This window comes from Dermacentor silvarum, chromosome 10 (assembly GCF_013339745.2).
Source record: "Dermacentor silvarum isolate Dsil-2018 chromosome 10, BIME_Dsil_1.4, whole genome shotgun sequence".
Lineage (NCBI taxonomy): Eukaryota > Metazoa > Arthropoda > Arachnida > Ixodida > Ixodidae > Dermacentor > Dermacentor silvarum.
In genome coordinates this window covers 4,404,001-4,476,089 of record NC_051163.1, presented here as the reverse complement: position 1 = coordinate 4,476,089, position 72,089 = coordinate 4,404,001, and the positions used below count along the sequence as shown (strand labels likewise).

General features: G+C 48.7%; 1 protein-coding gene across 1 annotated transcript; it reads left to right on the top strand.

Moving 5' to 3' along the window:
* Positions 1-35,900: 35,900 nt before the first annotated feature.
* On the top strand, positions 35,901-61,993 carry LOC119466054 (uncharacterized). Its single transcript, XM_037726549.2, has 5 exons — positions 35,901-35,964; positions 39,977-40,105; positions 55,381-55,443; positions 59,857-59,976; positions 61,460-61,993. Exons 1-5 carry the CDS (start codon positions 35,912-35,914, stop codon positions 61,581-61,583), a joined length of 489 nt encoding a protein of 162 aa, XP_037582477.1. The 5' UTR covers positions 35,901-35,911; the 3' UTR covers positions 61,584-61,993.
* The last annotated feature ends 10,096 nt before the right edge of the window (positions 61,994-72,089 follow it).

Sequence of the window (72,089 nt, the reverse complement as noted above, 5' to 3'; positions counted from 1 at the left end):
GCCGACCGACACCCCCAGTCTGTCTTCGTCAGCCAGGATCTGCATGACTGCAGTTACGTTTTCGTTCGGCGTGACCAAATACGGCCACCACTCACACCGGCCTATGATGGCCCTTTTCGCGTCCTCCATCGTACACCTAAAACGTTCACGCTGGACATCAACGGCCGTGAAGACGTCGTGGCTGCCGATCGACTAAAACCTGCATACATTGCCGCTCTCGCGTCCGCGGAGCTTCCATCTCAAGTCTGCACTCCCACATCCAAGCACATTCACTGGGCGACTCCTATGACTCACGCTCTACGGGGGGGAGCCCTGTAGCGCCTCAGCATGCGGCGCCTGTCAAGGAAGAAGAAGTTGGCATTCGAACGCGCGGCAGGTGCAGAGCGCGAATAAAAAAATCAGTTCGAAAACTCAACGCTGTCAGGGCTGGATCTTTCTCGTGTTAGCTCCGACAAGTTCATTATAGGTGGCGGGCGCGTCCCTACCATCCGCAACTCTCTCCACGGCCGTTACAGCGCCAGCGCGGTCAATCAGTGCGCGGGCGACAGAGCGTGGGCCGTCTCATTGAGGTCCACCATGCGCCCAACGTGGGCTGGGAACCAAGTAAAGTGATGCTTCATTCTATCCGAACCTGCCTTACGAAGCAGCCCAAAAGCCTGTTCTGAGATCACTCCACACTGAAATGCCCTAATGACAAACCGTGAGTCACTGTAGATGACGTCGCTGCTGTCATCAAACATCGCCAAGGCCACCTGCTCGGCTATCGCCGGATCTCCGGTTCGTACAGATGCACAGTTCGTGAGTCGCTGTTTGGAATCCACCACTACCGCAGAAAAGGAGCACCCCTTCCGACATGCGGCCGCGTCAACAAAGCAAGCTCTACGCCCCTCTGCCTGGATCTGTTTGAGTATGGTGGAAGCTCGTGCTTTCCTTCTATCTTTGTTATATTCAGGATGTACATTTCTTGGTATCGGTGATACGGAGATCAAATCTCGTATGTCCCGTGGTAACTGGCATTTTCTTGGTGCCTCTGCAGATGGTGGGTAGCCGAGCTCTATCCTCCTACCGGCGGCGGTCGTGGCGAGTCTGGCAAGTTGCGCTCTTTCCTCTGCAATCTCCTCCAGAGTGTTGTGCACGCCTAGCTGGAGGAGACGATGTGTGTTGGTGAAGATCGGTATACCCAGGGCTCGCTTAGTGATTTTCCTGAGCAGCGTGTTTAGTTTGTTCCTCTCTGCTCTTTGCCATCTGTGCATAGCCGCCACGTAAGCAAAGTGGCAAAGCACAAAGGCGTTAATCAACCGTAACAGATTGTCTTCTTTAAGGCCATAATGGCGGTTAGCCACCCTTCGGATGAGACGTACTGCGTTCTCCGTCTTGGTCGTGAGCGTCATTATCGTTTGCGCGTTAGAGCCAGTAGATTCGACTACAATGCCGAGTATTCTATAATTGCGTCGACCCCATGAATCTTGTCTCCCTTGCCCGTGCGAAGAGAAATGCTGCTGTCCAGGGGCGTAGCCAGGGGAGGGGGGGGGGGGTTATGGGGCTTCAGCCCCCCCCCCCCCGAAATTTTTTCGTGCTCACATGCACCGCCGACCAAAACAACTACCGACGCCAGGAATCATTCTGAATTTTATCTAATGTCGTTTTCATGGTCGAAAAGACATTTCGGAACGAACATTGTGAACTCGGGCTGGATTTTGTGGCAACGCCCATGCACCTGGAGTCACATAACGCAAGGAGCCCCATCCGAGCACAAAGTTTCAAGGGCTTTTCGATAGCGAGCGGGCGCGTCGCCGCATCTCGCAGCGATCGCAGAATCTACGGAGCGCATGGATTTCAATTCCGAAACTTTATGGGTGAAAAGTTCTCATAAACTCTTGACTCGAAAGGTGCGCTGACAGTTCCAAAGGCGTGCTTTAGATTTTCAATATTCTGGAACTTTATGGGTTTAATCTTCCTTTAAACTTGGGCCAACATGCACGCACTGGAGAGTCCTCGTGTTCAAGCCATTCCAGAAATGGAAGCACGCGCTCGCCATCTTCCACACACACGAAAATACTAAATATCACCGTGACTGTCAGCTTGTAGCTCATAATTTTCTCCAAACATTGTCAGGAAGTGCGCCAAATGTGATCGATCAGCTGGATCAGGGCACGCAAAGTAAAATAACAGAAAACCGAAGAAAGTTAACGGCCTATTATTGAGACAGTTCTTTTTGGGGGGCGACAAGGTCTGGCTCTCCGTGGCCATAGCGACAGTGGTCGTATGGATTTAAGCAAAGCCCCCGCTGAAAATACTGATATTTTCAGACGCTTCTGCGCATGCGAGCTGATTGTGGTGATACATATCTGAAGAACCATTTGGAAAGTTGCCCCAGTACAGCCTCGTATTTAAGCCTAGATGTACAAAACCAAATTATAGAAAATTGTGGTGGTGAAATTATCACAGAAAGGCTAGATACAAAAGTAAGCACTGCAGGCTGCTTCTACGTACTTGCTGACGAAACGACGCATATTGCTGGAATCGAACAGCTTACTGTTTGTCCAAGGTACCCAAACAAGGGTGCCAATGACTTCGAAGAAATGTTTTAGGTTTTAGCACTGGAACAGATGCCCTCTCTCATTGGGACTGCAGGTTCTATGTAAATGTGTACAAACTGCTGAAGATTGTAGTCGCCCTTCCAGTGACCACTGCCAGCCCAGAGATAATATTTTCAAACATGAAATTACTAAAAAACCACTTGCGCTCTACAATGTCTGAGGAACGCACGGTTAGGCTGGCGCTTCTATACGCCCACAGAAACGTCGGCATCAACGTGTGCGAAGTCATTGACCGCTTCGCTAAACTTCTCCGCCGAGTGAAGTTTGTATTTTGGATAGCGAAGCCGCAAAAATCAATGTAACTAAAAAGCTCTGTTCCTTCAGGTCCATATGCTCGTAATTATGGAAACGGATGACTGTTCATTAGCTTTTAAAACCGCAGAAATTTTCGCCGTTTATTGTAATAGTTAGCATCCTGATTAAAATTATCATGCGAATACGAAAATGACGAGGACATTAATAGCCGATTTTTACCAACATTGCTCACTGAAAGCCCGACCCACGCAGCGTTTCCCAACAAACACACTCGGATATTGGGTAGCTCAACTTGCCGCATCATGTGTGACTTTCGTTTGTCCTTTTCTTTCCTTATTAGCTACCTGACTTTACTTTTTTTTTTTTTGAAACGAAGCAATACCCTTCTTTATTTTTGAGTGCAGAATAATTGTTGCCGCTGTGCAGGCAGTTAAAATACACATTTTCCTACTGATTTCGGCATCTTCCTCTAATATTCTACCCATATAGAGCAGGATGGTCTAAGTACATATCACGATTTCTGCGATCATAGTTTTGTTCTTGCCTGGATCGTCTGTCTTTCTATGAGTTAAGTTTACTATCCGTTACTGCGCAAGATGTTTATTTGTCTTGTTTGACGCATCATATACAGTGACGTTTGCTTAGATACATAGATTTTTTGGAGACTTTTACGTGTATTCAAATATTGTCGCGATATGGGAGTGCCAAAATGTCGGGATATGGTGGGGATCGCCCACGGCCCTGTGCCTCGACACACCGAGCCCCGCGGTTGGCGCATGCCTGCGCATCAACCGCGGTCCGGTACAAGCTCGAGGAAACAATAGACCACCACGTGTACACTCGGAAAGCATTTATTACGACTGCAACTAACACTTCGAGCAGGCCAGCTAGCTATAGTTGACATCGCTGAGGGTTCCCTCGAAGAGAATAATACACTAGGTAAAGAAGGGCTTCCGACTTACCAACTGGGGAATACAAGGGGGGGGGGGGGGGGGGGGGGGGGGCGTTTGCCGCGGCAAGAACGCGGTTGACTAACCACGTGCGGGAATACGGGAGCGGTGGCGGAGACTTCCGCCATCGCCGCTTGCTGGAGACCAAAGAGATCCGGGCGATATCAGCGGGATCTCACGTGACCCACCCGGTGGCGCTGATAGCGCTTGCGATTCGCGAGCGCTATCAGGTTTGGAAGTTAACCAAAGATCAGTAGGCCGGTTGGCTTTGGGAGCACACGGTAATACGACAAATGAGGCAGTGCATGGAGACATGGGTTGGGCCTCTTTTGAAGTCAGAGAAGCACAAAGCAAAATTAGTTTTGAAGAAAGGCTCAGGAACATGGATGAAAATAAATGGGCGGCTAAAGTGCACAAGTATCTCTACATGAAAAGCGTGGACACAGAATGGAGGAAGAGGTCAAGGAAGTTGGCAACCAAGTACAGGATAATCGAAACTGTAAATAGACAACCAGGGGTCATCAGAAAGAAAGTGAGAGAAATAGAGACCGTAAATTGGATGCAAAGAATGGAAACGAAAAGGACAATGGAGATTTACAAGAATGAGAAGAAAGAAATTAGAAGGGAAAATCTGTACAATAACACAAAGGGCAGTGCCTTGCTATTTGAGGCTCGAGCCGGTTGCCTAAGGACGAAAACATATCGGAACAAATATTCGGAACTAGATGAGACATGTGTATGCTGCAGTAAAGATCCAGAGACCACTCAGCACATCCTAATGGAATGCGACGGGATCCACCCAGCGAGAACCGTAGGTAACGTGCAACTCCCAGAAGCGCTTGGGTTTAAAGTGGAAGGAAACATAAACAGATCAGCCGTAGAGATCAGCAAGAGACGATTAGAGTACTGGTGGAAAAAAAGCAGGGAAAAGATGGATACGACCTGATCTCTTAAAATCATAGGCAGCGGTACAAGGTAAATTTTTTGAAAAAAAGAAAAATAATGAGAGGGTATACAAAAATGCTAGATAAAGAACATGTATAGTATACCTGATTAAATCAAGCAGGCTAGGTGACTCTTTGTCGCCGCCCCGTTTCAAAGGGGATGCCAATAAATCATCATCATCATCATCATCATCATCATTCCCGTGCGCCGCCCGCGGAAGGAAAGTTTCCCCTCTCCCAACTCTCCCTGTCACGCATACGCTTGACGCGACGTTCGCTGCCCGTGCGGCGGTTATGGGACCCGAGGATTCCCACATCCCTCCACCCTTAAATATTGCCCTACGGCGGAGAAATCGCTGGAACGACGGCATTGACAAAGTATCCGGGCAGATGCGATGGTAAACTCCGGCAGGAAATGTCCGAATCCACGTTGATAGGCAGCACAGTCCTGTGTGGCGGCCGCCGACATATGGCAGCCGTCACAGTGGTTGACGATGACGGGGGCTGAAGATGGCTTGCTTTCCAGATGCGCGCCGCAATGTCCACCCGGGAACAGCGGGTCAGGACTTTCTCGAAGCGGCCCGCGCGCCGGCACGATGAACCTCGCACCGACGCATCCTCGTGGGAGTGTATGACGGTAGGCCTCCCTCCTCGTGGCTGCCATGTGCTGCTGCATCGGGCCGCGAATAGGGAGGGGCCGAGACAGCAGGCAGGGACGTGGACCATGGCAGCAATAGCAAGTCGAGGCGACTTCACTCGTTCTGCAAAGTCGCTCAAATGCACTCCACAAACACTTAGAATTAAGGCAGTAGAGGCCGCCGCAGCGTCGGCCGTCTGACACGATGCTGAACCACCCGTCTACCGCATAGCTTTATGTGGTAACGAGAAGAAGAAAAAAAAAAAAAACAATCCAGTTCGTTTGAATGAAGTTATTAGCTTCGACCGAATTTTTCCGGTCCGATACAGCGCGAAAGTGGGCGATGCTCGTATGAACAAAGCGCTCTCTGGTCCCCCGAGATTTCGGTTATTCCGCCCGCAAAATATTGAGTTCATCTGAACAAAATAAGCTTTCTACTTCGAACGAGGTTTCTCCGCTCGGGCGAGTATAGTAGAACTAGCGAATCCGGTTGCACCCGCTAAATGTCACGGCATGGTCGTCTTCGAACATGCGACCGGCAGCTCCGCATAGCCTTAGGCTATCTTGTTGCGAGATTTTGTGTATACAAGCAGTGAACTTTGTTTCGAGTGACACTTTCTTTGCCCTTTATCAAGTTGCACCTTCGCATTTGTATATTCCATTCTATCTTCGCATTTCTAACGTATATTTTGCAGAACTCCTGCTTTTTATATGTACTCACTGTTGCGACTATAATTTCAGTGCAATTATTCACAATACACGACCAGTAACAGCTGATCCTGCGCAATCTATTGCAACGAAGGACAGCATCATTGACCGTTGCATATGTACAAACAAAAAAGGTTAAAAAAATAAATTATGGGGTATTATGTGCCAAAACCACGATCTGATTATGAGGCACGCTGTAGTGGGGGACTCCGGAAATTTGGGCCACCTGGAGTTCTTTAACGTGCACCTAAGTCTAAGTACACGGGTGTTTTCGCATTTCGCCCCCATCGAAATGCGGCCGCCGTGGCCGGGAGTACAAACAAGGTTCTTGAATGACATAGATTCATCAAAATATTTCTTCTCAATTTGTTAATTTCATGGCCTTTACGTTTTTCATATCAGCTGCATGCACTACTTTGCTGGTTTCGAACTAATATAGGTTTAAAGTTCGCGTGATATGTTCTTTACTTATTAAACAGACACGAAAACGCGGAAGCATTGATATCAGTTAATTCAGCCACAGTTTTTGGGACATAGGAATGTATTCTTTTATGAAAAAATACACATTTCACTTGTCATGACAGTGCGTAGCGTTCAATAATTTGTTTGCAGCATCTAATATACAGTGGCATTGGCAATGACAATACAGTTATTATTCATATATTGGATCCCTCGACAAATTCTTTAAGGATGAGGCCGCGCTGCAAGGTGATCCCCCCCCCCCCCCCCCGAACAAAATTTCTGGCTACGCCACTGGTGCTGTTAGACAGTGGTATCCAGCCCATGGGCTTACGACCTCGTCTTCTTATGGGGCGGTAGAGTAAAAGCTCTGACTTCTTAGCCGAACAGTTCAATCCCGTGGGTCGAAGATAGTCCTCCGTGACTTCGATGGCCTCCTGTAACGCACTCTAAACCTGTCCGTCACTTCCTCCAACACACCAAATGGTAATGTCATCCGCATAGATGGTATGCCTGATGCCCTCGACTCGTGAGAGTGTCCTGGAAAGGCCGATCATGGTCAGGTTAAGCAAAGTCGGCGAGATCACCGAGCCCTGTGGAGTGCCCCTTGTTCCAAGCTCCACCTCTTCCGCCATCATGTCTCCTGCGCGGAGATACAGTGTAGCGGAGAGTCGATCGCCTTTCTTCGGTGCAAAAATGACCTGACGTAATCATGGAATCTTACGCCCAGACAAAGTTCGGATATCGATTGCAGTATAAATAGATGGGCTATCTTATCGAAAGCCTTCTCCAAATCTAATTCAAGGATGGCCCGAGTATCCCGTGTGTCATTGTCGATTATCTGACACTTGATGAGCTTCATGGCGTCCTGTGTGGAGAGACCTGCCCTGAAGCCAATCATCGTGTGGGGGTAGAGTTGTTTGTGTTTGATGAACCAAGTGAGCCTCTTGAGTATGACATGCTCCGCGACCTCGCCTACGCAGGATGTGAGCGATATTGGTCGCAAGTTGTCCAGGCTTGATGATTTGCCAGGCTTGGGGATGAGTACCGTAAGTGCCCGCTTCCATGCTTCTGGAACCTTGCCTTCCTTCCATGCCTCGTTGATGACTTCTGTCAGGTATTCTATCGAGTGATCGTCCAGGTTACGGAGGGTCCTGTTTGTGATACCGTCGGGACTAGGAGCAGACTTGCTATTAAGCTCATGTATCGCCCTCCTAACCTCTTCCGTGCTGATGTCTGCATCCAGGTCGGAGTTGGGTGGCCCAAGGTAGTCTGCGTAGGCGACCGATGTCTCTTGCCGAGGACCAACGGGGAGGTACTTCTCCACCAGGCTGTTTAGGACTTCCTCACTGGTCTTGGCTCGTGTGGCTGTATGCAGATTTGCCATCACATGCTGCTGGTTGGACCTTGTGTTGGTGTCGTCCAGAAGATGTTTTAAAAGATACCAGTTTCGACCGTTACGCATTTGACCATCAACTGAGTTGCACACCTCGTCCCATTGTTGCTTTGAGAGGGTGTGACAGTACTCCTCGATGGTTCTGTTGAGTTCAGTCATCTTTTTGCGTAGTCTGCCATTTAGCCTTTGGCCCTTCCGTCGATTGAGGAGTGACTGCTTAGCCTCTAGATGGGCGAGGCGACTATCCATCCTCTTTGGTGGAAGCATTTTTCTTTTGTATTTGGACATCATGACGCACGTTTTAGTGAAATTGCTCCATGATGATAAGTGGTATGTTTATTCGTTGAAGACGTTCGCTGACGCAGCTATACTGGTCTTCGGCTGATTTTCGAGCCTGGCAGTTTTGATGAGTTGCGCGGCAGAATTCATGTTGAAAGGAAGCTAGGCGAACAAAGCCGCAGCGTAACTTCTGCACACAGGTAAGTGATTTCGTTTTCTTGAGCACATAGCCGCTTTTTTTTTTTTCTGACTTTGACGAGCGTGAGATGTTAAGCACACCGTTCACTTTCTGCTGGCAAACCGCATGCCCTGGAGCGAAAGCGCGCGAAACTAGCGCTTGCTGCCGCCGCTGCTTCGATTTAAATGTTCGTAATGTTGTCTACTAATTTGCTATCGCAATCGATGCTTCGCCTTTGGAGCGAAACTGCGACATTAAAAAAAAATATTCTTAATCCGTAGTGGCCACGGAGGAAGATTATTTAAAGGTTTCTTGCTCCGTGGTAGTGGCTCATCGTAAACCTTACGGCTAGTGTGCACCTTTTCTCGCGTAGTCGTTAACTGCGCCTCGATTTGCGTTGTAGCTAATGTCGCGGTGCGCTGCAAAATATATTTCGCCTCTTCGGTATGTGCGGAGAACGGTCTAGCTACCGATAAGTCCTGCATCGGTGCGGTGATTGCACGGATATCGTAAATGAACGGAGGCGTGGTGGCGACGTCAGCAAAGCTCACAGCCGCCGACGGGCTCGCCTTATGACCCATCGCCACCCCAACAGCAGTAAGCATCTTCGTCAAACGTGACGTGTTGCCGTTTAAGGCGTACTGCACGCTTTTATTAGGCGATAACCCAAACGCGCCGCCGTTCTCTGATACCTCTTTGAGCTGGACCGATTCGAATGTGCGTTGCTTGCAGAAACGAAAGGAACGCCGCTCTCGAGCACCCTTTGCGCGGCGAGGAATGACGCGTTCATGAAGACCGCTCACTGCACAGACGCAAGCGTGCAATGTGCACAGGACGCGTACGCGACGCGCTGCACACAAATCGCGCGGAATGTTCGTAGCCACGCAGCAACAGATACTAAGCTTCAAAGAAGCGGTGCCGGTTCTCACTAGCACGCTCGCGCGCGCATCGCTCTCGGCGAATTTTTAGGTCTGCCCTGCTGCTCCCAAAGATTCGGACTGCTGCTTGGTATCGGCTGTGTGCTATAGTGTGCCATGGTCTCTCGTTTTGTGAGAGAGCCGGGAATATATTTCACCAGTGTGAAACAAACATCGCTGTGCGTATCTTTGGTAACATTTACTGTAGCAACCCATTTCTTCATTTTCGCGACGGCCCTCTTAAAAGATACGCAAATTTTTTAATTGACAGTATAGTGTGTACTACTTATTAGTGCTTAGTTTTGTATTGTGTGTGGCAGATTCTTAATTTGCATAATCTCATATTCTGTCTACATTCCCTTCTCCACAGGAGCCCACAGGAATAAGCGGGATGTGGAGGAGGGGGTAGTAGAAAGTAGGATGTGTGATTCCTGGCGAGATATACGGCCGGCATCGTAAGCGCGGATCGCCTGTTGAGAATCACTGATGACGACTTTGGTAATATGATCAGTTAGCGTCAGCGCAATGGCAACTTCCTCTGCTGTGGTGACTGCTTTTGCGTTGCGAATGCTGCAGAAAATTCTGCAGCTACGATGCGGGGCGACGGCTACCGGTACCATGGCTGGGGTGGTGAGAGGCGTCCGTATGGGGCTTCTGCATTGCCCAAGGGGCGCCGCAAAAATCGTGCTAAAAAGCGCCCTCAATCCGAAACTGGGTAGTACCAATCTCGGTCGTCTGCTTCGGAAAGCACGTTTACAATATGGACCCGCCACTTCCGGTTGTGTTGTACCACGGCTTGCAGCGAATATCGGGCGCCGAAGATTTTTTCAGAGGTGGCACGCTGCGTAAAGGCAATAAATTATGCTACACCGAATACGTGTACGCCGTTCAAGCAATAAGCGGCGAAGTTTTAGCGCGGTGCAGGGAGTAAGATAAGACAGGAGCGCCGACTCCGCTAGTCTGGAAGGGACACATTCTGCAACGCCGGCTCCTGCTTCACAGCGTGTTCGTCAGACGGCGCTACGAATGAAGAAAAACTCTGCAGCGGAGAGGAGCAAGCGCGGGGGCTCTCTCTCTGCTTGTCGTCTGCTCCGCGCACGCCCTGACGCCTGTAGCGCGCATAGCTCTTGCGGTTCACGGAGTGACGTTAGCAGGAGAAACAAGTAATGTGTCATTTTATTTAATTTATTTTATACAGGCCAAATGCAGGGCATTTGTCAGGTGGCCTACATGTAACTTTACAAGGCACAGGAACAGAAAATAAACAAATTACGGAAACTAAGACGGAAAGAAAAGCTATAGCAAATGGTAAGGCGATATAACGGCAGTTCGGGTGGTCTCAAGCAATGACAGACGACAACGAAAAGAAGTTTTTATGGAAAAGCTGACGTTTATCACTCTTTTTTATCTGAGCACGCATCAAGTGCTAAGATGCTTCGCTTGCTTCTTTGTTTCTCGCGGTGCTTTTCGTGTCGCCCGGTTCTCTTGCGAGCAGAATCGCCACATTCTCATTAAACATAATAATTAGGAATTCCTGCCAGTGTTTCCTGCTCATTATTTCACAAGAGAAGCCCTGATTATGTCTCTGCATAACTGGAGGAATCATCTCCAAGGCAAGGCTGAGAATTTACAGGGTAGCCAGCCGGTATTTAGACTGGCTAACCTCGAGGCCTGTGTAAATATTTTTCCTTTCGAATGCCGCTTTTACCATGAAATATTTGATAGAGGAGTTTCAGTCGCAATTTTCTTCTCGAGAGGAAAAAATTTCCCATCCTATTTCATGTTTCATAATGGTACAGCTATTAGTTCTCGAGTACCGACTTTAGACAAACCTTGCTGCTCTGATCAATAAGAAAATGTGTATTATTAAATCAACGCGAAAATGTGTATTTTAACTGCCTGCACAGCGGCAACAAGTAAAAGCAGGTAGCGAAAAAGAAAAAGACAAACGAATGGTACGACTCTTGTTATGCACTAATTCTGCCATTAATTGAATCTACATAACATCGCCATAGACAAAAGGCCCCCATGAGTGAATACTTTTTATTTCATTTTCCGACACGCAGTTCTTTTTAGATTTCATTTGTTTCCACATTCCTTTCTTTATGTTTATTTTGTTGGAGAATCATTGATGCGCCCACTTCTGCAGGCCCTATAACAACCACCAACGGCTTAAATGGCAGGAAACGTAATCACCAACTGACAATGAAATATTACCGATATTATTGGAACAGAAACGATCGGCGGCACGGTCATGCGGGACAGTGTTGCCAGGTTTGGCTATATATAGCCAAATTTGGCTACGGGAAAAATTTTTTTTGGCGTCGACTTGACGAGTTGGCTATGTGGCTATATTTGGGCTACTGAAAATCTGCGACTTGGCTGTGTTTGGGCTATAAGTGGCGCCCTAATCCACGCTCCAGAGGTGGCTCTGATCGGGTAGAAGCAAATCTCGAAGGCTGTGTTTTAGCTGGCTGAGCCGGCCGCGTGGCTGTGCATATGTGCGTGTTTGCCAACATGTTTGCCACGATGACATCAGTGCACCACGTCACATGAACTTCACCCACCGTGTTAGCTTATAGCTTGTGAGGTGTCGTGCTGCTGGCTCGATGATGCGGGTTTGATTCCCGGCCATGGCGGCCGCATTTCGATCAAGGCGAAATGCAGGAGCACCCGTGTACTTAGATTTAGGTGTACGTTAAAGAATCCGAGGGGGCCAAAATTAATCCAGAGCCCTCCAATGCGTCATGCCTCCCAATCATATTGTGGTTTTGGCACGTAAAACCCCAGCAATTATTAGAGTTTTAGAACAGGGGCCTCAAACGTATTGAAGCCCCAAAGAAATAGCGTCGAAGCCACTGCGCATGCGCACGACCGAAACTGTGTTTGGGGTTTGCGTCAGGCACGCTATTTCATCAATTTAGCGGGAGCCCCAAAAGCTACCCCAAAAGCTTTCGTCAACAAACATAGCGGCGCCCATCGAAGCGACGGCTCCAACCTAGCACAAAACTGGGCTCGATTCGTGGTAACGCGTGAAGTTCGTAAGGTAGAAATGATTGCGGTTATCGCTTTCTCTCAGCTAACATGTGTAATGAAGATTGATTCATTATACGCCAATGATTCCGAATTCAATTGTCGATTTCATGGCTCATAGGCCTATCACGGATTGACTTGGCTGGGTGAAGGTGCGTCAAGTTGGTTACTCAGAATTAAGCGCAACAATTATTAGAGTTATAGAACAGGAGCCTCAAACGTATTGGAGCCCAAAAAGAAATAGCGTCGAAGCCACTGCGCATGCGCACGACGGAAACTGTGTTTGGGGTTTGCGTCGGGCACGCTATTTCATCAATTTAGCGGGAGCCCCAAAAGCAGTTGCAGGCTGATAATAGAATAAGTTCTAAATTGTAAATAAAGGCGACAACACGAAAGTCTAAATTACTTTTCTTATCATAAAATGGTATATTTTATTTTAATATTTATAACAGCTTTTCTTTGACGCCGTAGTGACCCTGCAAACGCAACACGCTATCCGCAAACGCAAAACGCCTATTCCAAAACTCTTCATTCCTGCATGCCCCCACGCTAACACCTGCAGAGCTCTTTGGGGCCCCAAACATTAGGGGACCCTATTCTAAAACGTTATTAGCCATCAACATGGTTTGCTTTTTGACAGTAACCGGTTTTCACAGCATTACCACTGTTATCAATTAAAAGCCGTCGTGGCTTTTATCATTTCGAGCGAGTTAGTTCGGGACGTGCTCGTTGCCGAAAACGACTGCGCGCTTCTTACACTTCTGTGCCGGTTTGCACAGTAATCTTTTAAAGCTCCGCTTACACTGATTCAGACAGTGAGTGGCATCTGTTGCCTGTCCCTTTTCTTAACGCATGTTCTTGGCGTGCTGAGACCTAAGATGGCGGCCAGGTTGATGTAAAATGACACTATATAGGTAGTGTGTGTCCCAGCTAATCCGGGCCAAGCTAATTGAAAAACAAAAACAAAAAGAAAGCAGAAAACAAGATAGGACGATGAGACAAATAACACGAGATATCATAGCGCGAAAGACTTGTTTTAGCTCATCAAAAAAGAAGCCGTGAAAACGTCGCCGTCGGAGATCGCTGGACAGCTGAACTTCTACGCCGTAGGCAGAGATAACGTGAGATATCGATGACGCTGAACATTATTTTTTGTTCACGACAGCTAAAAAGCAGAATTCATAGTTAATATTACTGTAAATAACTAATAACTCAGTACTATCTATCATAAAATAAAAGCACTGATTCGCTCTCTGCAGCGATTCGCTGGAACTTAAGAGCTTCCGGGCCCAACCAAAAAGTGTTCTGTGCAAGCATGGAGGAAGGAAAATCATGCTTGCACCTCCATGTGTGCAAGCATGATGTCACTGTTGTTGATGTCAAGGACCGACCGCTACGGCGGCACAGACATTTTGTTACGATGGGTTGTGCAAAAAAAAAAAAAAAAAGATTGCCGTAGTCGAATGTGAAAAAGTATACACAAATAAAACTGCAAATAAAAATGGCTATATTTGGCTACGAAATTTTTTGTGTTTGGCTACATTTGGGCTACAACTTTTCTAGCTTTTGGCTACGCCGCCTCGTCGGACCTGGCAACACTGATGCGGGACTGCGAAGCGATCGCAAAACGAATCGGAGGCGAGCGAGGCGAGAGCAACGGTCGCGCCGCACTTCGCGTCGCGTCCGTCGCCGCAGCGAACGGCCGCAAGCCGCGCTTCGACCCGGCGGTCACGTGACGCCGCCGCACCGCGGCGACGTGTGGAGCGCCCTGCAGGCTGGAGGAGTACAGCGGGCGCCAACCGAGTCGCAACATGTTCGCCCTCGTAACACCGTCGCCGCCGCCGCCGCCGCCGATTATACTCGTGCAGCAGCAGCAACGCAGTGAGGAAGCGCCGCCACGGCAAGTGCGAGGGATGCGACGCCGCAACAGGGACACGGCGTTCCCCGCTGAAGAGTTCGTGGACGCCGTGCAGCAACACCGCTTCCTCTTCGACCGCAACGAGCCGGAATTCAAGAACGTCGCCATGAAGGAGGCCATGTGGGAAGCCATCGGTCAGCAGTTTGGAATATCAGGTAAACAAAGGCGCCGCAACGCGGCTCTCAACACGGCGCCATTGCGGCGCTTTCCGGCCCCGCGACGACCTGGCCGGTTTCTCGCCGAGCGGTGGCTGCGCAGAGAAATAAACGGAATAGGGGCTTTAACGGAACAGAGCTCGCAGCGCCCTCTAGGCCGCGAAGCGCGCCGAGTTCGAAGCTCCTCTTGCGACTGCGCGCAGGAGGAGAGGCAGCCGAAAAAAGAGCGAGCGCTAGACATTCAACTGGCTCGTGCGTGGCAAAAGGATGAGCAGATTAACGCAGTTGTATACATGGACGTTCCAGTTAACTTTTTGAGGGAAACGCTGTGTTATGCATTGAAGCACACAATTAACTAGAGCGCCCATACATTTGGTTTTGAAAATTAATATCTCGAAACTGGTTCAGCCCTGAAAATTCGGTCCAAGTGGATACGCCTTGCGAACTCAGCTGCTATAATTCTTAGATTGAAAGATTGGCCGTAAAATAATTAATGAAGTTAATTAGCGTAATTGGTAATTATTCAATTAGGCGTTATGATTTCTCGTGGAAGTAATGGCCGTCTCATGGAGTAGTTTAGATCAAGGATTATAATTCTGCTATCTGCCACAAGCAATTAAAAAAGTTCGTGCAGCTAAAATGAAACACCCTGTAGATTTGCCACTATGTAAAGAACAGGGGCGCATAAAAACTGAACCTATGCACTTACCGTATCCTCAGCCGAACACATCCCCAGCAGAGCTTGTAGCGAGTGAAGGAGAGCAAAGTATAGGAACTGGTTTAAAATATCAAAGGGTACGAAGTAAGCATTTCACGTAATTGAGTGTGCTTACAAGCAATCATATGAAAGTTATTTTGATATCTAATGGAGACACGGACACTGTTCTTTAGAATTCGGATGAGGTGCACGCACTACCCATACATGTTGGATGGGAAACGTAATTATTGCGATGTAAGACCGATTCTTGAAATTACTTATGTTTTTGTTTTTCTCTTACAAAAATGAATTTAGACAGCCTGTAGACAGTCGATCAACTTTTTATACACTGCCTATCTCTCTTTAGATTAGTTCTCTTGTTGTAAATATCTACACATTGCATATAGACAAAGTCATTTATTTCTTTTATTCTACTCCCAGTCTATAGACGTTTTCACGAGGGCGCTTCCGACGGTCTGGCGTCGAGAGTATGTGTCAGTGTTGCCTGTTTGGTCTGGACTGTGAGCTTGCCTTGCGCTTGCGTTGCGGAGTGGTAGCTTTCCTTCGATGTTTCCATTTATTTTTGTCCCGTATGACTTACGCTGATAAATAATGATATATACTCATCAAAAGGCTACAGGCCAGCACTGTGCAGTTTATGGGCGCACAAACAACCAGCGGAAAAGAACAATTTTGGGGACTATAGTGTGTCCACAACACAGCACTCTGCGAGACCGCTGCCAATGTGGTATGTTCACGCTTCGCCGGTTTCCTGCATCACCTGAGGACTTAGCATTTCAGTCTAATATAAACCAGTGCACACATCAGTTAAATAACGCATTTTGGTAAACCCTTTTCGGCGCATTTCATTATAGATTGCGAGAATTGTCAGCTCTTCGATGCAATATTTTCTCGTATGTAGTAGCAGAAGCTACATTTGTTATTCTTTCAAACACGACTTCATTCCAGTGCCTAATACAGGGGGTCACACGGTGCACTTTTGATCGTGATCAAGCCCGATCTGGGTCAAATTTCTTGGTCGCGATTGGCTTCTTTGCTCAATCTGCGGAAGGGAGCCAATCGCAGTCGAACATTCCGATCCAGATTGGGCTTGATCGCAATCAAAAATGGTCGTGTGACACCGGTATAAGACAAATTGAAGCACTCTGCGAGAGCTAGTCGGTAAATACACTTTGCAACGATCTGGAAAAGTCGTGTCCTATGGAAGATGTATGCAGCCCCTGTGTCTACCAAAACATTAGCTCTGCATTTACACGCATCCTGCGCGGCCCTGCCCATAAAGGTATTTACAAAATCGAGCACCTGGGCTTTATCAGTTGCGCTGGCATCTGTGATCACTGTCGCGCGTCGGTTCGCTGCAGGCACCGCGCTGCTCGAGCGCCACACTTATGCTTTGACATTTGGTTATAAGCACCCTGCACTGCACCAGATCCAATAAATTTTGCATGATTGAGCTGTTGAGTTGCTTCGGAAGCTTATGGAGTAACCACCGCATATCTACACGCGTCGTCGGGCCGTCGGCGCCTGGTTCTAAGCATTGCCCGACAGCTACGTACGCGCCTGCTTTCGCTAAATGAGGCAACCCTCAAACGCGAAACCTAATGGTGATCAGATTCAATCGACGATATGGTCACATGTGCCCAGCAATAACAATGAAATATACTGCTGATTAGCGCGCCAGGTCTCGATGAAGCAGACGCGGCTGCCGCCGCTACCGACGACGAAACATCCACATCCACTGGCTGTGCTTGCTGTTGCCATGGCACACCACACTGAGCGCTCACGCGAGCACGTGAAACATGTAGCAAGTCAAGCGGCACAAGACAAGCGAAGCGGAAGAAAACAATCGAAATAATACGCGGCGAAGATCACACAACCGAAGTGCGGCCGGCCTGCTCTCGCAAGGCTCACAGTCCACAATGGCGGCATAACATGTTCTGACGCTAGACGTCGCCTGTGTCGGGCAATGGCGCTACTCAAGCGTCGGTTTGTGAAAAGGTCTATAGACAAATGTCGTTAAGTTTTCTATTTCTCTACGTCGGTTTCTAGTCTATAGACTGTCATAGACAAAAGTAATTAAGTTGTCTAATGCTTTGGATCGATTCTCAGTCTATAGATTGCCTTCTGACAAATTGGTTAAGTTGCCTATTTTTTAACACGAAAGTGTTTTATCCCGGGTTTCACGGCTGATTTCCGGCAACGGATGTAATAGTCGCCATCTAGGATCGGTGAAGCGAAGCACTGCATTGTGACATTAACGAGCGCCGACAGGGAGCGCTTCGGTAGTCACAGCAGAGGGTCCAGCACGTTGTAGCCATAGAATAAACAACCAAGTATAAGCTCGTGCATAGTTTCATTCCATAATTATACAATAAATAGTGATACAATAAAAAACATTATTAATATTGCCAACGGCAGGATTCAAATGCAGGAAATGTGGAAGAGAAGCCCGATGTTGAAGCCATTACGCCACGGACGAACGCCTCAACACACGACATAAAACACCCTTATGAATTTTTCACGGGCAAGCCAGTGCATTGAGACACTTGGCGCGTTTCGATTTGGCCACCTCGACAAGTTGAACCGTTGCAATTAGTAGCGATTGTGCGTGTTCGCAGCATCTTCTGCACTTCGAAAAGTATACATTGCTCGGAAATTTACGACAATGAAGACATATGAAGCGCAATAAACAAAGTCACAAGAACGTCTAAATCCACAAGCACGAAGATTAAACAAATCCATGTACTTCCCATCATTCCCATGGTGGCTGAACGATTGCACCGCCAGAGTATGTGGCCCCGTGTAGGCAGTTGCCGCATATGGTTTGGCCATATAGGTGTTATGGGGTTTGGCTTTCGCGTCGGATTAGCCTATGGCGCCTCGTCGCCTAAGGATTGTGGCTTCAACGTGCATCAGCAGTACATCGCCTACTGCTTCGCTTGCGATGGCACCACCTAAGACAACTGCTGCGCTAAAAGGTGCAGAAAGGCAACGACGTCGCCGGGCGAATCTCGCTTTGCTCCGGCGAAGGACACGCCAACGTGAAGCAGAATGCCTTCGCGGCGCACGGTGCGAACTCTGCCACTGGCATTCCTGCAGCTTCGCGCGTCGCATCTCAACTGGCTGCTGTAGCCACTGCGGAGCCGGACCAGAATGCTCGCACCTTCGCCGAAGCCACTCGCCAGCAGAACCGCGCAAACCTGCAACATGGTCGCCGGCCCGCAAATCGTGCGCCTTTCGCTGCAGCGGACCGTGAGTTCACGAAGCAAACATGCAGTACCGTCTGTGAAGACACGTTTCACTTTCGTGTTCTACCGATTCCTATGAAAGAGGGATCAACCATAACATTTTTTTAGTCAATTCCCTATCTATAGACTGCCTGTTGACAGAAGTCGTCTATTTTAGTATATTCTCGGTCTATAGGCATTCTATTCTGTCTACTCTATCTACAAAAGTCGTTAGGTTGTCTTTTTCTTTTAGACTATTCTTTGTCTACAAACAGTCTAATGAGAAAATTAGTTTAGTTGTTCTGCTTATTTAGGCGATTCCTCTACTATAGACAGTGTATATTTACAAAGGTTGTTATGGTGTTTATTTCTTTGAGTCTATTCTTGGTCTGTAGACCGTATATTGACAAAAAACATTAAGGTGTCTCAGTCAAACCATGGTTTGGAGGTAGCCCACACGAGCACGATTTCAATCGAGGACTTATTCTCTTTGTCAATCAATTGCGATCGTTAGGATTTTATCAGACCTTGCTTAAGGCTTGCGCTCATTGTCGTTATTGGAGTTTGATCGCGACACACATAGACTTCAAGAAGACCTTCGACACTGTAACCCATCCAGTGGTGACTGGGGCCTTTGAGGAGTCCGGCATCATAGAGAGGCGTGTCAACTTTGTCAAGCCATTCTTAAATCACCACGCATTCGAAATTCGTACGGCTCAAAAGATACTTCCTAAAAATTACACCAGTGACATTAGGGTTCCCCAAAAAGGTATCATATATCACCAACACTGTTCGGCGTGGCCATGGTCAAGCTTGCCCATGAACTCGAAAGCACTGACAAGTTACATTTGACAATTTAGGCAGATGACATCACGGTGTGGACAGCTCATGCACAACCTTTAAAGGATCACACTGTCCAGTCTGCACTTGGTTGCATTGAACGTCTCCTCAAACCAACTGTCATGGGCCCGTCTCCAACCAAAACCTACTATCGTCCTTTTCATGACGCTCAAGATGCAGCCGTTACTCTCACCTGTGGCGTTATGGCCATCGCACCACCCGAAGACGGTTACCTTCCCATTTATAGATCACGATCGATCGGCAACACCAACGTGGCGTAAGATGACACACATTATTTCCGGAATGTCATGGTACCTGGGAGGTGCACACATGTTAATCGCGCACTTGCTCCTACAAGCGACGCTGATGTTCCGGGCCACATACGGAGCTATCACCTAGAAAATGACACACGCTCAATTACAGCAACTCGAACTTCACCAAAATGAACCTCTACGCGTTTCACTAGTTTGCCCAGACATCCACGGAGGAACTGCAGCGCTATGCACAAATGTCCCCCGTGGCGACAGTAGTACAAACCCGAAAGGAACGGACCAACAATTGCTACATTTGGGTGGATGTCTCAGTTTCCCTTTAATTACTTATCTCCACCTAGCGGATTTCCGCTGAACTATTACGTCATACACTTGCCTTTGCTTCGAGTTATCGACAAATTCGACTTCGCCCTGCCATCTGCTAGCCGCTTGGTTAGCTCAGATGGTAGAGCGGCTGCCCCGGAAAGGCGGTGGTCCCAGGTTCGAGTCCCGGACCAGCACGAATTTTTCTTCAACTGCAAGGCTTTCTTTCGAGGAACCCGGTTGAGTTTCCATTGTAGCAATTGCTACATTTGGGTGGATGTCTCAGTTTCCCTTTAATTACTTATCTCCACCTAGCGGATTTCCGCTGAACTATTACGTCAAACCTTCGCAGGAGCAGCACCGTCCGAGGACGAGCCTTACTAGTATACACCGCTAGCACCGATCCCGCACTATCATCAAGTGTCAGCAGCACTACTCCGTAGAAACACATTGAAATCACCGACCGAAAAACATTCCGTTTTCACGTGTATAAGCACGAAGAGCGAAGGCAAAACTGGTAAGCGAGAACAACCGCAGCCTGCTTACGTGTGTGACGCCTCACCACCAGACACAGAGCCAACAATGTCCATCCTACTAGGGTTACGCAAGTCCATCCTACTAGGGGCGTGTCCATCCTACTAGGGGCGACTAGGGTTACGCAAGTACATGAAGGACAGCATGCCCAGCAACGCCCATCCTCTGGCTTGCCGAGGAGTTGGCAAATCCTAGTTCACAAAACACAAACTGGTTTCTCCCTTACGCCGGTCGTTATTGCATGCTAGTAGGCATAAAAACAAAATATCAGCCGACAAGATGTCAGTGATATGCGATCCCCGAGCTTGCATTTGACTGCCCCTCGCGCAAGCCAGCAGTGAGGTCAAACATAGGCCATTTACTTTGGGGCTGCCCTTTATTTCATAGTCTCCAGAAGTATGCGGGGGCTACACCAACGCCGGATGAATGATCACTCCGTAAGTAGATTCATATAGGAACGCTTCTTGCCCTCCAACAAATTTACAAAACAATCTAGAATACTTAGGAAGAATAAAATGCGCAACAAGTACAAGAGGTGGCCCAGGTGCGACAAGATAGACACGGCAGTCTTGAACTGGTGCATGCTCCAAGGACAGCAGGCAGATGTTAACATAAGACTCAACATGGCGGTCCAACATAATACCATAGAAGTTTGGCAATGGAACTGTAGAGCTTCCTCCGAATAAAGGATGTCCTCAATTAGTTCGTTCGATCCACATCAAAGAATCCCCAAATTATTTTGGTTCAGGAAATTCTCATAGACATGGTGTCGGTATCTGGTTACAAAGCTCATACTTGTCAGGGCGAAGGGAAAAGAGGCATCGGCACCCTGGTATCAAGTCATCTCACTTTCATACTACACGACATGGGTTGCAAACACTATAAGGTTGAGCACTCGCTCAGTGAAATCATCCCCGGAAAGTATCTCAAAAACAGCATCTTCGTTCTTAACATGTACAGCTCGCCCAGCGACCATAATCAGATTCACAAATATCATAAATAAGGCAGTCAGTATGGCCACGTCGTGTCCGCTCTTGGTGGCAGGAGACTTCAACGCCCCGCACCAAGCGTGAGGCTGCCCCCAGACCATGCATCCACAAAGGGGTAGACTTGTGGCAGGTCACAACCAAGCACAACCTCCTGCTTCTGACGGATCCGGTGTTTCCGACTAGGACTGGGAATTCATGTACGAGGGATACTACTACCTACTTGCGTTTCGTCAGAGGCTTCAAATCAGCCTCCTGGACTAATCTCAGCGAGAATCTTGGTAATGATCATAACATTCTGGCCACAACTCTGGAGGTCGGATGTAAGGCTCCCACGGAATTCGTAGTCACTGACTGGGACACCTTTAGAAAAATCCGGAAAGAGCGCTTCCAGCGTGAGCAGCAAGGCACGTTAGCTAACTTGCAACAATGGACGCAACAGATCAGGGAAGATATTAACGGCAACCAAGAAGGACCAGACCGACCTAGAAGTCAAAAGAATGGATAGTCGGCTGGTGCACCTTCTTGAAGCAAAGGAATCGCTAACCAATTGGTGGAAAAAGCAAAAGCTCAATGGACGGCTTAGAAAAAGATTGCGGAGGTTAACAAGGCCATAGAGGAGCATCGGCTACTAAGCAAACAGCAGTGGGAGGAGGTATGCAACTCCATAGACGGACAAATGAGAGTGGGTGCGAAGTGGAATCTTCTCAAGCACCTGCTAGACGAAACCAATACTAGGTCCAACTAGAGGAAAGTGCTGGAGAAAATCGTGCACGAGGCCACTCGAAAAGAAGACATGCCAAAAATCCTGGATAACCGGGCCTGCAGGTATCTCCCGCTGGGTACGGTCGGGCCGAACGACTACCCAATGTACAGGGGTAGATCGTGCCCCAGGCTGGACGCGCCTTTCAAAACCTACGAGGTTAGGGAGGCCTTACAATGTCTCAATGCCAGGTCTGCGCCGAGGCCCGACCACCACAAATAAGGCTCTCAGGAACTTAGAAGACGACTTCATAGACTGGCTCACAGAAGAAATCAACAAGGCCTGGCAGGCGGGCTAAGTTTTCCAGGGCTGGAAAGAAGCCCTGGTAATACGAATCCCAAGCCTGGCAAACATCTGAACTTGTCCAATCTCAGACCGATTTCCCTCACGTCTTGGGTCGGAAAGGTGGCGGAGCACGTAATTCACAATCGCATAGCCAAGCACGTCGAACAGAACGGTCTTCTGCCATATAACATGGTGGGCTTCTGACCAAGCCTTTCGACACAAGACGCAATGAAACTCATCAAGACTCAGATCATAGACAACGACACGAGGGACGTGCGGGGCATTCTCGGGCTCGACTTGGAAAAAGGCCTTCAACAACATATCACGCAGACACATTCTAGAATCCATCTCGGATCTCAACCTAGGCTAGGCCTTTCACAGCTACGTCAGGTTGTTCCTGGAGGGTCGCAAAGCTACGTTAAAGGTCGGAGACCACAAATCGGAAGGGTACTCGCTAGGGCCTAGAGGGACGCCTCAGGGGGCCCTGATTTCAGGGGCCCTTATTGTTCAATCTTGCCATCAGGGAACTGTCGGTATCCCTTTCGGGGATCGAGAGTTCACCACACGATATACGCCGACGACATCACCATCTGGTGTACCGGAGGCAGCGAAGGGGAAGTGGAATCGAAGTTTACAGGAGGCGGTAGACCGAACCGAAACTTTCCTCCAGTGCACGGGGCTGAAGTGCTTGATGAAAAAGTCGGAGCTTCTTTTCTACAGAACGGTCAGAAAAGGTCCCAGGGGGTGGCAGCCCCTGGACGAGGTTAACATCAAGCTTCACACCAAAAGCGATGCCAACATTCCTAGGCTACACACTCTAAGGGTACTCAAAATGTTTATTGAGTCTAACGGAGGCAACATTACCAAGATCAGGAAAATCACGACCAAGACGGAGTGCATGGTCGGCCTGATCAAGAGAATCACCAACAAGAGAGGAGGTCTGAAGGAGGATAATCTTCTCAGACTCTTCCATGCTTTCCTCATGAGTCATATCGTCTACGTGGCTGCAATGCACAAGTGGTACGCGTCCGAAAAGAACAAGTTGGGATACGCTAATCCGTAAGAGCATCAAGAAAGTGCTAGGGGTTCCGGTAAATGCCAGCATGGAACGCCTTCTCCAGCTGGGTGTACATAACACACTCGGCAAAATCATGAAAAAACTGCTAAAATATAGTACTCACCAGGCGACCGCGTGTGGGTGTGGACACCTATCCGACACCGTGGGCTCTCAGAGAAATTGTTGCGCCGCTATTTCGGCCCCTACGAAGTTGTACGCCGCCTCAGTGATGTGAACTATGAGGTGGTGCCTCAAAGCTCTGATCCTAGTTCGAACCGCCGCCGTCCCCGTGCTGAAGTCGTCCACGTAGTACGGATGAAGCCGTACTACGCACGCGAGGGATAAGCAACCCTCACAAACCGCTTCAGCACTGTGTACATTCCTGTATGTTTTTTTTTCTTTCCATGTTGGCACTCTTGCCCATATTGCTCGCCCCATGCCCTTGAAGCGACCGGGTCGGTCGCTTTTGAGAGGGGAGCAATGACGCGAAATAAGTTGGCACGTGGTGACACTGGCCCCTTGAGGCGAGAACGACGAAGTTCGTGGTTGCGCGCGCGCTCTCCGAGGTCCAGCCATTATTAAAGGCTGACGTGTTTTTTTGCCTATCTGTTGCTGGTGAACTATTCTAGCTGTAATAGCTGGGTGACAATATCACCTCTCTCCAGCACCCCCGCGGGGAGAGAGATTCTCGCGGTCTTGGGAGTCAGCCCCACTGCAGTGGAGGAACGTAAATGTGCAATGTCGGATCACCTAAGGGACATCATGGTTGCTCCTTTGCCAAAGAATGTACATCCACATCACAATGCGGGCAGACGCAGAGCTCGTGCTGTGGCACTGCTGCGGAAGATCAAGGAATCGCCTCACACGGTCAGCTTCGTTGATGCGGCTCAGTATGGGTGCACATCGGGCTTCATCGCAGTGGTAGTCAATCACGGACAGGTCACTTGCGCGGCCTCCTTTAGAGGTTCCACCCCGGCTAGGGCGGAGCAGTCAGCGATCGCCTTGGCACTCTTAGACGAAGAGAGAACTCAAATCTTCACTGACTCAAGGGCGGCGGTCAGGGCATTCGCCTGTGGATCCATCGCCGAAGAAGCACATAGAATTATCGACGGTAGAGTAATCCGTCTACATACTATCACGTGGCTACCGGCACATCTCGACTCCCAGCTAGATTCGCTCCCCAACCTCAACGACATCGCACACGTCCAAGCGCGCGCACTAAACCACCGCGCGGATGCGAATGCGAGTCGAGGTCTTGTTGAACCTCGGCTTTTTGAGTTCCGAGACATTCTTTCCACCTTTAACGAGGTAACTAAGCACTATTACCCTGAAAAGAGAGTCTACTCCCCCCCCACAGTAAACAAAACAGATCACAGGCTATCACACTGCGCATGCTTCAGACAGGATCGTATCCAAACTTGGTATAGGGACCAAGGTTAGGTCCACTATAGCAATGCGTGAGTGGGCGATCGAAAGCACAAGGAACCAGACCGATGGCAGGAGCAGAAGAGACTATATTTTATTGTTCTCTTTTTCTACCTTCGCAGCACGAGGAATGAGGCACATGCGCATGCACCTGAGCGCGCCATAAATAAAAGGCGGTCGATGAAGATGACGATGGCCGCTAGACTTGGCTTTATTTCACTCCATCAAGCCAGACGGCTTTAGTCCGGACTGCCCGAGCAGCGGACAGAGAAGTAATTTAAAAGACATGCTCTGGGGATGCCCCTCGTTACAGAGAGGTCCTAATAGCTGCACCGAGGAACAGTGGAGCTCTGCGCTACGGAGCTCCGAGCTTTCACGTCAAGTATGGGCTGTCCAGAGAGCCCACGATGCGGCGGTGAGGCTTGGCCTTCCCGTCCAAACGTAGGAGCGGCCCGCGGCTTTATCACGTCCCTGAAAAGGGCACATCGGAGCCTCTCAGGACCATCAATAAAGTTCCTTGTCTGTCTGTTGGCCCAAGAAGTTGGCCCCGCGACATGTAGATGGCGCTGCCATGCCTCCACAATCCGCCATTGCAGGATATATGGGCTTCTATGGGAGCTTCGCTACCATGCGTACATACACCTTGTCTTGATCTCGCTGCCATGGCGCACGTGCGTTTTCCAAGTGAGGTTCGTTTGTGGGAAGAATGCCTGGCTGCTCTTTTCAATGGGCCTCTTTGATTATGCAATCCCCTACTGTCTGCAAACCGTCAGCGGCTTCCGGTCTGGCTAGTCCTGACAGAAGAGTGCGTCACAGTCACAGGATCCAGCTGTTGGGGACTGTCTGAGGTTTCGTTCGAAAGTTTCGAAAGCCCGTGACCGGAAGTCACTCTCCTGGCTGCCGCTGTCTGCTCTTAGCTACTCGTAGAAAGCCCCCCTACCCAGCGAATTCATTAGCCTGGCCTCCGAAATGGTGCAGTCTCAGAGGCCACGTCGCCGGCACAACCATAAAGCTTGCATAGTGGAATTGCAGCCTGAGCGTATAGAACGTGTTCGCAAAGCGCAGTTTGCGTCGAGCTCTAGCTCTTCTTGCCCCTTAACTGCTGTATTTTAAGTGGAATTCCCACACGGACATAAGCAAAATCGCGGTCGTGCCGCGTCGTTGTTCATGCAGAAAGCACCCGCCGATATACTTGAAGCTCATGAGACTGTCTACTAATTAAGGGCCCGACGTGTGTCTAGGACAGAGCTCGTGTACACCGTCTACTAATCCTGCACGTCAAAAATCACACGCACGAACTTGGCAACAGAAGGAATCAACATACATGCCAACAGCAATCGGCGAAGCTCCGATTGTATATACCACCCCAGCTACCGCCGTGAAAAAGCCCCATGCAATATGATATGCTTCCTCGTACACCAGTTTCACTCAACTGAAAAGCGAAATCTAGCTGTTTACTACGCATATAGCAATGAGCATGATAGATTTCGCTCAGCCCATCAAGAAAAGAAAGCGTGTGTGCCTGATCGCTGTGCTTCTCTCTTAAAAAACACGAAGGCTAAAGCTGCAGCAATTAGACCGCTCCTGAAAAACTTGCATGATGGCACACAAAGCATCGACGACGTAACAGAAGCGATAGCTGAGTGCACAATATTTGCCGTCTGGAACACGCGAAGTACGCTGAAGCACACGGTATGTTTCACAGCATGGCGTTGAACGCCGCGCGCATCTTTTAAATGCGAAGCACATCTTGGAGAACATTTGCCACTTTTACAGTATCTATCTATCTATCTATCTATCTATCTATCTATCTATCTATCTATCTATCTATCTATCTATCTATCTATCTATCTATCTATCTAATCTATCTAGCCGCCTACGTCTTGGTGCTCTTATGGTCGTATTGTTAACTTGATATTTACCAAAATTGGCATACTATGACACGACTGTATGGCGAACATAAATGATAGGTCGTGACATGAATATCATGACATGTGTGTGATGTATGTCATGAAACAGCTGCTTACGTCTTGGGGCTCTCGTGGTCATTTCGTTAACTTGGTAGGTACCAAAATTGGCATTGTATGACAACAGTGTATGAGGAACATGAATGATAAGTCATGACATGAATGTCATGACATCCGTGTCTTGTAGGTCGTAAAACAGCCGCATAAAATGACAATGACCCAGCGAAAAAACATTAACACTCAGAAACCATTGAAATGGGTTCTGACGTGGGTACTAAGTGAAGGAAACACTAAAGGATGGTGGTAGAAGTCATAGTCATGAGCATGACTCAGCAAAAATGACAATGACTCAGCGAAAAAACATTAACACTCGGAAACCACTGAAATGGGTTCGGACGTGGGTACTAAGTGAAGGAAACACTAAAGGAATGGTGGTAGAAGACATAGTCATGACCATGACCCAGCAAAAATGACAATGACAGCGAAAAAATATTAACATTCAAAAACCAATGGAATGGGTTACTGGGAAAACCATGAACCAATGGGAAAAGGCTATAGGTCAATGGTTGAAGTCACAGTCATGAGCATGGCTAAGGTATTCACTTTAATGTCTCCTAGGCGTTGCTAAAGGGACTCCTGAGGACTCATGACGTGAATGTCATGACATGCGTGTCATATAGGTCATGAAAAAGCCGCCTACGTCTTGGTGCTCTCATGGTCGTTTCGTTAACTTGGTAGGCTCCCCGTACCCTGCTTCGCATAACATCGATTCCCACAGGCCGTGGGATTTGCCGGCTTTTTTAAAACAGCCGTCGTCTGCCAGCTGCTTGCGCTTGTGCGAGCAAAAATCTGCTGACAGTTCAGAGAGTCCGCGGACAGTCCGTGACTTCCAGTCCATGAAAATCGAACGCTAATTGGCAGCTCTTGGTCTAGTGGGCGGAGCTTTCGAAGCTGTTCGAGAAAATCGAATGCGGGACAGCAGTCTCAAGCAGTCCGGGACTGTCAGGGACTGATAATCGAAGAGGTTCAATGCAGCAGGTCAGAAAAAGGACCAGCGTTGTTTACAATCCCCCGAGGATAACGGGATGTCGTGCGGCGAAAAGAATGGGTGCACAAAATCGGAAGTAAAGACTTAGCCCCTTCGAAACACGCCGCTCTTTGCAAGGAGGTTATATACTAAATATACTCCTTGGTTCTTAACGAAACAAGTACTGTACTGGTAGGCAAGGTTGCATGGAGATTTTTATAACTTTTGCGAGCCAGACTGTTAAATTTATCACAGTGCAGCTATGCACTACCCGTGTAGCTTGTGTAAAACAAGTTGCTAACTTTTTCAAGCGCTTGTATGGCCTCGCTCGTGTGGGCGTCGGTGTTGATGTTGCCGGACGGTAACATCAACACCGAACGAATAAACCCAAGCTGTGCGAAAATACAAATTGCTCTTCGGGTTGCGAGACCACCACGCTAACCAATTCAGTCATTATGGGTTCATCATACACGTGATTTAAAGCGGGGTTTTATATGCATGAAGAAGTAGACGTGGCACCCGCAGCTGGCGCGCGCGATCCCACCTTTATGCTCATCATCTGCCTATATTTTATGTCCACTGCAGGACGAAGGCCTCTCCCAGCGATCTCCAAATATCCCTGTCTTGAGCTAGTTGATTCCAACTTGCGCCTGTAAATTTCTCAACTTCACCGCACCTAGTCTTCTGCCATCCTCGACTGCGCTTCCCATCTCATGGCACCCATTCTGTAACTCTAATGGTCCACCGGTTATCTACCCTATGCATTACATGGCCTACCCAGCTCCATTTCTTTCTCTTAATGTCAGCTAGAATATCGGTAATCCCCGTTTGCTCTCTGGTCCACACAGCTCTCTTCATGTCTCTTAACTTTAGGGCTAACATTTTTTGTTCCATCAATCTTTGTGCGGTCCTTAACTTGTTCTCGAGCTTCTTTGTTAACCTCCATGTTATGTTAGCACCGGTAGAATGCAATGATTGTATACTTTTCTTTTCAACGTCATTGAAACGTTATACCAACTGATATCACGCCATACCCCCCAGCCAATTACAGGCGTCCCCTCTCTCCAGAGGAGGGAAAGGGTGTGATCGCGTGTTCGCTCGCCTCACGCCTGCCATTTCCTGCCAGTTCAGGCCCGGCAGTCAGATGGGGAGGCCGTGTTTGGTTCGTTCTGCCGAAGAGCAGGCTACGTTGAAGGAACGGCAGCGGGTCCGTGAACGTCCCCCCCAAACGCTCAAAAAACTAACCAACCCCTCTCCTAGCGTTGGACAAGCTTCGCCTGCAGCCCTGTTCCCGGTTGGGGATGGGTTTAAATTTTTTACAGCGAAGCTGTTAAGGGCTCACCTTTCGATCGTCGCGTCCGGCAATAGAAAAAAAAACTCTCATTGGCCGTATGCTGTATGTGCGAGTGAAAGCGAGCGAGGGCGAGGGACGCGCGCTTTCACGGGGAGCGAACGCACGGCGGAGAGCAAACGCAACTTCCCAATGGAAGGGAAGTGGTGTATGAGGAGGGCATCGAGGCACCCTATACTGTGTTCGCTCTCTCACTGAGGCGCTTGCGCGCAGACCTGCCGGTCTCTGCCGCCAACTCTCTCTGGGCTCCCGCCCACCTCTCCCCTAACAGTGTCGACAACGGTGTTTAGCCGTTCATCACGTAGCCAGCGTTTTGTAGCGTGAGCTACACTGGCCGAGGTTGAGGGGTGCGACTGTTTTCACAACAAATCCGTGCAGGGGCAGGGCCTCGCCTAGAGATGTAAAATTTCCGGAAATTTTGAGCAATCTGAAAAAAACCTGTTTTTTTCACGTCTTTTCCCGAAATTTCGGAAAAAATGAAAAAGAACAAATTTTCTTTAACATAGGGTCAATAGTTTATTGCCAAATGCCAAAAGCCACAGCTCTCATTATGTAAATGACAGAAGTGAAATGCTTTCTGCCTTTTCACAAACGAATGCAGGGTTTAACAAATCGAAGACAAGCCGGAAGCATCACCGTGAACGCGCTCAGTTCTCTGTGGATGGGTGCGGCTTCTTAGAATTGTTACGGCAGTTAGAACAAAGAACAAATGTCTCTTCTGTGACTATTTCGTCGTGGCTTTGACTATGGAAAGGATCAAGATGTCTCCCCGACCGTGAAGTGCATCCACACGTCGGAAATTGGCTGTACTATTGCAGAATCTGCTTCCACACGGCTTCATATGCGGACTTCCGCCACAGGTTGCACAAATGCACGAGGGAAAGTCAATATTGAACAATAACGGGCACCAAAACATGCGAAACCGCACCCGAATGACGAAGCCACGCTGACGCTGGAGCTGACATTATGTGATATCGATGACGAGTGGCCAGCCGTCGTTTGGTGTTTTGGTATCATGTGCGACGTTTCGCGTTCTGCGTTTCGCTTTCACGTTTAACACGCTGGGTGTTGCCCAAGTTTTATTTCGGTACGTTTTCCCGCAGAAATTTTGACCAATTTTTCCAACTGTGCCGAAAAAAATGAAAAAAAAAACAGTTTTTTTCCGGAATTTTCCCTTTTCTTTACGCACTTCGCATCTCTAGCCTCGCCTCGATGACGTATCACCATTTTCTTTTATTTCCCTCTCTGTTTGGCGGTGCGGTCGGTGTGCGGCGCCTCAGTTCGGATCAGCTCAATCCACGTGAGCGAGAAGTTGGCGTGCGTATCATATTCGCGGCGTGCGTTGTTTTGTTTCGCTTGTGAGCGCAGAATGCAACGATGAGCGAGCCTCCTGACCGACAGAAGGTGATCGAAAAGTACCTCCAAGGGTTACATCATCATGGTCGGTATTTTGTAGAGATGCCTTTCCGGGGATAATGCCTTTTCGCGCTTATCGCGCTTTGTCAGTGGTCAGAGCGACGGTCCGCTTGCGTTTCCAACGATATCAGCCGGCCGTGAGTGGTGAATGATAAGACTAGTATAGAATAAGTCATAAGGCATTGCTAAAACATATCGGCCCATGAAGCGGCTACTCCCATGGTTACCTGAAGTCAGACGGTGAACTCAAGCTTTTTGAGATGTCCTTGGCTGCCGTCAACGAGAGGTATGCTGTGCATACATCAAGAGACCTGAACAAGCCGTCTAAATGTAAGGATGTATCGACTGCTTCTTAATTTTTCGCTCAGCGCTTAGATTTATCATTGAAAAACGCAGTAGTAATTTTAACCAGGGACTCAACCTGGCAGAACGACCTGTTTTCAGTTGCGGTTAGTGCGCAACACGAGACAAGTGATTTATCTTGAATTGCCTTTTTGAAGATCGGGTTATCATTGTTCTGGTTACCGGTTCAGAGTTCCCCTGGCACCGAATTATTTCGGTTTGAGTGGAGTATTGTTCTGGTTACCACGACATGACCCGACACTCAGAAACTTTGATAAACGTAAAATTAACTGCACTGTTATTTTTCGGTTTCAGTGATGATTAGAACCGCGCATGCAAGCTAATTGTGACTTTAAAAAATGAGAAAGTCTGCACCTGTGCTCTTTACATAAATGCTTCAGAGCTGCGCTTGGGCGTTTGTTTTGTAAGCATCTGCGCATGTTTTTTTTTTTCGTTTTTTTGAAAAGCAACATGGAAGAGCAATGGCGCCAACATGTGCTGGTTGGGTTGGGGAAAAGAGAAAAGATGCAGAAACATGCATCTTTTCTCTTTTCCCCAACCCAACCAGCACATGTTGGCGCCGTTGCTCTTCCGTGTTGCTTTGGTTTTCGAACGCCTGGAACTATGTTTTGCGGCAAGTGTGACGTTGCTTCACGGAAATTTCCATCACCATGATCTCCTGCGCCTTCGGATGCCAAATTAGTTTCAGCAAAGGCAAGAAGCTTAATCGTTTTGTGCACCAACAGGCTTTAATTCGCGGGCACGCGAAACTGCGTGTGAAAACGTGATTATGAAACTTTTACGATTCAGCTCAGTCCTTTTGACATTGGAGGCTCGAGCATGAAAACTCATCTTAGGAAAGCAGCTCTGCCTTTTGTGGTTACTTACTTACTAGCTTTCTTTAGAGCGAATAGCTTTGTTTGCCTCTTTTGTTCTTGTTCGTCGTTGGCGGCCACCCGGTAGATTTGCGATACAAAGGCACCGATGAAAAGCGTCCGTGCTCTCCCGAAACCGAGTTACGGGGTGCATTCGTCGCCGAATGACAGCATCATAGGTGTTTGAGACGTACGTGCTAATTCGCGTTAGCTTTAAAGTGTGTGAAGGTTAAGATGTGAGGGTGGAGCACTCGCAAAGAAAACATGCGGTTGCCCGCTCGTTCACTGGCTGGTTTAGTCGTCATTAATTTAGTCGTTTGTTCGTTCGTTTAGTCGTTTGCTTGCTTGTTCGTTCAACTATTAGTTCATACGGCCATTATTTGTCTGAGATGCACTTGCTGTAGGACACTAAGGCTGGTGCGTCCGTGCCCTCCGCCAGCCTTTGAGCGTCATAGCTTATACGTGCCGTGAATTCAAGTGGCAAGGACGGAGAGGATTATTTAGCTTACTGAGGGTTTGCTGGAGGCCAGGATGTTGGCATTCGATCGTCAACGTGTTATTTACAACCATTCGCAACAAGATCTTGCGACACGCCCTTGACAAATGTAGTGCACGTGATACATTCGGAATCGTCATGGTACTGCGTTAGCGCTCGTTTAGATATTTATAAAAATAGTTATCAAAACAGGAAAAAGAATCTGCCGTCGCTGAATTTGTATATATTGTCACGTAGTAGTTGCGGTGAAGAAAACAGTCACAAAACTGTGAATGACGAAACGTACTTTTTATTGGGCGAACCTGTGCCCACAAAAGCAAGTTGCACTCGAAGCACAACGATAGCGGCGAACACAGTCGGCGATCGTCGAAATCTGATCAGCGGCGAAACGCGTCGGCTTTTCTACATGAGTCATCGAAGGTTCCAGAGGTTCCACCCTGGTGCCCTCGTGTCTTCCAGAAAGTACTAGACAGGTCGCGTCGCTCATACAATCAGATTACATAAGCGTCTGTGACAACAGACAATGGACACAAGCATGGACAACGTTCGAGTAACTTCTGATACATGCAGGCGCGTCCCTGCGCCGAGCGCTAATGTTAAACATTTGTTAGCCGATGTTGAGCTGGCCCATCAGCTCACCCGTGACGCTTCTAACCGGGCACCGTTGATCCCTGGCCCAAGCCCTCGGAAGACGGTGGGAGACTCTCCCTGTGCCGCACCATCAAGGAAGTCTACCTCCAGCTCCGTCTCGACAAGCGCCTATACCCTCCGCCTCATCCATCACTCACTGTGCCGGAGGCTCGCCTTTTGCGGCATGTCCAAATGAATGAATGCATTGTTACCCCCCTCCTGTCTGTTTCTCTATCATTATCGAGTCGACCCCAGCTGTCCCAACTGCCCCTCTACATATGTGGACCTAGCTCATTGCCTTTTCTACTGCCTCGCTGCTCAGCAATCGCATCATAACCTCCCCCTTCCCTTTCCATCACCACCTGGCTCGACTGGCTTGGCGCTGAAGGGGAAGAACAGCGTAGACTTGCCGCCCAGGCGGTTGATATGCTCGGCCTATAATTTTTGGCTGAATAAATGTCTACTACTACTACTACTGAGCCGATGAAAAGCGGTCACTGGTGAAAGATAAAAAAGTGCACGTGTTAGTATATATATATATATATATATATATATATAATAACCCTCCGCATAGAAATCCTTTGCTATAATTATATACGAAGTTTCTCGGAGCTAGAACGCCAACGCGAACGCTTAAAGTGCACGGCATTGCTAAGCGTGCTGTGCGCTTAGGAGAAACAAGGAGCAGGGAAGGCGGAGGAGGAGAGTGTCGCTACTTTTTATATTGACCCTTTTCGCGGAGCAGTTCGTTTAGAGAAAGGAGATGGCGCTCATGGCGGCGCGCCACACGTCTCCTCAGCGACTGCGCTCGATTACGAAACCGTCACCGCTTCTACCTTGCTTCTGTGCGATCAGCTGTCGGAAATGCAACTGAGTTTTTGCTAACCATGTCGCTAACACACTGTGCTCCAATCATGCTAGATTGAATCATGTGTATTGAAGACGTGTGCAGTAGTTAGCTGCAAAAATAGTGACTGGCATGTTAAGGACAGTGGCGCACCGACGGGCGGGGGGATTTCGCCGGTTTGTAACCCCCCCCCCCCCCCCTGATGCGTCTTAACCCCCCCCCCCCCCTTTTGTTCAACCCCTTTCTTTCCTTGCGCATTTGAGTACTGCAACTAAGATGTAAGACGCGCAATCGTCTGCACACTCGCAAAAGTGAATTTTTTGACAATTTTTCGTGAAGAAATCGAAATTAGTGCTGTTTAGATGGTTTTGGCAAACTGTCAACCCCCCCCCTGGCAGAGATCCTGGGTGCGCTACTGGTTAAGGAATATAATGAATCTGTGTGGCCAAGTTCGCGGACCGCTGCTTCAACTGTCCCGAACGTGTTACCGGCACTTCGTGATGTACAGCTTTCCTCGAGGATACAGGAATTTGCTCATCCGTCAGCCTTATATCGCTAACCTTCAAAGAAAGGGCTTCATCCCCAGAACGTCGGCAAGAGTGAGTGCCACTCGTTAAACAATGACAAAGGGAGTAGCGCCGCTTCCTGTCATAGTAAGTTTCGCGCACGTTATCGGTACACAACCACCCAAGTGGCAGGAAAACTTACGCCCACTCTATCGCCGACGTATCAAGAATAAGTGAATGGGCGCACACTTGACTATATGCGCACTATATACGCACAATAAATAACAGATTACACCGATGCCGCAGGAATGGTCGAAGCTGAATGTTTTGTGACGGTCCACAAGAGTAAGCGAGTTACTAGCTGTAATATATATTTGCTACAAGGTATTACAATGTACAAAACAGCTACGTTTCAAGCCTTGTGCACAGCAAGAACAAATCTACGGGAACTGAGCACACCCGCGAGCGATTAGGCAGAAAATAATCAGATAGTGGCCGCACCGAGGAACTTCACCGAGTCAGAAACTGACAAGCCACTGCTTCAAAATATTTGCCGAATAAAGTACAAAGAGCAAAAAACACTAATCCTGACTGAATTCATGAGCGGAATGTTTGGATAGCTTGGTATAGCTTTTAAAACAAGCACCATCTATGCGGCTTGCGCCGTTTGGACATAGCTTAATCAGCTCCGAAGGCGCTTTTGCATGTTCTCTTAAGCTGTGATCAAAGCTTCGTGTCGTCCACCTAGTCACCGTCTACGATATCTCCGAAAATAGAGGTTTTCTAAGCCACGCCGGCATCATACACTTCCATTGTGAACAAGGAGGCAGTGGAGGCAAGCAATGGACGCGTCACCACGTGATCAAACATGGCAGCGCCCATGGGATTGCCGGGAAAAGGGTCAATAGAGGAGCTTTAGCTTTGGGTACAGCCATTCACAGAGAAGTGCTTCCACAGCCGTGTTGGTACCCGCGACAGTGACTCTAATCAGGCCGTAAATAAAATGTTTTATAGTTGCACATTACAGGTCGAATACTGAAGTTGTTATTGCCGCACTCTCGTAGCCGTTCAGTTTTACATGTGCAGTTTTGCGAGGGTTCACTCATCGTGGCCATGAGCGTTTACCGTTTGCATGTGTTGAATGCAACTGCGATTTTCTCTGCGATTTTCTCGGGGACTTGATGTAAAATACAAACGGATTCATTGATGAATAAAAGCTTATTGGTACAGTACATATGCCCTCGGTCTTAGACATGCGCGGCGGACACAGCGGTCGTCGTGATCTAGAGACACTGTAGAATCAAGTGCGCACATGCCTTAGTAAGCTTGCCCTTTGTCATGCATGCCACTTTAGCGGCCGCAGACCAATTTGTCCTGGAACTGCTGGCACAATAGCCCCCACGGAAATGTGCCGGCAGACAACGTTTCGCCCCTCTTTGGGGCACTGCTAATAAATAAACGGTTGGTGCGACGTGCGACGCAGGCAACAAGGCGATGAGCAAGTGGCGCAACATGCGTGACAAGTACTTCAAGGTGCGCAAGCAGGAGCTGCTGAACCGGCGCCTGTGCACACCGCGCTTCGGAAGCCAGTCAAGGTGTGGCCTTCTACCACGTGATGCGCCAAGTGTTCGAGAGCAAGAATGCCGCGGCGCTGGAAGGCTCGCAACAGTGAGTAGGAAAAAAATTGACTTACATACCGTCCGAAAAGGCACAAGCTCAGAAATATGCATGGAAAAAAAGTCCATATGCACTAATCGATGCATAACCTTCATGCAACCGCTGAATAACCATAGCTATAGACGAGCATTTTCAGCGCATGCAGTGGACAGCCACCTTGTTATGGAGACGGCGGGCACAGGCCTGTGAACGAGAGAGAGAGAGGGCCCACATCATGTACTATCGACAAAAAGTTTACTGACCAAGGGATCTGACAAAAAGCTGAATATCTCCACAGCCTCAAAACGCCCAGTCTGATATTCCCATTTCCAGCCTGTACTGGTATATGCGAACAACATTGTGATGTACGGTTTTACTGGCTACTTTTAAAGGCTGCCCGGATATTTAGCGTTTTCTGATGCATGGGACATACAATGAACACAAACAAGAGTAAAGGTCATATTGGTAAGATTTTAACTGCGCTAGAAACAGGGACGAAGGAGGATGAAAAATACACCATGTGCGCAGACTCACAACTAAATTTTTAAGGGTGCAAGATGACATATATACAGTGAGGATAGCAAAACAACATGATCTGATTGGCAAGACATGCTCACATGTACGCTTCAATCACAATCTTGCGCCTAGATATTGCACTTGACAATCTGCAAGCACCACCGACGGATCAACTGATGCATCCATGTGTTTTCTTAATTGCATAAGCCTCGAAGATATCCCGCGTGATGCGGTTCTTATGGCGATATAAAATCTTAGTTTTTTTCAGTAGCGGTCGGCACGTCTTGTTGTCTCCTTTTCACAGTCCCTGCAGTGCTTCGCCACGTGAGAATAGCCATGTTTCTAGAATGTCCCTGTTTCTAGCGCAGTTAAAATCTTTCCAATATGCACTTCAACCAACTAGCCCAATTTGGTGCACTACTCCTCTTGAACTGCTGCAAGGTACGGAGACAGCGCCACCCAGAGCGTTGGGAGCGAACCCACCCCCGAAGGCTTCTCCACACAAGCACCGATACGAATTGCCCTACCGAAACTACATGTACAGTCTATTTCACACTTAAAACTCGGAGCGCATTGCAATGCGCTCCGAGTTTTCCTTAGGTGAGACAGACTGTACCTGTTTTCTCCAGTGAACTTTGCAAGTGGCAGTGCTTCTGGGAACATTTCAAGGCCATGATCCATAACAACCGCGAGCTGTCTGACATAGAGAAGTTTTCATATTTAAGACCATACTTAACCGGCACAGTGAAAGGTGCAGTCGAAGGTGTGCGCCTGGTGGAAGCAAACTACGCGGTAGCGCTGAGAATGCTCCGAGAAAGGTTCGGCCCTGCTACCGCACTCGTTGATGACCACATTGACAGTTTGCTTGCCATCGTGCCCATTGATCGCTCTTTCAGGTATCGCAGCTACGAGAACCCTACGAAGAGATGCACTTTCGTACAAGCTGCCTCGACAGCCTCGGGGTTCCAGCGTCAGAATATGCGGTCATACTTCATTGTGTCCTTATGCGATCGCTCTCCGTGGAGATATCACCATTTTATACCGTCAATGCATGAAGGAGAATGAAGCCGATGACGGGGCTACTCCGAGTCACGGCAAGAGGTGCGAAAGTTGATGAAATTCATGCAGGCGCAAGTCGAACGCAGAGAAGACAGCCTCTCTAGTTCAAGGTCCCGTCCCTATCGAAACAGAACCCCGCGGGACACAGGCAATGCCAACTGTGTCCACCACCACAGGTACCGTCAGCATTCGCGCTGGCCACAGGATCTGTATCGATTGACCATCCCTGCTGCGTACTTACTGTGCACTCAACGTGACCACGCCACAAAGCACCACGCCACTCAACTTGTATTGACACTGAGAAATCCGCAACAGAAGCCGGCCTCCTACAGCCGGGACGAGAATGTCGACGACCCCAGTTAGCTTCGTTCAAGCCTGTGCTAGAAATTGAAGTCCATCCTGTCCATCTACCACGACGACACGCGATATCTGTATGAGTTGCCAAAGCGGTACACCAAGGTGGGGACCACTCATCAAAGTTCTGGAGAAACTACCGGCTCATGATGAAATCGACCATCGTTGAAAACAGCGTTCTCACTGAGCAAGAAAGCAGGTTCAACGAAAGCCGGCGGGTGACGAGTGGTTCTGACAGAAAAGTCATGAAACAGCCTCTGAGTGAAATCACATGAATCGCGATTGATACAGAGGTCTCAGTCGACGAAGACACCCAAGAAGCCAGTGCTTGAACCACGAGCCTACTCGTAGGCTGGCGGTTCCAGTTACATCGCGAACATAGTGCGGGAGACGCAGGATCAGTCATCACCACTCCTACCGCCACCGCTCAGAAATGTACTTCTGTGATACTCTCGAAAACATTAAGAAGGGGAACCATGGGGCTCGATTAAAATTTTCTACACCACTGGGGTGCAACTGGCCCAAAATCATGCGCCTCCATCGAATGCTGCGGCTCGTCCAGTCGACGCTCTCGCGCTACTGTTATTATAGAATCGGTCGACTGTGCACATCAAACGGCTGATGGTCGCACGTAGGCCCGGTGAACGTGCTAGCCGCGCGCATACGCTCTTACTGTTCGGCACCGCAGAACTTTGTTTCCGTGAAGCTTCATTACCGTGAGCACAATATACCTCAGGCCGCACGGTCGGTGTATTTAACTTAACGACGTTCTCCTCTGCCGGACTGTTCATCGGCGCGCTGTGGCTTGCCACATCTGTCACATCTCTGCGGTGCGTGGCCGCCCGAAACGTGTTCAATGAAGCACAACGATTCCTATAAAGCCACGACCAGCATACGTGTGTGTTCTCATAAACTGCAGATGGAGTTGCCATAGGTAGTATCGCGATGGAACACACCGTGATTGGATCCCTTGGTTGGATCACTACAGCTCGCGAATGTGCGCGCAGCGCGGTCGCGTGCCGAAGGCGAGAAATGTAAAAAGAGAGGAGATCTGGTCCGACTTATGGCGGAGTAACGCCAACTTCCGGCGTCACTTAGCTTCACAAAGAGGGCCTCTCCACAGTTTTTCCTTCTTCCATGAAGCCATCTTTGTTTATTTGGACAGTGTTACCAGCACAAGTCGCGGATTCTGAAGTTGCCAATATATTTCAACTAAATAAATATAGCCTACGTAGGCATGGGAAATCGGAGATATCTTTCTCTGTCCTTGTACGTATTTGAAACATGACAAAATGCATTACTATGCCATAGTGAAAGGAAGTTGCGTACACTGCAATGAAGATAGAGAGTCACAACTTATTTACCTAATCCACGCTTTTCTGTATTTAATATTGCGAAATTTAAAATTATAATTTAAATATTAAATATCATTTAACCTTTTTTCAAATTCTTATGTTAAATGATTACATTTTCATACCGCCACACCCCTCACCACAACCAACCGCCCAATAACCGCCATTTTTTTTTTTGTTCAGTTCCCGGTAGTGGGTGAGGCTGCACATTAAATGAGGATAAAGTAGGCAAGGAAATATAAGATGGTGATGTTAACAGTGGGAGAAGCAGTCAATAAGTTGAAAGCCGAAGGAATCGCAGAAGTCTGCTCTCTCTCTTTTAAACTTAGTAATCTTCTGCAACTTTTGTAAAAAGTCTTAGGGTCAAATCAAGATTTGGCTTCCTGCAATTGCTAGAATTTACTTTCTATCTCTCAAATGGGGGGGGGGGGGGGTCAACAAATTTCAGCCAGATTGGTCCCCTGGATGTCTCATGAGAGTATTTCAGTGTCTTGCATGTACTTGAATAGGAAGATTGCAGTTAGCACCAAGCTAAATCTTTCTCCTAAGTAGCATGGAGACAAGATCTGACACTGAAACTGTCAGCATCAACAGAACGGGACAGAGGTCTGTCATGTCTGTTTATTAATTTGTCATCCAGACGGCATTAGGATGATATTGTTGTGTTGTCAAATTATGACAGTTTGCTGCTAAAGGACGCCACTAACAATTTTTGGTTCACGTGTCTCTGTCGCGTTTTGCAGGGAAGCAGCCGGAGGCCACGGAGATGTGGTGGCCGAGCTGGCATTTGACCCCGCCTGGCTCACGAACAGTAACGCCGAGGCTCACGACCCCGAGTTGGCTTCCATCACGACCTTGCACATGGATAATGGGTGACAGCTTGTACCTCACCTGAAACACTTTCCAAAAAATTAGCGTAGCTTGCACTGCAGGTGCAATGCCAAAGAGACAGCGGAGCTGATGGACACCTAGCTAGTCCTGGCTTTTGGGCTAGGCTAAGCACTACCAAGTCATCCCCAGCATTTTCTGGAATTTATTGATTATTGATTGGCTATCTATTGGCTATCGCAAGGTATTGGCCGCGTATTTGGGCTAGGCTAAGCACTACCAAGCCATCTCCAGCATTTTGCGGAATTTATTGATTAGCTATTAGGGAGTTTTAGTATAGCGGAAAACGCTTACGTTAGCGTGCGGTGCAACGTAAGCTTTGCGACGCAACGCTAACGCAAGAAAGGCTGCACTGCGCGGTACAAGGTAGTGTTTTAAAATAGCGAAACGGAGCAAAACGTTAACGCTAATGCAAATATACTTGGGTGCCATCTCGAGGCGGATACAGCAAACATGAGCATACCCACTCGTCAAGCCTACTCCGCTGCTAATCGAGAACGTATATTGAGAGCAACGCCCATTTGTCACCTGTACGCCGCTGTCGAAGCAGCATCACACAAATCTAAAGAAAACATGAGCATTAGTGGGGAACGAATGAGCTGAACAGTGCAGGCCGACGACTCGATAGATCCGAAGTGGACAGCTCTCGCTTCAACAGGCGCCGCCATCTTGCCCTACGTACGGAATCCCTTGTGTGCGTTAGTGTTGAACGCTATATTCCAGAAATAGCGTACGTACGTAAGAGTTCTGGCTACGTTTACGTTCTGCGCATGCGCAGTTTGTAGCACGCAACGCTAATGCTAAATCTATACGTTTGCTGTTTTCCGCTATACTAAAACTTCCTATTGATTCGCTATCGATTGGCTACGCAAGGTATTGGCCACATATTTAGACTAGGCTAAGCACTACGAAGTCATCCCCAGCATTTTCCGGATTAGCTATTGATTGGCTATCGATGACTGACTAAGCTTAAGTAGTCACAACCATGCTTAGCTAGTCTTAGCCAGGATCAGTGTCTAGTTCACAGGGGTATGTGTCATTGCGCTTGGACCCTTTCGCATTTGACAGCGTAAGCTGTATGGGCTCATTCCAATAGCGTATCGGTTCGCGATGGTGTCCGCCGCCGCCGGTGGCGGCCGTTGTCCATGACCGCTATCGCCAATAATGCGAAAAAAAGTGCCCAGTTCTCGCCGGGATCGAGCCCACGCCCGCTGCGTGGGAGTCAGATATTCTACCACTGAGCCACGCAAGCGCTTGCTATCAGGCTGCGGGACAATGCCCTATAACACGCCCTAGGCAGGCGCGCAGCTCCGACGAACCGAGCCTCCGCCAGTGTGGTGGCGTCATCTAGTTAAGGTGCCTGCAAACGCACTGTGCGCAGGCACAGATGACGAGATGCGATTCAGACGAGGCGCGCAATGAACGCGATCCCGATGTGAGATGTGCACCACGTATTCTGGATATCTCTTCGATACATGTTATGGCATCTCCTCGCAAGGTACGAACCGCTGCTGATCCGGGCCGCTGCGGCCGCATTTCGATGGAGGCGAATGCAAAACGCCCGTGTGCTTGCGTTGTAGTGCACGTTAAAGAACCCCAAGTGGTCAAATTTAATCCGGAGTCCTCCACTACGGCGTGCCTCATATCAGAACTGATTTTGGCACGTAAAACCTCAGAAAGAAAAAGAAAAACTGCTGCTGAAGAAGCGAATCGTAGAGCTACGTGCACGGCTACAACCAGGCATCATCAGGCTCAGCAGACTGCTATGAGAGCATTACAAGCCGCAGCTCACCATCGACACCGGGCGGCAGTTCAGATCGTTCTCGTCAACACTTCTCGTCAAAACTTCTCTGGTTAAAACTTCTCGTCAGCATAGTCAAGCTTACGCTATGACTGTGCTGCGTGTGCCGCGAAGGCTTGCGACTTTTTTTTTTATTCAGCAGACACATTACGCCAAGCTTAAACAGCTCCGTTGTTAAAAACCGTGTGATTAACGCCGGTTAGATGTTGAAAATTATCCCTTTGTTTTCGACCACAGCAATATTTGCAGCATTTGGGCCTCCTCATGCACCTGTCCCATTCGGCGCTATTTCGGGGGAAGCGCCGCGTCCTTTTTCCGCGGAAGAGTGTGAAGCTGCTTACACAGATAAACCAGTGCAAATTCTGAACCACGACCCACAGTCGCGACAAAGATGCATTAGAATGTAACGAGGGAAATATTGAAAGGGATGACTACACTTGCTTGCTAATTTGCCCACGCCAGCGTCTGGTGATTTTTTACATGGCGATGCGTTATGTATTGCGTCCTTGCTTTATTCAGCCCGGGGCCGGAGCGCGACATCGATTTCCGTGCAAACCACCGCACCGGTGTTCAGATCTTGTCATCCGCTCCAGACGTGTCGTGCTTGGCGCCTCACGACCTGTCTGTGCGACCTGGTTGCAGCGTCATATTTACTGCACAAGCGATTTCTAAGTCTCTCGCGCATACACTAACGATATGCGCACACTTAAGCATACGTGCCAGACGCTTAGCGACATTTCATGAGAAATAAGCCCTGTCATCTCACCTGGGTAGCAGGGCTATCTCATTCGGTGACCTTCTTGAGTCACCAACGCAGACCCGTCGCTGTGGTAATCAGTGACTGGACTGGCATGGCTTCAGGGAGCAACTTTCCTTCGCTCGTGGTAGCTCTCACCTTGAAACAATTAAAACACTCATTAGTGGTAGCTTGACCTTCGAGATTAATTTCTGTTACTGTGAGGGAGCCGTCACTGGGGATGCGATGTGAACCACCTCTACTTGAGCACACAAGCGTGCGAACACAAGCAAGCATAGCAGGCAAGAACGATTCTCGCACTTTTGGCTTTTCATCGCTTGTGGCTTCCGACTACTGTAACACCGATTCATACTCACAAACACACCAACTCGTGGGAATGCTTCTATAAATTTTTCCAGCCTCCCAAACGGACCCTCAGCCGTCGTCCTTGATTACATTCAGGGCTACAGAAACATTAAAGGGGTTGAGACATCAAATTTTGAGGCTATAAAAAGCCTACTGTAGGCTTCCTCTGTATGCAAGGACACTCAACATAAAGTATTAGACACAGCAAATGTTTAAAATATATTTTAATTCGCTTCTAAGGAGCGCCTAAATACTCATTCTCGCGATCGAGACCCATCGCTAGCACAATTGACACCGACGTCACTGTGCTGGAAGCGTAACGAAAGTTTTAGTGAAGTCATACCACATTAGAGTGCTGTACAATGAGCGGTGAGTCGGTGACCCACAGCACCGGGCAAGCCTAGAGTGCCTAGAGTCTAGAGTGCAGTGAGCCGCATCGGATGCAGACGTAGAGTCGGAATCGGAGCTGCCGCAGCTAGCCCTGACGACTATAGCCGTGGTTTTGTTTGCCTGCGCTGGTACAGAACGTGTGCACGAGGGCAGACGATGCGATGCGTGGGTCACAGCTTTGTGGGTCCACGTTACCAAGCTTCCTAGACAGTGACGTCACTGTCCAACTCTTGGCGCCCAGAAACTGAAACCGAAAATCGTTCACATAAATGCAATATTAAATTATTTACTGAGAATACAGTTAAACCTGGATATAACGACATTGACAAGTTCCCGAAAAACTTCGTTATAAAGAGATTTCGTTATATGCAGGTTCGGCACGAAAATTCGAAAAATAAACGTTTACCGTATTTAATCGATTCTAACGCGCCCTCAATTGTAACGCGCACCCGTTTTCCGTTTTCGTCGAAGCACTCATCCTCGGAATGTCACACCAGGTACCGGATGCGTGGACGCGTGTCGTTTCGCACAAGCGCGAGGCATCGGAAACGAAGAGCGAGCGTCACGATGGCGTCGTAGCGTCGTATAGTGTTACAGTAGAACCTCGCTGTTACGTTTCCGGGAGCTGCGTTTTCCCGGCTTTAACGTCGTTTTCGACCGGTCCCGGCACAGCTCCCTTAGAACTCAATGCATTGGTAACCCCGCTGTTGCGTCGCAACTACGTTGCATCATACGTTGCGAACTGCCACCCCGCGCCGGCCCGAGCGGCCATTTTGACTTTCCATGTCGCTTGGCTTGGTGGTTGACGATGGCATTGCCCGCCCAAAGTGCCGGGGGCGACAACTATGACGTATTTTCGGTTTCCGCCAGCAAAAGTATGGCCCTTGAGATCCGTATTTGCTATATTAAGATGGTGTCCATGACGCGTTGTGGCCCTAAAATTGGTTTTGGCTCATAGATATTCCGTATAAAAGGGTACGGCCACGCTAGCGGCAAAAAACGCGCGCGTCATGCAGCGAGCGGCAAGTTGCCGCGCGTCAGCGCCTTGCCGCGAGGCCACCGTGGCAAGCGCGTCTCGCCGCGCGGCAGCGCGATAAGATCTCCCGCGCTCTCCGAACGGGCGAGCAACACCGCGAGCGCTCGTTGTTTCATGCGAGAGACGACGATCGTCGATTGAAAACCCGGCGCGGACCGGCGGCGTTCCGGTTGTGATGGCTCCGTGACGTCACCCTCGCCGCTCTTGATTGGTTCTTCATCTCGCGGCACGCGGCATTTGCCGCTGAACCCATTTCGCGCGGCACGCCGCGAGACCCCCGATTCCTGCCGCTTTTGCCGCGCGTTTCTGACGCGCGTTTTTGCTGCGTGTTTTTTGCCGCTAGCGTGGCCGTACCCTAAAGTCCAAGGGCGATAACGCAGTCGCCCGCGCCGTATGCTGTATGTGCGAGTGAAAACGTGCGAGGGGAGCCGACGACCGCGTCAAATCTCGCGCGCGCAAGAAAAGCAGGGAGGAAGCGCGCCTTTTTTTTCCGTTGCGCTCGAGGCACCGGCGAGGGAGAGAGGGGGGGGGATAGCGGGCGGCGCGCGGTTGCGCAGGCCGTATCTTGAAAGCGATCTGCGTTGGGGCAGAGTCTAGCAAGTAGGTGCGTCGGCGGCTCGTAGCTTTCTGCGTGCTGTGTGTTCTCGGCGCTCAGTTTGCGTTGAAGCGATAGACAACAGCACGAAGGTCACTTCGCTCGCTTCTCCAGCGGCGCTTCCACACGCCGCCAGCGTTTCACAGCGCGTGTCCGCGCTCATCGAGTCTGATGTGCCACAGCGTGTACCAGCGCGTCGGCAACATCAGCTGGAAAAGGAGAGAGTGCCGGCTTGGCGGGCTAGGCCAGCTGCAGCAAGCGGCAGGACCAGATTTGAATGAAGGGAGGGGGAAAGGTCACGCCCGCGGCGGCAAGATCGGGTCGAGGGATGCAGGGCCGCCTCGCACACGCACGCACGCACACGTGCGCTCGCTTCGCATTCCATTGCGGCGGAGAAGGTGCTTCCGGTTGCTGCTCGCGCAAAAAGGTCAAAATTTGGGGCAAATCTCTAGGTGGTCGGAGGGGGAAATTCGTTATATCGAGGGGGTCTCCCGCTGCCACTTCGTTACGTAGAGTCTCAAATACATGTGCTTCTATGGAGTAACGCGGGGAATCGAAAACTTCGATATCCAGGAATTCATTATATGGAGGTTCGTTATAAGCAGGTTTAACTGTATATGAATCTTTGAGTGTGTATCATGCTTCCTGGAGCAATAAGAAACGTTTGAAACAAAGAACGCGGAAGCCACAAATTTGATGGCTCGAGCCCTTTGAAAAGTTTCACTTTCAATTTGGAGTTTCTGCACAATGGACTCTACTTTCTAAGTCGTAAGGCGGCGCCTAGTTTAACGGTGTTTCACAGCAAAGTGACGTGGATTATTCGTGAGAAAGGTGACAGGGACGTTTCACTGCGTGAAGGCGGCTTACGCGCAAGCATATGGATGCCACGGACATATACAGCGGGCACCGCGTGGCGTCGAAGCACAAACGGAAAGGGTGCGAACGCGGTCGCTACATTGATCTCGACAGTGCAACGCCTGGGTTGTCACAGGGAAAGCGCATATGCGGTGGCTTAGCGTCTATGGTGTTGCACCTCTAAGCACGGGGTCTTGGAATCAAATCCCGGCCGCGGTGGCCGCATTTCGATGCGGGCAAAATGCAAAAAAAAAAAAAAAGTCGAACAGAAACTTCTCTGGGAGTTGTCTACGTATGCGTAAGCATTGTGCCGCTTGCTCATTTCCACGCAATCCGGTGTCATTATCAATGTTATGAAACTTGATCCGACCTATATAAACCCTTATCAACCCTTATTGGTCCCTATCCACCTTATCGCAATCGACCCGATTCTTATGAACTCTTATCTGTCCTTGTCAACCTTATCAGACTTGATCCCACTCTTATCAACACTTCTCAATGCTTATTATTGCTCCGGCCAATATAAGCCCTTATCGCTCTAAATTTAGCACCTTATACATCTGCATCGAACCACTATCAACCGTGATGAGAGCCCCTCATCACGCCTTATCAACTCATTGGCTGCTTCTCTCTCTGTGTTGTGCGACGTCAAGCACATGAACCCACAGAGAACGATGGCATTTCGTTCGGTGAAGGACGTCCCAACGGAAGGCATGTTCCGTGGCCACCAAAGGCATCGGAAATGTGGCGTGTATGAAATTAAATTTTAGCAAATCGGAATTTTCCTGACACTATCCACAATGCTCCTAGATGGCCTTTATTCCACCATCACTAAATCTTCCAACAAAGCCTTCATAGAATTGTTCTCCTTCGACATTTGTTCTGTACCGCAGGTACAAACGCATTCATAGCTTCAGAATATTCGCCTTCTGCAAGCGAAAGATTCAGACATCCATACACAAATCCATACCTGCCAACCTCACAACAACATGAAATTCGGGAGACCGCCGCGCGAGGGGGATTCAAAAAAGCTTTCACCCCCCCCCCCCCCCAAAAAAAAAAATTGTCGCTGTGCAAAACGCGCACGTGGTACAGAGTCCTACCTGTCACGACTCAGCAAAGTGACAAAGCACAGAAACCCATCGTGTATGATCTCAGAAATACTTGCAAGTACCGCATTTCCGGTGTATAAGACGCGGTGTTTTTATGAATTTTCGTCGATGCGTCTTACAGAACGGTTGTGACATATGTTACGTTTTTCTTTTTTTTTCGGGAAAACTGCCGTCAATCGGATTCGATGTTATGGCCACGCAAAGCGCATTGGTTGACTTAACTGCTCCGGCTTCTGCGCGCGATATCGAGGTGCCGGGTTTCTGCCGAGTTCCCAACGCCGTGCGAGAAGGACAAAGCACGCACGCAAGCGGCGGCAGGACAACCGCGAGTCGACCGACCCTGAAGTTGCGCAATCTGCAGATCGCTATCAAGATACCGCATGCGCCGCTGTCAAACTAACGCAGTAGCTACCCGAGTACAAGGCCCCTCTACCCTCGCGCTAGCGCTCTTCCCGCCTTCCTCCCTTGTGCGCGATTCGGTCCACAGTCGCAGGCTTTCACTCGCACATACAGCATACAGTGCCCGGGGACGATGTTATCGCCCTTGGACTCCATATGGATATCGCGGCAGCCACGATGGCCGAATTGCGCCTGGAGTGACAATATCCACTCATACGCTTGCGCGACCCGCGTTCACGAGTGAAACGTCACTGTGTTTTTTTTAAACATAACTGCAAACGGCTGCTTATACACGGTGCTACTTATACGTCTTTTCGGAAAAAACTGCCGTTTTGAGAGGGGTGCGCCTTATACAAAGGTGCGAGTTATAGACCGGAAAATATGGTACTTATTCTTATCGTTTAAAAGTGCCATCGATCGTTCCAACTAAACTCAGGGTGTAGTGAAGAAGAGGAAGAAGTGCTCTCGCGTCTGTCGCTGTGCGCACCATCAGCGTTCGTGGACTGCCTCAATTGCGTGAGACGTCTAATAAATCATCATATCACATTGGTGGAAGGTGCTGCAATCCCCGACCTCACCTGGAACTTCGCAGCCGAACGTTGCCGACTGCTTCAGCCGCTACCATGCTCGAGCCTACCAACAATCCGCCAGCAGCTTCCGCTGCGCCATCATTTGTGGCGCCGTCCAGCGGCAGCGGGACCCCCCCGTCTTCAGGGGAGCCGGTGAGACTGACGTGGAAGATTGGCTCTGTACCTATGAGCGCGTCAGTGAGAACAACAAGTGGGATGACCCGACGAAGTTACGTTCTGTCATCTTCTATGTTGCTGACGTTGCGAACCTCTGGTTCCGCAATCATGAGCGGGATCACCAAACCTGGTCCGCTTTCAAGGCAGCATTCACGGAAGTCTTCGGCCACCCAGCCTTACGAAAGCTCCGTGCTGAACAGCGCCTACGCCAGCGCGCTCAACAGCCCGGCGAGACGTACACCAGCTACATAGAGGATGTCGTCGATATTTGCGCCCGCGTCGATTCTACCATGAGTGAACGGACAAGGTGCAGCACATCCTCAGGGCATCGAGGACGACGCATTTCAAATGCTTCTCGCGCCAAACCTTCATCTGTCGCAGCTGTCGTCACCTTTGCCAGAGCTTCGATGAGCTGCGTCGCCAGAGGGTCCCTCTCTCGGCCTCACGCTTCCTCCAATTCCCGCCAGAATCTCACTCTCCGTTCAGATTAAGGATTTTATTCGTGAGGAGGTGGCACGCCAACTGTCTATGCTGCCTCTCAGCGATCGACCCCTACAGCTGACACATCTCTGGCTGCTCCATTAGGAGAGCATTCGCGAGGAACTTGCGACTCGCTACCTTTGGCTCAACCATGTCTCCCGTGGCGGCACCTCTGACCTTGTGGAGATGGGTTTGCACAAGGCTTACCCCGAGCGACGGTCAGAAAAGGGCACGACGCTCCTCCACTCCGCAACGCACAAAGGCGCTACGGCAGGGTTCGTCGACTCTCCGACACGGCAGAAGAAGGCTCCGGAGACAGATCGCCAACAAACACGGGTTATTCACCCAAGGTACAGCTCAGTGCTACAGTCACGGCGCTTACGGGCCAAGGTCGCCGCAAGACGACGAGCGCGGCGCCCGCGGCGCTAGGGCTAACGGGTAGCGGTCCGCAAGCGCGATAACGAGGAGTCGCGAGAACAAAGGTCTCATGTAACCACCTCGTTGCGAGCCTGTGAGCCTCTCGCGGGGAGGAAGCGCTCAGCAGACGAGAGCTCGGGTTGAAGAGGGTGCCCGGGGGCCGCGCGGGAGGCCAATCAGGCGCGTCCCGGTGACGGGTCTCGCGGGGCAAGCCCAATTCCGGGGGGAGAGAAGCACGGTTTGCGCGGGAGAGTAAGTCCGCGAGCGATAGCGTGTCCGCCATGTGCGTTTAGCGGCGGTTCCCGGGGATCGAGCTAAGCGCCGCGCGAGCTGGGGGACGAGGAGCTGGGAAGGCCCCTCGATCCCACACAACCTATGCCGCAGTCGCAGCGCGACCTGCGCCGCCGACATTAGCATTTCCTGCGACAGTGCGACCTCAAGCAGTGCCAACCCGTGTCGCCTCCTATTCCACCTCGAAGCCAAGTTCAGACCCTTGGCGCACACGACAACGAACATATGTATCGCTTGCGGTTTCGCCGGCCATGTCGGCGCTTCTGCCATCGTCGCATGCCACCTACTAACCTGCTGTCTCAACGCCGGGTATGGATATTCCCACGATGCTACCGGCCATTCCATGCACCGACCCAGAGTATCCGCCGTCTTCTCGACGCCCTTTCGGCAACCATCGTCTCCATCACCACGTCGTCGCTCGCTTTCCCCTTACGTTGTCGCCAGTCACCTAGCAAGGGAAAATAGTTGCTGCAGTTCTGCAGGCACGAACTGCCAGCTTCGCGACTTCTACAAGGCCTGCACAGTCGCCACGCAATTTACGCCACGTCATATCACAAGGGAAACAAAGAGTAGTTCGGCATTCGCATTTCACTCGACAACCTGACAAAGCCAACTGAAGCCTACCGCTACCACGATTCACGGTGCATGCTGGTGACGAACTGCTCCCACGCCGCTTTTCCGCATGGTTATTACAGGCCGTAAAAAAAAAAAAACAAGTGGCAGCCACTTTTCGGGAGATTTGAGGTCGCGTTCGTACAATCGGGAGATGCGAGAAAAATCGGGAGGCTCCGGACAATTCGGGAGAGTTGGCAGGTATGCAAATCGTTTACAACCTTTTGAAGATCCCTGTGACCCACCATCTGACATGTTCATGGTACTTGCCTACATAGCATTTGGCGCAGAGTAGAATGTGTGACAGGCACGCTGAACCCCCATGAAGCACTCAGTTGTTTTTAGGGGCAAAGCTCCTTAGGGTCTAGCCTTGTCCGTCCACCGTTGTCCGTGGTCACATCGACTGCCACGCCATCTGTCTGTCATAGATGAAACGTTGCATGCAGCGGTTCAACGTCTACACACGAGATGGCGCTGCTGTGTATGACGTTCCAAAACCACACAATCTCTTCTGTCATGGACGAACGTAAGGCACGGCATACTGTGGCTCAGCGTCTACGCAGACAGCAAGCTACTCTGACGACAAGGGCGCAGGAAGCATCGGCAAAGCGGCAAAAACGCCAAGCGGACCGGATTTGAGGGCGCGGAAGCGGCGGCAAAGCGGCAATAACCCCAAGCGGGTGCGACTGTTTTCACAACAAATCCGGGCAGGGGCGGGGCCTCGCCGCGATGACGTATCACCATTTTCTTTTTTTTTTTCCTCTCTATTTGGCGGCGCGGTCAGTGTGCGGCACCTCAGTTCGGATCAGCTCATTCCACGTGAGCGAAAAGTTGGCGAGCACTCATATTCGCGGCGTGCGTAGTTTTGTTTCGCTTGTGAAAGCGCGGAATGCAACAATGAGCGAGCCTCTTGACCGACAGAAGGTGATCGAGAGTACCTCCAAGGGTTACATCATCATGAAGACGGCTACTCCCATGGCTACCTGAAGTCAGACGATGGCTTAAGCTTTTTAAGAGGTCCTTGGCTGCCGTCAGTGAGAGGTTGCTGTGCGGACATCAAGAGACCTGAACAAGCCGTCTAAATGTAAGGATGTAACGAAGCTTCTTAATGTTTCGCTCTGCACGTAGATTTATCATTGAAAAACGCAGCTAGTAGTAATTTTAACCAGGGACTCAACCCAGCAGAACGACTTGTTTTCAGTTCTGGTTAGTGCGCAACACGAGACAATTGATTTATCTTGATTCGCCTTTTTGAAGATCGGGTTATCATTGTTCTGGTTACGGTTCAGAGTTCCCTGGCACGGTTTATTTCGGTTTTAGTGGAGTATTGTTCTGGTTACCGCGACATGACCCGATCCTCAGAAATTTGATAAATGTAAAAATAGTGAACTGTAGTTTCGGTTTCAGTCATGATTAGAACCGCGCATGCAAGCTAATTGTGACTTAAAAAATGAGAAAGTCTGCCCTATGCTCTTACATAAATGCTTCAGAGATGTGCTTGGGCGTTTGTTTTGTATGCGCTGTGCTTTCGGCTCTTTTTTCGTTGAAGCGATAGAGCTCATGAACCTTCGCTCTTGCTGGCGCGCTTGCTCTCGTCACGTTTTGCCAGCGGTTGTACGCGGTCATCCAGTGTGATCTATTCATGTTTGCGTGTGTGCGCTGACAACATCCTTGTTAATTCAGTTAGTTAGTGAATGTGTCCAAGTTTCAGTCAGAGAATATTTAACAAAAAGGCATGCACTGCCGGTATTTTGTTTCACGAAATTTGTTTATGGGCTGTCATTCTCAAATTCTGGGAGCTGTATAAATTGGACATGTAGCAGCACCAGCAAACGCGCAGAACTGCTGTCGACGGCGGCGCCTTTCGCCCGCGTTCGCACCGAACGCGTGCGGCGGTTGGTAACGTGTTTATGAAGAAAGTGCCCACCGTACACCCTATGGCGGTGTACGTAGCGACCATAAGGCCATAGTCCTGTGGTCACTAAATAAATGAAAACACGAGAATCATTATTTTAATTCTTTAATAGTCAAATAACCAATTACACCATCACATCTTAATAGTCATAATTGGAAATACAATTTCCACATAGTACAGCTCCATGGTCTTCCATCTCCACCCCAGTAGGAGGGCTGACGTTTCTTTTTTTTGTAGTTTTGTAGTTCAAACGACGCATGTTATTTTAAACAATGCGTCGTTTGATTGATTTTCCCTGCATGAGGTATTCCAGTTTGAAATATACACAGTGGTTGTCATCGTAATATAAAGAGCTGAATGGGTCTTATTAATTACTAAGGATTGAATTAATTTTAATTATCCAACTCTGAAATAACTCAAGTAAATAAAGCTTACGATTATAAATGATTAATTAATTAAAGGTAATTATACTGTTCGTTTGCATGACTCATATCACCTAAATGATTCAGTATTTAGGTAAATAATCATTGTGTAATTAATTATTTTGGTATATCCAATCGATTGCTGACCCTGTGACATTTAGAAATGAAGTAACCAGTCTGTTTGCATAATATTCATGTATTATTTGAGTGATATCTGCATACAACGGTGTAAGTTTCATTGATACAATTTTTGTGTGACACGTGATTGTAAGAATTGCATGTGCATTTGCACAGTTGTTATCCGTGAATTTCCAAGAATTCTAAATGGATCTAGCAATTAAAAAGAGATATAGGCGCTATGTGTGCAAAGCGCCGTAGCGCATCGGAACGCGGTGCATGTGCCCATGCTCTGGTGGCGCCATCTCGTGACTTTCGACGTCAAGTGCGGCAGCCCTGAGCCCTCCAGAACACCACTACCCCACATTCTAGTACACTATACTACAGTGAGACGAATTACAGCAAATGATTGAGGACCTTAATCGAGAAAGTGTAAGAATTGGGTTGAAGATGAATATGCAGAGACAAAGATAATGTTTCAATAGCCTGGCAAGGGAACAAGAATCAGGATCCCAGTCAGGATCGAGTCTTGTAAGGAGTACGTTACCTAGGTCATACTCACAGGGGACCCTGATCACGAGAAAGAAATTTACAGAAGAATAAAATTGGGTTGGAGTGCATACGACGGCACGCATTGCCAAATCCTGACTGGGAGCTTACCACTGTCGCTGAAAAGAAAAGTGTACAATCATTTCTCCGGTGCTAACATATGGGGCAGAAACTTGGAGGTTAACAAAGAAGCTCGCGAACAAGTTAAGGACCGCACAAAGAGCGATGGTACGAAAAATTATAGGACTAACGTTAAGAGACAGGAAGAGAGCGTGTGGCAGAGAACAAACGGGGATAGCTGATTCTAGTTGACATTAAGCGGAAGAAATGGAGCTGGGCAGGTCATGTAATGCGTAGGATGGATAACCGGTGGACCATTAGGGTTACAGAATGATACCAAGAGAAGGGAAGGGCAGTCGAGGTCGGCAGAAAACCAGATGGGATGATGAAGTTAAGAATTTGCAGGCGCAGGTTGGAATACGCTAGCGCAAGACAGGGGTAATTGGAGATCGCAGGGAGAGGCTTTCGCCCTGCAGTGGACATAAAATATAGGTGATGATGATGTGGCTACAGTGGCTAGAATGTGGCCATTCTAGCCAACTGTAACTATACCAGTACATGCCAGCGTCACGTGGCACGCCCGGTGGCGCGCTAAGTGCGATTTCCGCACATCGCCCGCAAAAGGAAGGCTTCTCCCAAAACCTGCTGGCGTTTGCCGTGCGTGAGACTGTCATGGTGGTACTCGATAATTCCCGCGCACATTTTTTTTCTCCATCATTCGTTCAAAGCATGTTCGAGGGCCCTAATTTCGCTGCGCGCAAGTGCTTAGTCACACGGTACTTTGTCAAATTTCGCGTGCTTTCTTTATGCCCCCAAAAAATCAAAATCAGACAGCTATCATCATGGAAAGGAATCATTTGAATATTCTCAATGGGCTCTACAACTTTTCTATTGAAGATTCTGTAAAGCAGTACTTTAAAAATTGGTTAATTAATTATTGTTACTTATTTACCTAAGCTCACAGTAAAAAATACTCAGTTTCTCAAGAGAACGGTGGACAATACTAAGTTGGTTGCATTGTCATAACGCACCCGTGGAGTTTTTAAAGCTTGGCACGAGTTATCTGAAACAACCTGTATGTGCATTACTTTGACATGAAATTATTGAATCTCGATTGGTTCACTAGTATCATTTATATCCCTGATTTGCAGTGTCGGTGATCCATTTTCGTTCCAGTAGGGCAGCCGGGCCTCAGGCATACATAACGACGACGAGAGGCCTCGGCGCGCTTGCGTTCCGCAAACTCTGCTGGTTTGAGAAGCTCTTGGGGCTATAGACAGTCCTGAGAGCGATAAGTGTTTGGACACTGTTTAACGAGCACTTCGAGCACTATACATAGCGTTTGATTACTCTAGCTGCTTCACGAAAACGGTCAGACAGATGGCAGGAAAAATTCAGCTACACTCGACAAGAATGTTTTGCAATAAAATTGTCGTCCCTTTCATGATTAAAACGAATAGCTTTCTTTGGTTCTTTTGCCCGTTTTCATACTCGAACGGGCGCGTTCGCCACCGAGCGCCCACTAGCTCTTTCAGATGTGCTGTCACGCGAGATACCCCCGAAGGTCTACATGCTGTGCTCGGTGGCAGCGCTGTGTGGCGCTTCTCCGCTGCTAAATATTTTGTTGCCTTATGCTCTTGAAATGTACGCTTCTTTCATGGCTAATACACATTTCAGTATCATATACTTGCCAACCTGTTCGTTACCTACTTTCACTATTTTCTTGGCATTTAGTGGCCGCGAAGCTTCTGCAGTAATCTAGTTGGTTCATAAATCAATAGTGCTAACCTTTGTTTTTGTTTATAAAACATATCGGTCTCTGCTCTCAGTTACAATGATTAACTGAGAATAGTTGGAAGACCATGTCAGGGCCCTTTAAAAGGCGGGAACAAAAGCCACGCAAGGGATCTCGTGCCGTAATAATTGATACTGATGATTTCAAACGTGTTCTATAACAGTGTTGGCATATGTTGTAAGTGTAATATTAAAATTTGTTTCGTGTCGTGAATATTGGGTGCGCCAGGAATAGTAGATATTGAGGTTTGCAAATCAAACTCATAAGACGAGCAGATTTCGTGGTCCCTTCGAGTAGTTCCTTTAACGGAATTCTGCTGTATTAACCAGTAATTGCAGCTCGAACAAATAGGACATTCAGGCATACAAACAACGGGCATTCGTATCTTGTTTTCTTTTGCGCTGGAATTGCATCGGCTTTCAAGAACAATTTGCGATCCAACCATGATACAGAGCAACCACGAGGCGGTATAGAGCGCACGCCTGCGCTTGACACAGAAGGGAGTGGGGCACACTCGTGCTGCACGTGACCTTTGATTCGCCTCTTTTTCCATGTTGCACGAAAGGACGGCGGTGTCAGTCAAGCAGGAGCCACCGGACGAAACGGATGCATCGGAACACGAAGCCAGGTTAGTTCTCGACTACCCAACCAATATGGCTACCACATGATTAGGCGGTGATTATGGATGCGCAGGTTTTATGGGGCACATGCGAGATTCTTGTAGATTAGATGAAATTTTCGAAATTCCATTTCATCCCTCTTTGGCTGTTCAATGGTGGAATGCAGGGCACGGTACCATAAGCTGAGCCAGTTACATGCAGTTCGTTGTGGATACATAGCGCAGCAGACGAAGGACATATAGAAAGGAGAAGACTCGGAAGCATTGAATATTGCAACGTGGAGATACTCTCCTTGCACAAAACGCAGATGTTTGCTCCTCCAATGAGGCATGCATGATAAAAGATAATTACAACAATTAAACTTAGGGCAGAACTCATCTCTCGATGGCTCTCAAAGGTAATGCGATTAGCATTCGAACAATGCTGCGACGCGCCGTTTTCTGAATTCACATTCATTTAACATCTGTAGTGGTCATTCTGAGACTTCCATTGCTTCGGTATCAAGGTCTCGTATGACACCGACGCAGTGACGAAGAAGCAATGATGTCGGTGGAACGACAAAGGCGGTATAATGACAACAGCGTGACAATGACGACATGAGGATAATGTGATGACGACGAGGGTGTGACGATTGTGTGATAACTATGGTATGACGAGAGTCAGATGACGACGATAGCCCACCACGAGGGCGGTGTGACGACGATGTAATGACAACAATGGCTTGGTGTCACAAAAGTGCACTAAATCAAAGTGCGCGCCGCATGACGCACGCCAGCGAAGGACTACGTCGGCCCGCGGCAGCTTCGACAGAGAGAGCGCATACGCCACAGACAGTTTGACGCGCACGCGCGATCAACGGAGTGTAGAAGCTTCGACAAGATATGCGAAGGTTAAGGGGAGAGAGAGAGAGCGGGCACGCGCCGAAACACCCTCTCAGACCCAGACTCACGGCGAGTCGAGAGAAAGGGGGGGGGTTACGACAACCGAGCGTGCGCCAACGGATGAGTCACCACCCTCCTCGAAGACTTCGGCCGCCACGACTGAAAACGTGAGAAATGTCTAGAAGATTCCCAGGCTTTATTCATGCTTGGGAGCATGGATCCGTCAGAAGGTTCGAAAAACGCCGGTGAGGCAATAAAAGCACCGTGCGGGAATCAGCAGGGGATCAGACCGCACCGGTGAAGAGATGTGACGTGAAGACCTACCGTCTGTGGAAGAAGGTGATTCCCAGGCAAGCTAGTCGACGAGTCCTCGAGCATATGCATTTCCGGAAGAAGTTCCTTCTTCAAGGTTTGCCTCGAGCTACGCGAGATCGTCGGCTCAAGACCAGCAGGGTGAATACGAGTGGACACTTTGTGTTCCTATTCATTTGCACTGTAGTGTTGGTCTTTATGCTGGTCGTTAATTATTTTCCAGTGGTTTTGTTAACACCCTCTGAATTGCATTGTGTTGTGCCTAGCGAAGTTTGTGTCTTTATGTAAATGCCTATTTGAAGCATATAGACAACTGGGCGGACTCGGTCTTTGGACCACAACGGGTGCGCTGGTGCCAGAGGGCCCTATAAATTGTCCTTGCTTTCGTGGGGTTATTTCGGAAGATGATAAGTTGGCTTTGGAATTTGGCCCTGTGTTGGCGCCTCGCTCACGGGGTGTGTGACAGGATTGACGTCGATGGAGCGACGAAGCCGGTATAACGACGACGACAAGGTTTGATGACGACTGCGGGGCGACACTGGCATGAGATGGGTATGACGAGTGACGGATGACGAAGTTGGAATGATGACGATGCAACGACCACGACGGCATCATGAGCACATGCCTAGTGAGCCAAGCTGTAAGACAACTCGGACCATTGGGTTGGCGTAATAGTCGTAACTACAAAAGCGTGATGCGAGTCGGATCACAAAGTTGGAATGACCACGACAGCATCACGACCACAAACACATACCTAGTGGCGCAAACTGGTAGACAACTTAGGCTACTTGGTCGGCACAGACAGACAGACACAGGCAAACAGATAGATAGGCTCAAAACGCCTGAAGTAGGCAAAGAATGCTATCGCTATTAAAAAGGTTTAAACACTCGGTACTCTTCCCTATCTGGCAGGCTGACAAGCGCGTGGCGTCTCTGCAGTGCGAAAGGCTTCCACTATACCTCTGGTATGTTGCTGTTCGTGTCTTTTTTTTTTTTCCTCGGGAGGATTTGCCGCAAGGCATAAAGAATAAAACAAAGTTAAATGAAAGCTTCTAATTGGCATCGTTCAAGAATTGCAGCAGTGTCTCTGCAAACATGTTGTACACCACCAACGGTCATAGTTTTATGGTAGATCTGGCTTCAGTCCATCCTTTTTAAATTATTTGATCGCCTGCGTTCCAGGACAAATTTAAAGCAGATGTCGAGCATTGGGGCACGTTCCTTGGTCGTCTTTTGTTGATCCCCAAGCACAGGTGCGATGGTGTAAGGGCCACTCCAACCCGAAGCCTCCGCAGAGAACTTCCTGCATCGGGTAAAGGTTACGGGGACGAAAGCAGACGCACGGGGCAATCAAGGCGCGTGTGTCCCATCGGAGGCTGGATTTCAGTGCTTGGTAGAGAGCACGGGCATCGATGGGAGGAATCAAATGGGCCAGGTGATCGAATAGTTGGTCTGCCATGTCGTTAATATGATTACAACCATGTCCCTGTACCAGTTGCACCTCAATCCTAAGGTGTGAGGACTTATGGAGTGCGTGGATCTCTTGACACATTTGTAGGGTTTTTGTTACTTGCTCAAGATGTTTCACGCACTGAGTCAGTGAAAGTTTGCACTCTTCTGATGGCGTGTTCTGTACTAATTGTATTGATGGCATCGCGTATGACCGCCAGTAGTAACAGCTAGTCGGGTGTTTGTCTCGTAGGTGAGAGAAGATGAATTGCGGGATGAGATGGGATCACGAAGTTGACTAGTCCTCTGCGCGGAGAAGCCGTCGCACCTGTATACATGATACAGAGACCCCCAGGGATGGTAGCCTCAATATGGGTAACTTGACGGTCCTGTCGGTAGAGCCTTAGTTTTGTTTGTGGTGACCGATGAATGCATGTGTTCGAACAAAAACAAAATATTGTGGATCACACGCGCTGCGAGAATCGGTTTAAGCTAAGCTTTCATTTCTGTTTGCGAAGATCTTGTTTAGCGACCGTTTGAAAGTATAGAGCACACGACCGAGTTGGACAGATTTTCACTGGGAAGTGCTCGCTCAGTATAAACTTGTGGCGCTCAAGCATGCGGGTCACACACATGACAATGAAACGCCCACGACAGCATGACGACAATGGGATAACTACGACAGAGTGACAATGGAACGGTGATGACGACTGTGGCATGACGACGCTTGAATAACGTTGATCCTACGACGATGGAACGACCACGATGTTATCCCGATGACGGTATGGCCGCGAATGCTTGACGATGGCTGTATGATGGTGACATTATTTAAGGAATATAAAGTCAACTGAATTAATTCTACGTATTTGTTCAACACATGCAGTGACATAGCACGCATGATATAAACGTGGCAAGAGATGCAGCACTTGTATTCAGGCGCAACAGTCCAGAGAAGAGAATGGCTAGGCAGCCACCGTGGTAGGGCCGCATGCTCTGTCCATTCAGCCACCGACACGGTCACGAAGCGAGTGAATAACAACGTTACCACTTTTCACTTATGGCAGCTCGCATACATGGGAAGAGAGGGAAAAAGGCGACACCAGAAAGCATGCCTCATTTTGAGACTCCTCAGCAAAGGAAAGGCTGCTACTAGATGCATGGCAACAGTTGCGGACAAACTGAAGAAATGTAAATTGAATATACACTATGTTTCTATTTCTGAAACATAAAAACAATAAACGATTGCCCACGCAGACGGCTGGTGCAGGACTTGCAAATGCAAAGCCGCATTGAAGCACCATTGCATCAAAACGACACTGCGCATGCAGCCGTCCAGCAAATGCTGCACGATGCGATGCGAAGCAGTGCTCAACTTCTCGCAGGCTACGAACAGTGGCGCACAACGTCGTCTCGAGCAAAAACGTTTCGTTGTGTGTTACGAGTAGTACTACGTTGACAAACACAAGTGGTGCACGCAAGGTAACGTTTAATGCCAAATCACCGCTATCGCATTGCACTAAGCGCTGGAACTTGCACATTCGCTGTCGACATCACTGCCAATTACCGTTAATCAACGTAAGTAAAGCTTCACAGATTCCCACAGTGCGTGAGATCCTTCCAGCGTGCCCCCGGAAGGCCTTTAGACGTCTTCAGCACTCTCCCTCTAGTTGATGGTTGCGAACTTAAGCTCAGTCACAACCACCAGTCAGTCGGACACATATAAAAGGAAATCGTGTCCGTGTGTGTGTTGTGGCTAGCGACGGGATTCCGCATTCGCAGCCTGGTGGCCTCCGGCGGCGAGGAGGACGGGCCAGCAGTGGAGGACACCGATCGCGAAGACCTGGAGACGCTGGCGTCGTTGCAGCGCAGCATCACCATGGCGAGGGCACTCTTTCACAAGTGAGTCGCAGTGCCGCACACTTCTGCCAGGACGCAGCCTTCTTTTCCTTGATGGTACTGCTGTCCTGCCCTGCAAATTAATTAGTTCTCCAAAAAATGACTTGTTCACTTCGGAAAACAATGCGGAAACAAGGCACCCAGCAGAAACGTTGACAAGGACCAGGGCTAGCTCAAGGCCGACATTCAGCATTTCTACCGGCTGGCTTTGCGTCGCTCGGCGTCAACGCGAAGGGCCCAAATACCGAGATGGGACAGGCAACATCTCGGTGTCTCGGCTTGTCAACGACGCTACGCCAGCCGGCACCAATAGAGATGCTGAATGTGGGTTGGCGTTTAATGCACAAAATGTATGACTATACTGGATTTTACAACGAAGTTTTAAGGCGCTTAAAAGTGCTCAAAACGTTATGTGCCTGTTTTCACTGTTTTCTTTTAAAAATGTTAAAACACATCACTCGTGAAGTTTATTATTTCATATCGTCAGGCAATGTCACAAATGATGTGCAGGCAAATCTTGAAGAGTGTGTTTATTACGGACTTTATGAATATTGCTAAACCTCGTCTTCGGCATATTTAAGGCGCTGAAACGTTTGAGATGTTTCCCCGCTGCTCTGGGAGGACCAAAGATGGCAGCGATTTTATATTTGAACTAAATTGGCGCCATGCTATGGATGACGTGTACCGAACGTTTCAAGTGTACAGGCCAATTATGTGTTTTGAACCTCAATCCTTTTCTCACCACTTTCATGCCTTATACCAAGTCCTGTAGTTGGTTTTTACCAGTCTCCTAGTCTAATTATGCGAATCATGTTTATATTTGTTGAAGTATGAGGACACGTTTGTGGGTGACGTACGATAAATTTTTATCTGTGCATGTTAATTACAGTCTTTCTAGAAAATTATACTTATTCAAGGGTTCTGGAGTGTCTTACGGCCTTTATTCGCAAAGTTTCCCGGAGTCCTAAAATAACATTATTTGACAGAAACTTTGCTTTCCGAGAAAACGGGGGAACCATCGTTTAACCATGGTGCCTTCAATGGTACTTTCATCGACGAAAAGTGACAATATCGATTTTGTCAGCATTGCTGCGGGCTGGTCAGTCACACTCTTCGCCAAGGCATTTTTATTGCGATTGGCATTCTTTGTCTACTTAAGCCGTTTTTAAGCATATATATATCTGGGTCGCTGCTTACGCCGACCGAGTGCCCCAAGTTGTCTCATAGCCTAGATCAACAGGTATGTGCTCGTGGTCTTGATGCATTATTGAAGCATGGGTCTAATCTATGAGAGACGTTGTAGTGATTTGTAATTTTATCACCTGCAGGGGTGCTTAACCGTGCACGTAAAGCGCGGCACACTTGTTTTGCACTAGTCCGTCCCATCGGAATGAGTCTGCGGCTCGAATCGCGACTTCGACAAGTGTGGCATTATAGTCGCATTGCCTCTCATCACAGATCCAACTGACATCTGTTCGGCTTGCAGGCGGCGCAAGGATTTCAAGAATGCCGTGGAGTCGTTTGAGCCACGTTCGGCTTCTGTTGAAGCCTCCAATCGCCTGGGCGGAGACTGTGACACCTCCGGTGCGATGCGCGCACGCAAACGCTAACACCACCGCCTGTTGAAGACGGCCTCGAACACTTTGGTCTCTTTGTGGCTCAGAGGCTGCGCATGAAGGACCCGACGACGCAAGCACGTCTCATGTCATCATCTTAAAGCTAGTTGTCGAAGCGCCAAGTGGGCTTTCAGAATGACTGTGCCAACGATGTCTTCATTGTCGCTTTCCAAGTGCATCGCCTACTTCAAAACAAAAAGATACATGACTAAGTGCTTCCGTCACCAGTAAAAGCGCTCTTGTAATGAAAAAAAATATATATATTGTGCAAACCCAACGCAATGTTGGCACCTAAACGAAACGAAGCTTGCGTGATATGTGATTCTCGAATGCCAGGTAAGGTTAATTTGAATGTCAGAAGCAGCGTTCACTGAAGGTGTAAGTGCTCGATTGACGAAAAGGCAGAAACGGTGAGTTAAATGCAAATTGTTCCCACAAAGTACTGTCTTGAAATGTATACAAGTTGTGCCTTTTTTACAGATTATGAAAGTGAATTGTTTGCACGAATAGTATACACTGGGAAGTGGTTGTGGATGAGAAAAGCAAGGGTTGGCGCTATCTTCGGCAGCCCTTGAGGGAACATGGCTCAGCACCAAGTGTTCACAACATACACAGGATTTCGAAGGGTGCAACTTTAGCGGGTGCACGCTCCAGAAAAGGGACGCAGCGACGAGGTGATGCAAGCCCGTACAACCGTCTCGGAATACGTCGTTGTCAAGCGGCTGTTGATGGATGCCCTTTGACTGCAGATCAGGACGACGAGACCAAAAACTGCTGGAAAAATGGACTAGGCGGCAACATTATACGGCTGTCGAACTCTACTTCAAACGAGAGTGGTCGTGTGACACCGGTATTATGGCCGCTGCCAGCCGCCAAAGCCAACCGTCAAACGAACCAGCTAAGTGCATTCAATAAGACGATATGCGCCAACTGCGACAAGTTTGAACCCTCCTGTCAACGGCCTCTCCTTCGCATCTCTGGGGCAGTGAACCATGTGTGCCTGTGACCACCGACTCACCCAAAACCAAACAAACCAGCTAGACACACTCATACGAACAGCGGTGAAAACGGCGACAGGCCTTCCTATATACACCTCAACAGCCAGACTATTACAGCTTGGTTTGCATAACACCATGGCCGAATTAATCGAAGCCCAGAAAGTTGGTCAGATCGAACGACTGAAACGTACATCGACAGGAAGGCACGTACTCAGACAATTACGTTACCCAACATCAGAGTTTGCCCCACGAGAGCCCCTGTCAATCGCCCCAAACATCAAAGAAAACATTACAGTGGCCCCCATACCTCGGAATATGCACCCCGAACACCATAAAGGCAGGCGCACTGCACGTGCAATGGCACTGCACCGAGCATACGGCAACGACCTGACACCTTCTATACAGACGCCGCGTGCTACCCGACATTACAGCTAAAGTGGTAGCAGTGGCCGACTGGAGGGGCGAAGCACTATTATCAGCCACAATACGCACTGACAACTGCACGGAAGCCGAAGAATGTGCCATAGCCCTCGCCATCACGCTCAACCCCCAGATAAGATCATACATATTCTTACAGATTCCCAGCAAGCATGTCGAAATTACGCACAAGGACGGATTTCACCGATGGCTCATAAAATTCTACACAAGAAGCAAAACATTCCACTAGTTCACCTAGTCTGGACACCTGGGCATGCGTCTCTCCCTGGCAATGAGCGCGTTCATGCGGCAGCCCGAGGCCTAACCCTCCAGGCACCGGTGGAAGACCAGTCCAACCCAGACAAGGTGGAAACGATACCGCTTACATACACGCATAATACAGCACCACAGATTATCCCGTAGAACATTCCCTCCACCACACGTGAAGCTAAACCGTGCAGATGCAGCCGCTTGGCACCAGCTCCAACCTAATACGTTCCCCAGCCTTGCTCTCCGCCACACTTTTTACCTAGCCAGTACCCGACAAATGTCCTTTCTGTGGTGGTCACCCAAACCTCTACCATTCTACGTGGGAATGCTCCAAACCCCGGCTTACCTAGAATACCCAACCCCTCCCCATCCCAGTGGGAAGCCGCTCTTTCCAGCACAGCCTTCGACGACCAGCGATGCCTGATCGACCGGGACAGCCGGATTGCAGCAGCAAATGGGGCCCTGGACTGAGGGCTCCACCTCTGGGACTTCGTTTTAAAACATAAAATAAAGTTTTCTACTACTACTACTACTACTGTGAGTACTTCCCACATTGTATTCAGGGAGCAAAGGCCCGTGTCATTGCACGCGCCCTCGCTCTAAAGGTGAAGTCTTCGGCGACTTCGGACGCTCCGGTTGGAGGAAGGTGTCACCGACGGTTTCTCTGGCCTGGGGAGACGGAGATTTAAGGAGCCATCTTGCCTGCCAACCAGTGGGCTCCCCCAGGATAAGATTTAGCATGCTCAGACAAAACGATGTGAAAGTGCCCATAACGATGTAGCTGCGGGATACGATGTTATCATGAACTGAGTTCTGTAATTCTGCCAGTAATTTTTTTTTTAGTAGAAGTTTGCCTTTAATTCTTGTAAATAAACCTCCTGTTTCGTTTCTCCATCTTCTGGACCTCGTAATTTATCTTCAAGTTAGCAACTCTCGTCAAGAATCATTTTGCAGGCAGCCAGCTATGCATCATTGTTTGAAGTTCCGCAAAGCGAGACCAGGTTGACCAATGTGTTCATGTAATTCTAATATTTGTGTCTGTGACACGAGTAGTGAAGTAGAAATAGCGTGAGCACCTGTGTGTGCGACGAGAGCAGCAAGACTGTGACGGCATGCAGTTGCACGATTTCTACATAAACCAAAAGCGGCACAAAAGGAACGGCCACACAAGACAGAGAAGTACACAGGACAGGCGTAGATCACAATTCTTACACAGGATCACAGTCTGCCCTGTGTACTTCTCTGTCTTCTGTTGCCGTTCCTATTGTGCTGCTTCTATACTATGAAGATCAACAACTCGCTCAGTTTTACAATCTATTGCAATGATTTCTACGAACGATCGAACTGATGTAAACAAGTGGCATGGATGTGCGAGATGGGTAAGAAACTCGGAAAATAAATGCTCACTAATGGCAGCACGTCGTATCACTTGGAGGACACATATGGGTGACTTGATGGCGATGCTGTAACATAACCTGAAGCCTGTGCCCTTTTAAAGCCGTTCGGATCAGTGGTGTGGTGCGGTTGCTCGCCTTGGCCAAGCAGTGATGACGCTGCCATAGTCTAATTTGATGCAGCGTTGGAATTTAGACCATGGCATGTATGCCAATTGTTTTATGACATTCATCGCATGACATGTCATTAATATCACACATGCATGCCATGATAGGCATAATATGTCCAGATAAAGAAATGCATGTCATTAAATCTATATATCATCTCATTGATGACACGATGTAATTCATGTCGTTCCTTCTCTCCCATCTTTATCAGGTTATATATGACAAGGATGACATGCATGTCACGAAGTAATGGCGTCGAGGTCATTCTTTATTGGAATGTGTACCAGGATATGTGTGTGGCCAGACATGCATGTATCACATGGCATGCTTATGCATGTCTTGTCATTAATATAATGTCAACGTATATTCATGTGGTCACACGGCATTCATGTCAGGTCATTCATATCTGTATATTTGTAGAGTTAAAGAAACGATGACAGCATGTCATTCATATGATTCATGTCATGCATGCATCTCATGACAAGCATGCAATGTCATTAATTTAATGACATTACATGCGCTTGTATGTCATGTCATGAAATCCATGCCATCCATTATGAAACGACTACGACGGTATCGTGTTATTCATACCATTTTATCAAGACATACATGCCATGACATGTTCATGTTATGTATGCATGCATGTCATACCGCCCATGCCTATTCTGATATAGTATATCGTAGAATAGTTCAGTGTTGGGCTAGTTGGTTTTCCATAACTGAACATGTAACTTAGCGCAATAAAAAGCACAGACGCAAGAAAGGGAGACAAAGACAAGCGCTACTCACAACTGTTTATTGGAAGGGAAGGATTGTACATATATATACTGGTACAATCCTTCCCTTCCAATAAACAGACAAGAAGCTTTATTTATTTTTATTTTCAAATACTGTTAGCCCTTCCGGGCTGTTACAGGGTGGGAAGGGTACATTCAATCAATACAGCACAGTTCCAGCTCTTTTTCAAAAGTTTCTAATGAACAAGTATATTTTCAAATATGCGTTGGTCAAGGTTATTCCATTCTACAATTGTTTTAGGCAGAAACGAATGTTTATAGACGTCAACTCTCGGCACGTAGGACATAACTGCAAATGGATGGTTAGTACGTGATGACCGTCTACCGAGCGGCCGCAAGTATAAGCCGGAATCCAAATTGAATGCATCATAATAGAGCTGCTGGTAAAGATACTTGAGCCTAGCAATTTTTCTGCGAACAGCCAAAGTTGGTAGCTCTGCACGTGCAAGAATTTCTATTACGGACTGCGTTCTTCGGTAACCGGAAAATACAAACCTCACTGCCATTCTCTAAACACGGTCACGTGATGACCATCTACCGGGCGGCCACAAGTAAGCCGGAATTCAAATTGAATGCATTGTGATAGAGCTGGTAAAGATAATTTGAGCCTAGCAATTTTTCTGCGAACAGCCAAAGTTGGTAGCTCTGCACGTGTGGGGGATACGAGAGTATGTTGCATATAGCCGAAGCAACAAAAGTCTTCGAATGACCACTACAGACGTTAAAAAAACGTTACTTCAGAAACACGAGTGTCGCTACTCTTCTCGAATGATGATCTCTTTACCGTTAACACTAGACAGTCATCATGAGATGAGTTCTGCCGTTTTTTCTTATATTTTGTCAGAACAGTAAATAGCGTTTGCCACTTCGGTACTGTGTAATCAGTCATTACGTGATTATGCGCGAACAATCTGTCGATAATGTTACCAGTGCCATTGAAAAAATGTCAGCCCTTCGCCTACCAGAAAATGGGGGTAAGTGAAGCTTGTCCTGGGTGCACCTTGTGTTTGACGGTTACATTTCTTGCGAGTAGCTTGACCGTGACCAAGGGCAGGTCAGGTGATCTGCTCGGCCCGCTCCCCCCCCATTGGCGGAAATCCGCAGCTTCAGCGGCTCACACCGTAGGATCGGCCCGTTGACGACGCTCCCTTTCACGGGCGATCCCGTCAGCACTCGGCGAGAGCTGCCTGTTGTTCAGGGGTATGCACAATGCACGGCCATCCCATCGGTTTTCTGAGACTTGTGTTGCCTCCACACATGGCTCATACCCACAGGGGGACTGCTTGCTTATTCCCCTTGTGGCGCATACCACTACAGTGGATTGGCCAATAAGCCGGTGGTTAAGGCTCAATCACACGGCGCCTTGAGGTGGTCATGTGGCCAATTGCAACTGGTGACCAAAAAGCAACTGAAGGCGACCGATGCTCACACCGGCAAGCCCAGCAGAGCACGACCTGCAAGTCGCAATCCCGGAGATTATCGTCCGCGAGAACTCCAGGAATCTACGCAGTTCCGTTGCACTTCGCTGGCACTATGTTCGCTGGTTTCGCGTTCCGGCAACAGCCATGGATTTTGATTCGAGCGAAGAGGTAGACGTCGTCCCTGTGCTGATGTGCTCTGCCGTGGTGTCAGCTGTGGCAGCACGGAAGCCTTCGAAGCTTTACTTTTTGCAACAGAGACTTGGCTATAGCGTTGACGACAATCAAAGCAAAACCAGCTGCCAAAGGCGGCTTACTTGGTTTGAGAAACTAGACCGCATTTGGTGCTCGCACGATTTTCGCAGAGCTGATTCCAAGGACAGACTGCTTACTGCTCGCTTCACCACGTTAGAATGTGCGGAATCAAAACGCCAAGTAGGCCGCCTTTTGGCAGCTGGTTTTTCTTTGATGGTTGTCAACGCTATAGCTGAATCTCTGTTGCAAAAAGTGAAGCTTCGAAGGCTTCCGTGCTGCCACAGCTGACACCATGGCAGAGCACATCAGCACAGGGACGACGTCTACCTCTTCGCTCGAATCAAAATCCATGGCTGTTGCTAGAACGCGAAACCAGCGAACATAGTGCCAACGAAGGCGTGTGAACTGCGTCGATTCCTGGAGTTCTCGCAGACGATAATCTCCGGGATTGCGACTTGCAGGTCGTGCTCTGCCGGGCTTGCCGGTGTGAGCATCGGTCGCCTTCAGTTGCTTTTTGGTCACCAGTCGTATACTCTCAATTACTGGCTCGGCGCGATGTTTTATGACTGAGTTACGAGATCGGATCCCTGCCCGTGAGAGATGGGTCACACGAAACAAAAATATGCAAAAATAAATTTGAGGTTTTACGTGCCAAAACCACCATATGATTATCAGGCATGTAGTGTAGCACTCCGGATTAATTCTAACCACCTGGGGTTCTTTACCGCGCACCTAAATCTAAGTAGACATGAGCTTGCTTGCAATTCGCCCCCATTTAAATGCGGCCGCCATGGAAGAGGTTGAACCAGCGACCTCGAGCTAAGCAGCGCAATGCCCGAGTCACTGGGTGATCACATCAGGCGGTTGTATGAAGGACACATTTAACATACAAGGTTTGTTGTCCTCATAATGCTGGCAATAATAAACACTACAAATAAATACAAATGGTAATGGACCTTTCCAGAAATTCACGTGTGCCCTCTGTGGTGGGCGCAAGGCACTGTGGGAAGCCAGAGCACCGCTGGCGTGTCATCTGCTCACCTTGTTTGCAGCAATTTTGCAGGAACAGCCTTTTTTGTGACTGCGCTTCAAACTTTGCTGACAGAAGAGGCGTGCCAAAGCAACATGGATAACAGCCAGCAGGCAGTAAGTGTTGTACGTTCATTGATAATAGTATGATATTAAATAGCGATATGTACTTGAGAAATGCTCGTTGAATAGGAAACATTAGGCGGCTGCGAGTGCATTTGTGTGCTGTGATCATTTGGTCCCCTACGCTTCGTCTATCGTGCTTCCTGGTGTGGGTATTATTTTCTCATTCGTTTTATTGAAAACGTATAGATGCGCAGGTACTTTGTGGCCCGGCAAAACGTTGTACATAAGATGTTGGCGCGCGCTAAACAGAACCATGTTTCGCATGTCACACTGCTACTGTGAAAAGCACACCAAGGCCGGGTTTGAGGCCGACTGTGTTGTGCACATTGAGCAACTAATAAGGCTGTCTCGAATGGTGCGTGTTAGCTACTTTTCATGCATGCTGCTGCAAGTAGTAGAGGAAGCATCAACACATGTAGGTTGGACGTAATGCACCGGCGGGTATGGAACGCATAATGGGTATGGCGGGTATGGTCGAAATTTCCCCGAGCCCTTCACTGCGGTGTGCCTCATAATCATATGGTGATTTTCGCACGTAAAACCCCGCAGTAACATATGTTGTTTCCTGTTTGCACACGGTATAAATCAGGTTCAAAATTCTTGTAAAAATTTTCTGTTCACGGTTTGGAAAGGGGCGTCACAGAAAAAGCTTGTTTTACGTTGCTTGTAACGAAATGCAAGAAACGCAGCGGCATATATTATCGCCGCATATATGTGACGTGCTAAACACGGTTCTGTTTAGGGCGCGCGCCAACATCTTATGTACAACGTTTTGCCGAGCCACAAAGTATCAGCGCATCTGTACGTTTGCAATAAGATGAATAAGAAAATAATACCCACACCAGGAAGCACGATAAACGAAGCGTAGGGGACCAAATGATCACAGCACACAAATGCACTCGCAGCCGCCTAAAGTTTCCTTTTCAACGAGCACTTTATCTAGTACATATCGCTACTTATTATCATATTATCAATGAACGTACAACACTTACTGCCTGCTGGCTGTTATCCATGTTGCTTTGGCACGCCTCTTCTGTCAGCAAAGTTTGAAGCGAAGTCACAAAGAAAAAGTTGAAAGCTTGCACTAGGCCGCGCAAAGCTCAAGAGACAGTGAAGCTGGCAGATTGATTGCGTCTCTGGGTTGTAGCCAGGTTATCTCTTTCTTTCTTCCGCTCTCTTTCTATTTCTCTCTCCCAAAGCAAGTTGTGTTGCAATCGTCAGTACAATGCAACCATATATATGGTTCCCATAAATGCACGTTCTGCAAGTGTGGGTGTATAGCGCAATTGGTGACTGTTTTATTTGTTTACATGTTCATGTAATAAATAGCATGAAAGAAAAAAAAGGGGAGTATAGTGCAGTGGTTATGACACTCGCCTTCGGACCGTGGGTACCCGGGTTCGAATCCTGCCTTGCCAAGAACATTCATTTTGTTTTATTTATTTATTTACTTCTCTAGGGCGCCAAGCGCAGACACAGCAAGATGACGTCTCAGTGCATGCGCAGTAGCATGCAGCTGGCGGGAGCTCGGCAGAGCCGTGTCTGTGTGGCGTCGCCTGGTTGCCATGGCTACGACGCAGCAGTTTCATGCCACACTCACAATTTACGGCTGGCTTAAACTGCAGAAGAAAACGACGACGCTCGAGCCAATGCTGATGATGATAATTTCATGGCACACGTACAAATTACGGCCGGCTTAAACAGCTTCGCTGTTAAAAGCGCTGTTCCTGCAAAAATTACTGCACTCGTCTACCCGCACGCCTGCGAGCTGCAAACGACGCAGACGACACGCCAGCGGCGTTCTGGCTTCCCACAGTGCCTTGCGCCGATCCGCTAGGGGTAGGCGCGGCACTGCGATTTCTGGAAAGAGCGCCGTGCTACGCGAGCACGCAGTCAGAGCGCGAGCAATCGCTTGAAAATGAAGCCATTCTAGCCGGAACGTAGCAGAGGACAAAGGCAAGTCCTCCCTCTGACGTCACGGGAGCGCCAATCGCAGCGCCGCCATTGGTAGCACACGAGGCCAATACGCCAAGCCAGCCAAGCTAAGGCGAAAAATGGCACGAACAAAAAGCAAACCACAAGCAAAACGCAAGATCGCTCGTTTCCAAGGGCAACGAGAGAAAGGGCAGGGAGACCAATCGTCGTGCAGGAAAAAGGCGCGCGCACATGGCATGGGGGCGAAGACCGGCTGCCGCGGAGGGGACGTGTGAGGGGTGAGGTGGAGGCGAGGAGTTCACGCGGTGGTGGCAGAGGTCAAAGAGTGGCGGTACGCTACTTAAAAATTATCAAATGACTTTACGATTTGCTTTCGTAACATGATGCAAATTTGACGTTTTGCCTAAGAAACTAACGTATTGCCACCTGGTGTTTTGAGCCAGCAAACGATCAGCATTGCGTGCCCAGCAAGAACGGCGAGAAGACGACGAAGTCGAAGATCCCGCGCCAGCTGGAGAACCGTCTTTTCGTGTCTGGCATTCTTCGGGTCTGGCTGCTAGCACTGTTGATTGATCTTGCCTTAGCGCGTGACAAACTGGTGGAGGTGCTGGGTACGCAATGCTGATCGTTTGCTGGCTCAAAACACCAGGTGGCATTCAAACGCAGGTGAAGGAAATGCTTCAAGACGGCGTAATACAGCCTTCATGCAGTCCCTGGTCGTCGCCTGTCGTGCTTGTTAAAAAGAAAGATGGCACGCTTCGGTTTTGTGTGGACTACCGGAAGCTAAACAACGTCACAAAGAAAGACGTATACCCGTTGCCTCGTGTCGACGATTCTCTGGACAGGCTGAGGCGCGCGAAGTATTTCTCCTCTATCGATCTGAAAAGTGGCTACTGGCAAATTGAAGTAGATGAGCGGGACGCGAGAAAACTGCCTTTGTGACTCCGGACGGCCTTTACGAATTTAGAGTACTTCCTTTCGGCCTCTGTTCCGCTCCAGCCACATTCCAGCGAATGATGGATAGTTGAGTTACACGAGTCATCGAAAGGCCACTGCATACCACCCTCAGACTAACGGCTTGACAGAAAGACTAAACAGAACACTGGCAGACATGATCTCTATGTACGTGGATGTGCAGCACAAAACGTGGGACGAAATCCTGCCGTACGTAACGTTTGCGTACAACACTGCCACGCAGGAAACTACACGATTCACGCCGTTTCGCCTCGTTTATGGTCGAGATTCAAACTATGCTCGACGCCATGATTCCGTATGACGACATCGATCAGCCCGACCAGTTAGCCCCTGACGTCGAGGAGTACATTCAGCGCGCCGAGGAAGCACGTCAACTGGCCCGTGTGCACATAAGACAGCAGCAGTGTACAGATGCAATAAGGTACAATCTCCACCATCGACAAGTTACCTATGAGCCCGGTGACCAAGTTTGGGTTTGGACCCCCATTAGACGGCGAGGCCTCAGCGAGAAACTCCTGAGCAAGTACTTCGGACCGTACAGAGTATTAAGGCGTGTCAGTGACGTGAACTATGAAGTGATTCCAGACGGAGACCTGTCATCACCCAAGCGCCGATTACCACGCCAGAGATTGTACATGTCGTCCGCCTCAAGCCGTATTTCACACAGTGATGTTCATACAGTGTAGTGGTAAACAAACTTTTTTTTCTTTTTTTGCTG

What these genes read in the sequence shown, in the direction of transcription:
- LOC119466054 (XM_037726549.2), top strand. Translation starts at nt 35,912, where the DNA reads ATGCGCCAAGTGTTCGAGAGCAAGAATGCCGCGGCGCTGGAAGGCTCG. An exon ending in GCGCTGGAAGGCTCGCAACA is followed by an intron (nt 35,965 to 39,976) that starts GTGAGTAGGAAA and finishes CGCGTTTTGCAG; the next exon opens with GGAAGCAGCCGGAGGCCACG. An exon ending in GCGAGGGCACTCTTTCACAA is followed by an intron (nt 59,977 to 61,459) that starts GTGAGTCGCAGT and finishes TTCGGCTTGCAG; the next exon opens with GCGGCGCAAGGATTTCAAGA.